This window comes from Theropithecus gelada, chromosome 10 (genome assembly GCF_003255815.1).
Source record: "Theropithecus gelada isolate Dixy chromosome 10, Tgel_1.0, whole genome shotgun sequence".
NCBI lineage: Eukaryota > Metazoa > Chordata > Mammalia > Primates > Cercopithecidae > Theropithecus > Theropithecus gelada.
In genome coordinates this window covers 64,237,785-64,300,015 of record NC_037678.1, presented here as the reverse complement: position 1 = coordinate 64,300,015, position 62,231 = coordinate 64,237,785, and the positions used below count along the sequence as shown (strand labels likewise).

The window sequence follows — 62,231 nt, the reverse complement described above, 5'->3', positions numbered from 1 at the left end:
CTCTCAGGAGTCAAGCAAAGTGCATAAATGATCTTGAATCCTGATAGCATTCTTCATCCCCCAAGATGGGAATTGCTCAAACCTTTTTGGCTGCTGTTTTTGAGACAGAGTCTTGCTCTGTCACCCAGGTTCGAGTGCAGTGGTGCGATCTCAACTCACTGCAACCTCTGTCTCCCAGGTTCAAGCGATTCTCCTGCCTCAGCCTCCTGAGTAGCTGGGACTACAGGCATGTGCCATCATGCCTGGCTAATTTTTGTATTTTTAGTAGAGATGGGGTTTCATCATGTTGGCTGGGCAGGTCTCGAACTCCTGGCCTCAACTGATCTACCTGCCTTGGTCTCCCAAAGTGCTGGGATTACAGGGGTGAGCCACCGAGCCCAACTGTTCAAATGTTTTAAATTGAGTTACCCTTCCCTGATCACACAGCCAGCAGGTGGCAGAATTGGAATTCCCACTTTATCTATTCCCACACATCAGAGCCCACACTCTTTTCGCTCCTCCCAGATGTCAAAATCTTGTCTGTTCTGGGGGAGTTGGCAAGTTTAAAGCAGAACTTCTTTGCTCCATGGCATAGGTTGTACACTGTAAAAAGGTACCAGGTTGAGGAAACAAAAGTCTTTCTCTAATTTGTCCACCAGGAGGATGCATCTTTTTCTCCACTAGCCAGGGGCTAGTGGAGGCCCTGAATAGAAAGAGAAGAGCAGCTAGCAAGGGTGGAAGGAAGAGAGAGAAGGGAAGCACAGTGTGGGATAGACTGGGAGGCCATGAGGACTGTTAAGGACTCTAGGTTTTGTTCCAAAAGATAAGGCAAGGCATTGGAGAGTTTTGAGCAGAAGAATGTCACAATCCAATTTGCATTTGTAAAAGAGCCCTCTGGCTGCTGGGGAGACTTGCTGGTAAGTATGGAGACACACCTGCCATCCCCACGCTCATTCTCTTTGGAGTTAGCCCCCTTCTACACCTGCCCTCTACTTTCTGTAACATACAGGCACCCCTGCTCCATGCTCTATGGGGGGGGGGGGGGAGCAATTATTAGGTTGGTGCAAAAGTAATTGCGGTTTTTGCCATTACTTTTAATGCAAAAACCGCAATTACTTTTTTTTTTTTTTGAGACAGAGTCTCACTCTGTCACCCAGGCTGGAGTGCAGTGGTGTGATCTTGGCTCACTGCAACCTCCACCTCCCAGATTCAAGCCATTCTCCTGCCTCAGCCTCCCAAGTATCTGGGATTACAGGCACACGCCACTCTGCTCAGCTAATTTTTTTGTATATATATATATTTTAAATATAGACAGGGTTTCTCCATGTTGGCCATGCTGGTCTCAAACTCCTGACCTCAAGTGATCCACCCACCTTGGCCTCCCAAAGTGCTGAGATTACAGGTGTGAGTCATGGAATCCAGTCTTGGCCATTACTTTTAATGGTAAAAAAACATAATTACTTTTCCATCAACCTAAATATTTCTTGGACCTGAAGACTGGTGCATTGTGCCTGGGAACTTCTCTCTAATGATTGAGAAAAGGCAGTTGCTTGGGGGTTAGGGTTTGAGCAGCATTCGCCAACACACTCCAAAGGTTCTGCCAAGTTGGTTATAGAACCACTATTTGAGCAGCTTCTCCCTTCAGGCTAAGCATTGTCTGCTGCAAATGACTGCAAATGTGTGTTCAGGGTTTCTTTGGGTGGTGTTGAAAATGTTCTAAAATTAAATTCTGGATTGTACACTTTAAATGGGTTAATTTTATGGTATATTAAATGTATGTCAAAGTGGCAAAAAACAATTGAAGGAAGAAAAAGGAATTGCTCACTCCAAACCGCCTAAAAGCTCACCATCAGAGCAGCTTCCCTTCTGGGATAAGCATTGCCTTCTTGGGGTTCATTTTGGAAATGCTGACTTATTAAATAAACATGAGGGAGGAGTACCCTATGCAAGGAGAGAAGGTGGGAAGGGGCACAGGAAGACTAAGCACTGTCTTCATCATTTTGCCATATCCCGCTAGCGGCCATAAGCAGCCCTGGCCCTGGGTCTGTCTCTTCAGGCTTATTATCCTATTTAATCCTCATGACAATTGCTAAAGGTAGACACATTGCCCTCCTTTTTCAGATGAGGAGTCTCTAGAAAAGTTGTGTGGCCTGCTAAGCTAACTGTTTGGAGCCGGGGCTCTGGAGTCACCTGGCAATGGTTTCAAACATAAATCCAGCCCGCCCCCCCAAGAGCTGTGTGACTTTGCAAATGTTCCTTAACCTCTCTGGCCCTCTATTTCCTCCTTTGAAAAGGAGAGTTAAAACCTTGCCCTCTTCTTTGGCATGAGGTTATTGGGAAGAATCAGAGGTATGATTGATAGGGTCATGGCAAAATGGTTAAGACTGTGAACCATGATCCCAAATATCTTGGGTTTAAATTCCACCTCTGCTATTTGCCAACTGTGTGGCTTTGGGCAGTATACTTAATTCTCAGGTTTTCTATTTCTCATCTATAAAGGGAACATCATAATATTACTTACCTCATAAAGTTGTTATGAGAATCAAATACATGTCAAATCTGCGGTACAGGGGTTGACAAGAGTAATCCAAGTTTACTCTAATTTGAATAAACACAGTTCTTCTTACTATACTGTAAAGGCTATATCTGACCAGGTGCAGTGGTTCATGCCTGTAATCCCAGCACTTTGGAAGTCTGAGGCAGGCAGATCACTTGAGCCCAGGAGTTCGAGACCAGCCTGGGGAACATGACGAAACCCTGTCTCCACTAAAAATACAAAAATTAGCCGGGCATGGTGACAGACACCTGTAGTCCCATCTTCTTGGGAGGCTGAGGCACAAGAATCACTTGAATCCCGAAGGCAGAGGTTGCAGTGAGCTGAGATCATGCCACTGCACTCCATCCAGCCTGGGTGATACAGTGAGACTCTGTCTCAAAAAAAAAAAAAAAAAATTCCATCTGGCTTGCTACGGTAGTATTCCCAACACCTGCCACATAGTAGGTGATCAATAAGTGTTTATTTTTAAAATGATCTGGGATTTCAACCCACATCTGCATAACTCAAAACCATTATGCCAGTGATTCTCAAAGTATGATTCAGGGCTGTCTGCCTGAATGGGCCTGACCCCAAGAATCAGAGCCCCTGGCAGGCCAGAAGTCTGGGTTTATCCTCCCCAGTTGAGCAATAGGCTCACAGTGTGACCTGGGCCAGTTCTCCCTCTCTAGGTCTGTTTCCCCATCTGTAAAAGCAAGGGCTCTCTGGGGTGAGGAGCTGTTTATCCACATGGCCAGTCCTGCTCCAGGGGGGCTCTTGGTATCTCAAGACATGCAACCTTCAAGCCACAAAGGATCGTCACTGACATTACTACTTTTATTTTGTAAGCCTGCATGTCTCAGGGCTCATGTGTGTGTGTCTGTGCGTGTGTGCACACAGGCACACATTCAGATCTGCAGGTGATGTGGCTTGGGGAGAGGCTGCCATAAATATTAAACTCCCAACTCCAAAGTACCCTGCAGAGATTCAGAACTGCAGGAATTCATAATATCGTTCTCTTTCAAGACTCAGTGTTCTCAGGAGTGTGGGCACCGTCATAGAAAACTATCGAAAAGGAGAGTGAAGAGTTAGAGAACTGCTGAGCTCGGAGGGAACTCAGAGCTCATTTAGTCCCTTGTTCCCAAAGCTTCAAGCATGATCCATGGTCAGCAGCATCACCCTCACCAGGGAGCTTGTTAAAATGCAGAGGCTTAGCCCCCAGAGGAACACGATGGATCAAGATTTGCATTTAAACAAGATCCCTGGGGGACTTGCCTGCACGTCTTTGTTTCTGAAAAGTTGTCCTAGTCCCCAGCCCTCATCTGCATTTGGGGGAAACGTGAGGATCAGAGAGGGGTGGAGTTTGTTCCAGGTCCCCCAGTCCATTAGCAGCAGGGCCTTGACAAAAACCTGTGCAGACTCTATTAAAGGATTCAAAGCTCTCTACAAGAGGCAGGCGTTTGCACAAAAGATGAGTAAGTGCAGAAGAAACGCACAGTGTTGCTAATTGTGTCCATCAGGGTTCAGGCAGGAAAAGAGAATCCAACTGCAATGGTTCTTGGGATTTGAATAAAGTGGCTATTTCTAGAGTTGGGGGACAAGCTTGAGGAAACCAACCAGGGACTGTTATCCCTAAGGCTCAAGCAGCAAAGAAAAGCATCTGGGTATCCCAGCCCAGGGAGATAATGGGAGCCACGGACAAGGGCTTATCAGGAAGGACACAGCCAACTGCCACACTTGTGATCAAGAGAAGACAGCAGGAAAAAGTGCCCTGACATCTGGCCTCCTGCCATGCCACCGTCTGGCTGAACCCAACTAGAGATGAGGAAACTGAGTCACAAAGTGCCCAAAGTCACCCTGTGGGGGAGTCAGGATTCAAATCCTGGCCATCTGGCCCCAGAGTCCATAAAGATAAACGTTAAGGTTTGTTTATTCCTTTGGCAATTATCTACTATTTGCTGCTCAGTATTCTAGACACTACGGATTCCAAATTCTGGGTTTTTCAAAATCTTTTCAGTAACACTTTTGTAGTCAGAATGGTATCCGCGGCGAGTCCGCAGCACTGCCAGCCCTTGTCTTCTCAGAGGAAAGAATTCAATTGAGAGATGGAGGCAAGTTTTAAAGCAGAGGCAAAGGTTTGTTGAAAGAAGCAAAGTTGGGCGCAGTGGCTCAAGCCTGTAATCCCAGCACTTTGGGAGGCCGAGACGGGCGGATCACGAGGTCAGGAGATCGAGACCATCCTGGCTAACACGGTGAAACCCCGTCTCTACTAAAAAATACAAAAAAAAAAAAAACTAGCCGGGCGAAGTAGCGGGCGCCTATAGTCCCAGCTACTCGGGAGGCTGAGGCAGGAGAATGGCGTGAACCCAGGAGGTGGAGCTTGCAGTGAGCCGAGATCCGGCCACTGCCTGGGCGACAGAGCGAGACTCCGTCTCAAAAAAAAAAAAAAAAAAAAAAAAAAAAAAAAAGCAAAGTGCAATTGAGAGTTCAAGTGCCCCGCTCAGCCTTTGGCTCGGGGTTTTTATACACTGGCTTGGTTCTGGGGTTCCTTCCTTGGGCGGGCTGTTACGTCACCCCTGCGTGCGCAGTGACCTGCCAACCCTTGGGAGGGGCCGCACGCGCAGTGTGTTTACTAAGGTTGTGCGCATGCTCACTTGGGGCGATTTTCCCTTACTGGTCTGTCGCACCAAGAGAAAGATCATATACAAGTCAGACTCCTCCATTTGCCCTTCTGCTCATGGTTAAGACCTTACCAGGGAATTGTGGTTTGCTGGCTCCAGATGACGTCAACTATCTGTTAGGGAACTCCTCTCCCTCTTGGCGCCATTCGTGGCCACTTATGTCAAAGGGACAGTTTTATGATTGCCTGTCCATCATTTGATGCACTGCCATTTCTGGGGACCCTCTCCTGCACAAGAACACAATAAACATCCTTGTTAAAAGAGTCCCTATTTCACTGCAATAAGACTGAGTGGTGGCCAGAGTGGTAGCAGCTGTTGCTTTTGTGGAATTGGATGGACAGCCTGGTAGGAGAAAGGCCTAGGGGTTCTGACCAGCACTGGGGTCATGCTGCTCCCTGAGGCCTCTGCTGGGTCCTGGGCCATCAGCAGGGACCTTAGCCAGGAGTGGGAACCTGCAGGGGTGGAGGCTGGGCCTGGGCCACTTGGCAGCTCTAAGGTTGCTGCTGTGGGAAATTCCCAACCCTGCAAATGACCCCCAGCCAGGGACATCCTTAAACTGCAGCCAGAGGAAGAGTGACATCTATGTCCCCATAAGATCCTTATGCTCCAGAATGTCCTCCCCCACTCTCCTCCGCTCCTGGGCAGGCTGAGGTCCAGGAAGCAAAAACCCCTAGGCACACTGGGGATGCACCTGTGAGCCCTTCCCTGCTCCAAAGCCTCCCAAAGGCTGGCTCCTCACCCTGAGGCCTCTGCTCAGCTTGTTGTCTCCCAAGAGAAGCCTGCCCTGACCCGCGTTTTGGAATGGCATCCTGCAGACCTGGACTTAAATTCCTGCTGGGTGACTGCGGCCTACATCACTTCACCCTGCTAAACCTCAGTTTCTTCATCTCAAGACAAGACTAAAATATGCACCTGGGGTTGCTGATGCAGGGATGAGAGGAGACGTGCAGCTTAACCAGCACAGCACCTGCACATAGTAGGTGCTCAATAAATATCAGTTTCTTTTCAATTCCTGCCAGGTACTGCAAGGATCTCAGGAAATGGAAGACTCAGCCCTGCCTGCAAGGAGCCACCAGACTGGTGGGGTGGGGGCTGGGGGGAGGGACAGAAGAGGACCCCAATAAACCTCAGCCCCAGTGACGGGAGCAACGCGGTACAGAGGAACAGAGAGGCCTGGACTGTGGGGTTCCCTGGGCTTAATGTGGGATGTCCTGATCTTAACCTCAGTGCCTGCCTGTGCTGTTTGTGACCTATTGGGACTCACCCTGTTAATCCCAGCACATTCGATTGGTTGAGGCCATCATGAAGACCTGCCCAATTTCAAGGGAAGGGGACAGAAACACTATCTTTTGATGGAAGGAGTATCAAATAATTCGTGGGCATATTTTTAAAGGACCACAATTACCAAAAAGCAGAGTGGTTAATGCTGTGGTGGGGAAAGTGCGAAGGGTTCTGGGACCTCAGGGGAGACCCTTTCTAGAATCCAGAAAAGCATGGGAGTGGTCAGGGAAGGCTCCCTGGGGGTGAGGGCAGAGCAGAACTCCCAAATGTAAGCAGGGCTGGGGCAAAACTCTAAAAATTAAGCACAGTCCGTACTATAAATTTTGTTTTCCAGAATGAAATTTTACTATCTTTACTTACGACAAATATATGCCAGGGACCATACCCCCAAGAAAATAAAAATTTTAGAGGCTGGGCATGGTGGCCCAAGTCTATAATCCCAGTATTTTGGAAGGCCAAGCAAGAGGCTCACTTGAGCTCAGGAGTTCGACACCAGCCTGGGCAACATAGCAAGACCTCGTCTCTACTAAAATACAAAAAATTAGCTGGACATGGTGGCTCACGCCTGTAGTGCCAGCTACTCAGGGGGCTGTGGTGGGAGGATCACTTGAGCCCAGGAAGTTGAGGTTGCAGCGAGCGATGATCGTGCCACTGCACTTCCGCCTGAGCAACAGAGTAGACTTTGTCTCAAAAAATGAAAAAAGAAAAAAATATTTACATATCAACAAGCAAAACCTTTTTTTTTAACACTTATAATTCTACCCCCTAACCAGAGACAAGGCCTCATGACTCCTTTCTAAATATTTTCCAGATTGTTGAATATGGAAGCCTATTTTGAACCCCCCAAAATAGAACCTTACTCTATGGTGCCATTGGAAACGGATGCCTCATGAGACCCCTTTCCTTGCCAAGAAATACCTTTATTTCTGCAGCCTCACTTTAAAGTGTGTGTCATAATTCATTTAACCAATGACATTCTATTGGATACATGAGGTTGGGTCTCACTTCTCCTGTTTCACACAGCATAGCAATGGTATCTTAGAGCAGTGATTTACTGGCACACTGACGCAATTATGTGCTTAGGGGCAAGTCCTTGAAATTGAATTCCTGGGTCACAGGGCATGTAGCTGTTTAAACATTTGCCAATTGCCTTCCAGAAAATTTTATCACCAGCAAGGTTTGAGAGAGGCTGTTTTCCCATGGGGGAAAACATTTATTTTTTAAATAAACAGAGCTGGTATATTTAAAAAAAAAGAGAGAGAGAGAGAGAGTTTGGATGGCGCCAGACGTGGCTTCACTCTCAACCCTGCTGTCTGCTGGGTGTAAGATCTTAGGGGGACTATGTGGCTTCTTTGAGCCTCAGTTTCCTCATCTGCAAAACCAAGATTTCCTAGCTGAGCTCTTAAGAGACTGACAGAGATGAGGCAAGACGAATGGTGATGAATGTGGATCTTTCTGTGGGGAGGGTGGACAGGGATGATCATAGAAGCCAGGCTTCCTCATCCACTGATCTGGGCAGTGAAAACTGGCTTCTAAGTATGACCTTATGACTTCAGTGATGTCGCAAGCAGGTTCCAGTCCCTGTGCCTCCCCTTCCCGCTCCCAGGAGCCCACCCACCCTCAGGAACTGCCCCCAGCCATCAGACCTTGGCCACTTAAGGGACCTGGGCCCAGTCCACAGCTGGGACAGTCCCAGCCCACTGCACTGGGAATCTAGGATGGGGGCCTTGGCCGGGGCCCTGCCGTCCATACTGCTGGCATTGCTGCTCACGTCCACCCCAGAGGCTCTGGGTGCCAACCCCGGCCTGGTCGCCAGGATCACCGACAAGGGACTGGAGTATGGTAAGAAGCCACGTCTGCTTGCTGGACTTGGCAAACCCAGGCCCCAGGCTGCTCTGCGTGCAGTGGGGACAGGGAGTGGGGACACAGACCAGACCCTCTCCCTGGGGCAGTGCCACCTTCTGGGTCAGGCAGCTCTGGCTCCGATTCTGGCCTCACCGCTCACCAGCTGAGTGCCCTGGGCACGTTATTTGTGGTATTTGTCCACCACCAGCCAACAACACAGCTTTGCGTGCAAGTGATTGATTTGGGAAATGATTCCAGGAAACACTGTAGGGAATCGGTACTAAGATGAGGAAGGGAGAGCAGCCAGGAGAGAGTGTGCGATTAAACCAGCCACCACCTCTGACGATGGGAACCACCCAGCTGGGAAAATTCTGCATAAAGTTTGGAAACACATGCCTCTGAACTAGAAGTCAGAATTGTGGTCACCTCTAGAAGCAGGCAGAGACCCTGAAGGGCATGAGGGAGGGAAGCCTGCCGGGGTACTAGAAGGTGCCATATCTTGATCCAGGTGGTGATCACAGGGCTGTATAAACATTAAAAGCCAGGCATGGTGGCTCACACCTGTAATCCCAGCACTTTGGGAGGCCGAGGCGGGCAGATCACAAGGTCAGGAGATCAAGACCATCCTGACTAATACAGTGAAACTCCATCTCTATTAAAAATAAAAATAAAAATAAATTAGCCAGGCGTGGTGGCGGGCACCTGTAGTCCCAGCTACTCGAGAGGCTGAGGCAGGAGAATGGCGTGAACCCAGGAGGTGGAGCTTGCAGTGAGCTGAGATTGCGCCACTGCACTCCAGGCTGGGTGACAGAGCAAGACTCCGTCTCAAAAAAAAAAATAAAATAAACAAAATAAACATTAAAAATTATTTAGCGATACCTTTAAAATTTGTGCCCGTTAGGTACTTTATGTATATTATTCCTCAGTTTTAAAGAATGGGCAGGCCAGGCGCAGTGGCTCACACCTATAATCCCAACACTTTGGGAGGCCGAGGTGGGTGAATAGCTTGAGGCCAGGAGTTCAAGGCAAGCCTGGCCAACATGGTGAAACCTCGCCTCTACTAAAAATACAAAAATTAGCCAGTCATGGTGACGGGCACCTGTAATCCCAGCTACTTGGGAGGCTGAGGCAGGAGAATCGCTTGAACCTGGGAGGCAGAGGTTGTGGTGAGCCGAGATCATGCTACTGCGTTGCAGCCTGGGCAACAGAGGGAGACCGTCTCAAAAAAATAAATAAATAAAAATAAAACAAAGAATGAGCAAAAGTAGGAATATTTCTTTTAAAATGTTGAAACAAAGCCTCCAGACTATCCAGGTGGCAAAGGAACTGGGATATTTATACACCACAGTGATTAATTGAGGGTTTCTGGGCCGGGGGTTTGTCAGCGCCCCAGCACTTCTGTTGCATGTACCTGCTTTCTGCAGTTCCAGGACAAAGAGCCTCAGGACATACAGGCTCAGGGAGGCAGACACTGGCAGCTGGGAGTCAACTGTCACTTACTGGAAAGACTCAAGGATATGGACAGGCACCGACCACCTGTCTTCTCACATTCCTAGAGCCTGAATTGCCTTACCTATTAAATGAGATAACAACATTCCCTTAAGTAGGGTTGTTGGGAGCCCAGAGTGGCTCGAGGCAGGGAAAGGGAAATCAGGGAAGGATTCTAGGATAAAGTAAAATGGAAAAGACAGTGGGAATTACCCAGGGACAAGGGGTAGTGTTCCAGGCGGAGGGACCCCAACATGGGCGTTTGCTAGAGGGAGAAGAGCAAATTGGAAAGAGGTGAAAGGGGAGGCCGCTGGTCATCTGCGTACCCATGCCTGCCTTGGGGGCAGAAACCTGGGTCCCTCAGATCTCGGAACAGTGGGACCTGGTAACTGCTACTTGCATTGAAACCGTAAATCAGGAGAGTTTGTCTTTTGTTCCTTTGCACTGTGCACACACAGCATGTTTATGTAACCTGTCCTCTGAGGTTGGGCATTTTAGTCCTTTCCTTTTTTATTTTTATTTATTTATTTATTTATATTTATTTTTATTTTTTTGAAACGGGATCTCACTCTGTCACCAGGCTGGAGTGCAATGGCACAATCTCAGCTCACTGCAACCTCCAACTCCCTGGTTCAAATGATTATCTTGTCTCAGCCTCCCGAGTAGCTGGAATTACAGGCACGAGCCACCACACCCAGCAAATTTTTGTATTTTTAATAGAGACAGGGTTTCACCATGTGGGCCAGGATGGTCTCGATGATCTGCCTGCCTCAGCCTCTCAAAGTCCTGGGATTACAGGCGTGAGCCACTGCACCCGGCCCCTTTCCATATTTTTAATAATATAAACCCTGTTTGCTGTTCCAGGCATTTACTGAGTGCCTGCTGTATGCCAGGCACAAGTTAGGAATGCTTGTTATCCTCCCAGCCCTCTTCTTGCTTTGCAGTTTCTATGCCAACCCAATGAGGAAAGTTTTGTTTTGTTTTGTTTTGTTTTTTGTTTTGTTTGAGACGAAGTCTCACTCTGTCACCCAGGCTGGAGTGCAGTGGTGCGATCTTGGCTCACTGCAATTTCTGCCTTCTGGGTTCAAGCGATTCTCCTGCCTCAGCCTCCCGAGTAGCTGGGACTACAGGCGTGTGCGACCACACCAGGCTAATTTTTGTATTTTTTAGTAGAGATGGAGTTTCACCATATCCGCCGGGCTGGTCTCGAACTCCTGACCTCAGGTGATCCCCCGCCTCAGCCTCCCAAAGTGCTGGGATTACAGGCGTGAGCCACCACACCCAGCACATGTATTGTTGTCATTGCTCTTTGACAGATGAACAAAGTGAAGGTTGTTTGGGGACTTTGTCAAAGTCACCCAGCTAGAAAGATGCCCCCTTTCTCTAGCCCCCAAATCCTTCCAATTTCTTCTACAAGGCCAGATGCCATGGAGGACAAGGAGGAGGACCACCTGTCCAAGCGCACCGCACTTTTGCCCTCAGGGAGTTGTTGGCAAAGGCATTCCATTTCCTTGTCAGTAAAATGGGTATGAACCTAACAATGCCACAGAAATGCAGGGACGCCTCTGAATGTCCCTCACGCTACCTGGCACGCAGAGGGGCTCATATCCTGTCAGTGTACTTAATGCTAATAACGATGTTGGCCTCTCTCTTCAGGGCAGGTGGGAGCCACCGTAGGGTTTAGAGAAGGGGAGGAGGCAGGCAGATCAAGCTGACTCCCAGCTATTTCCTGTCCACAGCGGCCCAGGAGGGGCTATTGGCTCTGCAGAGTGAGCTGCTCAGGATCACGCTGCCTGACTTCACCGGGGACGTCAGGATCCCCCACGCCGGCCGTGGGAGCTATGAGTTCCGCAGGTGGGGCTCTCCCTTCTGCTGGGGCTCTGAGGTGGCTGGAGCTGGCTGTGAGGGCGAATTGGAGAGTGAGGAAGAGAGAGCCTCAGGATTGGGCTGCGGAGGGACCTCTTTGGGGCAGACAGTGGGATAGTTCCCTGAAGAGTTCAGAAGGAAATTCTGGGAAGGAATTGAGTTCCTCCACTCATTCATGCAGCAAATATTAAGGAAGACCTTAATATCTGGCTGTGTGACCTGAGCCTCGGTTTCCTTACCTGTAAAATGGGGTTTATCTGCTTCCTCCTTCAGAGTGCTAATCCAAGATCCAATCTGGCCACCGGATATAGTTTGGAAGAGAAGATAGACCTTACACTTTAAATCTAGTAGCCCAATGGTTAGAGCTGAAGTTTGTACTTGGGGGAGTCAGGGAAGGCTTCCCAGAGAAGATGGCATTTGAGCCAAGACTTCAAAAGATCACTAGACTTGAGCAGTTGATACTTTAAAATGGCGTCAACTGCTTTTCGAGGGCTGGGCAGTGAAGAAAGTACAATCAGGCCCGTAGCACATTGTACCCCTCCCCGCTCACTGCTATTGAGTGTTTCCTTCATTCCTGCCGTCTTTTATTCAGTCCATCAGCAAACATCTATTGAGCACCTACTATGTGCCAGGCAAATAAAACAGAACTTGACCATTCTTTTCTCACTGTTGGCAACCTTGCTGACCCTTTTGGGTATTCTCTTAAGGCTGCCACCATATTCCCTGAATCTGTTTCCCGCCTAGCTGGATGTATTGGGAGAGGGGAGGGTTAGCAGGAGCTGCGAACCCAAAAAGATATGTCTACGGACCTCCTGAGGATGCCACCTGGGGTCATTAGATTCATGGTTTCTGATGCTGACTGCAAAACTGCAGGTAATTGCATCCCTTCCTCGAGGTTCTATTTCCCCTTCTGTGGAAAGGAAACAAGAACAGTCCTGACCCCCTCAGTGTGGCCCAGATGGCATGAAGAATGTAATGTGCTTAGCATGGACACATGGTCGGTGCCTGGGACACACCTGGTGCTCACCTGGAGCAGATCCTGCTGGTCTAGTCCCCACTGTGGAGAGGGGAGGCCTGCAAAGGTGGGAGCAAGGTCCCTGGTGAGGCTGGGTCCAGGCCCAGGGCTGACAACTCCTTCCGTGTCTCTCCCTTCAGCCTGAATATTCACAGCTGTGAGCTGCGTCACTCTGCACTGAGGCCTGTCCCCAGCCAGGGCCTGAGTCTCAGCATCTCCGACTCCTTCATCCGGGTCCAGGGCAGGTGGAAGGTGCGCAAGTCATTCTTGTAAGTTGGCCCTGCTCCCAGGCCCTGGAGCTCTTGGCCTTGGCCTTCGCCCCATCCTTCTTAGGTCCAAGGTGTTCCTAGCTCATCAGAAAGGCCACGTGGTGGACAGATGGAGTCCAAGCCCAGAGGTGGCCTGGGGATTGAGTCCTGGCTCTTGGATATGAGTGTCTTTCCCTCTCTGAGTCTCTACTTCCTCATCTCCCAAGGGGGACGGGCCTGCTTCCTTAATGGAGTCACCGGAGGGCTAAGTGCGATAATATCATGTCTCCTTGGTTTGCTTCCCACAGAAGCAGACCTTAGGGCAAGAATTCCAGTGCAATACTTTATCCTGGAAGTGATCTGAGGAAATCCACAGGGGAAGTGAGGAAGGGAAGGGACGGAAGTCAACCTGGTGGGCAAGTGAAGCTCTGTCTAGCTGGGGGACGGGGACAGCGGAGAACACGCCTCTGAGTTACTCCAGCCCCACCCTGTCACCCCTTCCTCCTGTTTGTCATTGGCCAAAGGCTGCTTCCAGGGGCTCTGGCTCTCAGGCACTTTGAACAGATCTCTGACCTCAGAGGCACTTGGATGGAAGGGTATTCGTGTGCTAGGGCTGCCATAACACACATAGACCGGGTGGCTTAAGCAGAAATGTGTTTTCTCACAGTTCTGGAGGTGGGGGCCAAGGTCAAGGTTTTGGCAGGCCTGGTTTCTTCTGAGGCCACTCTCCTTGGCTTGCAGATGGTTGCCCTTTGGCAATTGTTCTCATGTGGTCTTCCCTTTGTGCTTAAGAAATCCCATTTCTGAGGCCATGCACATTGGCTCACTCGTGTAATCCCAGCACTTTGGAAGGCTAAGGTGGGAAGATCACTTGAGGTCAGGAGTTCGAGACCAGCCTGGCCAACATGGCGAAACTCAGTCTCTACTAAAAATAAAAAATAAATTAAAATTTTAAAAACTAGCCAGGTGTGGTGGCAGGTACCTGTAATCCCAATTCAATTACTCAGGAGGCTGAGACAGAAGAATCCTTTGAACCCTGGAGGCAGAGGTTGCAGTGAGCTGAGATCACACCACTGCACTCCAGCCTGGGGGACAGAGCTAGACTTCATCTCTTAAAAAACAAAAAAAGAAAAAAAAAGAAAAGAAACCCCATTTCTCTCTGTATGTCCTAATCTCTTTTTTTTTGAGACGGAATCTCGCTCTGTCGCCCAGGCTGGAGTGCAGTGGCTGGATCTCAGCTCACTGCAAGCTCCGCCTCCCGGGTTTACGCCATTCTCCTGCCTCAGCCTTCCAAGTAGCTGGGACTACAGGCGCCCACCACCTCGCCCGGCTAGTTTTTTGTAACTTTTTTTAGTAGAGACGGGGTTTCACCGTGTTAGCCAGGATGGTCTCGATCTCCTGACCTCGTGATCCACCCGTCTCGGCCTCCCAAAGTGCTGGGATTACAGGCTTGAGCCACCGTGCCTGGCCCTAATCTCTTTTTATAAAGACACTAGGCAGATTGGATTAGGGCCCACCCTAATGGGCTCATTTAAATGTAATCACCTCTTCAAGGGGCCTATCTGCAAATACTGTGACATTCTCAGGTACTGGGGATCAGAGTTTCAACATTTGAATTTGGGAGGCAGGTGGTGACACAGAGCAGCCCATAACAGAAGGAGCAGCCCAAATATGGGTGACATGGCCATATTCATACTTCAGATCTGCACTGCCCAAAATAGTAGCCACCTGCCATGCCTTTACTGAGTACTTGAAAAGTGCCTGGTACAGGTTGAGATCTACTCTAAGTATGCAACACTGGATTTGAAGATTTAGTATTTAAAAAAACAAAACAACAACAACAACAACAACAACAACAACAACAAAAACACTGGCCGAGCGTGGTGGCTCATGCCTGTAATCCCAGGACTTTGGGAGGCTGAGGCAGGTGGATCATTGGAGGTCAGGAGTTCGAGTCCACACTGGTCAACATGGTGAAACCCCATCTCTACTAAAAATACAAAAATTAGCTGGACATAGCTGTGCACACCTGTAATCTCAGCTACTTGGGAGGATGAGGCAGGAGAATCACTTTAGCCTGGGAAGTGGAGGTTGTGGTGAGCCAAGATCGCACCACTGCACTCCAGTCTGGGCAAGAGAATGAGACCCTGTCTCAAAATAAATAAATAAATAAATAAATCTCATTAATAATGTTTATACTGATTACATGTTGAAATGATACCATGTATTACTAAAACCAATCTCAGCTCTTTCTTTTTATCTTTTTAATGTATCTTCTGGAAAATTTAAAATTACATGTGTGGCTCACATTCTATTGCTTTAGAAAGATGCCCGGTTTATATGTCACCTACACACGCACATTCTTTCTAGTTCCATGAAAGGAACCGGCCACACTCTCCTACCCTGTCTTTTGTCAGTGAAATATCTTAAATATCTCTTTATATGGGCATATGATGATCTACCTCATTTTTTTTTCACTTTTTTGAATGTGCTTTTAAAAATTGATATGAAATTCACAGAACATAAAATTGATTATTTGAAAGTATACCTTCAGTGGCATTTATTACATTCACAATATTGTGCAACATCCACCCTTATCTAACTCCAAAACATTTTCATCATCCCAAGAGAAAACTCCTTACCCATTAAACAATCATTCCCCATTTCCCTTCCCCCAGCTCCAGACAACCACCATTGGGGTTGGAGACCCCTGAAATAGACCACATTTTGACCCATTGTTTTCAAAGTCTGCATAACATGGGTGCCTACAACTTATTCAACCTGTCGCTGCTGGTGGACATGTCGGTTGCTTCCTTTTTTTTTTTTCTACTGCCCATGACGCTTCAGTGAGCTGTCCCACACCTCACATATATCTTGGCAGGAAGAGCCAGAGGATAAAGGCTTAGAAGTTAAATTACTGGGCCAAAGAGTATGTGTGTTAGAACGAGGAGCGATCTCACTGATTTGTGTTTCAGAAAGCTTGAGCCAATGTGCTCTCCCAGCCACGTGTCTGGGACTTCTGTTTACTCGTACATTCAATAGCATTGGGTATTAAAACTTCAAAAGTTGTTTTGAATCTGATAGGTGAGAACTGGTGTCATTGCTATTTTCATTTTTAATGACTTTTATATGCTTATTTTACACTGCATTTCCTGTTCATATCTTTTTTTTTCCTTTTGAGTTGTTTTTCCTTTCCTTGTTAATTTGTATTGGCTTGCTCTTTGTATATTAAGGAAATTAGCTCATATATTAAGGAAATTGGCTCTTTGGATGTCTCATACTGCAATTTTGTTTTTTACTTTACATACGGCTTTTTTTTTGGTCCACTGAAGTTTTAGTTTTCTATGCCGACAAGTTTATTAAGGATTTCCTTTATGGCTTATGAGTCTTGGATCTTGCCTAGAAAGGCCTTCGTCCAGCCCTGACTGTAAATACTGGATCCGGGTTTTCTTCTAGATCTTTTATGGCTGTATTTGTTATTCTTAAATCTCTGCTCAGTTCCATCTATTTGGAGGTAAGAACTGAGACTTCTATTTTCCCCACAAATGGTGGCAGACCCTGGTCTAGGAACCAATCGTGGCTTCTCTTATCTCCTCCAGGAAACTACAAGGCTCCTTTGATGTGAGTGTCAAGGGCATCAGCATTTCAGTCAACCTTCTGTTGGGCAGCGAGTCCTCAGGGAGGCCCACAGTTACTGCCTCCAGCTGCAGCAGCGACATCGATGACGTGGAGGTGGACATGTCGGGAGACTTGGGGTAGGTCTCCATCGGGGCACTGCCAGCTGGACTCCTGGTTGCAGCTCCTGGCCAATCCGGCGCTCAGCCTGGCCTCTGATAATTGTAATGATCCAGGTGGCTTGCACAGGCACTTGAAGATCATTCTCTGGGGAACGATGTTGAGATGAACAGACTCAAGCCAGGAATATTGGTGCATCATTGTCATTAAAAAAATAAACTTCCATTTATTTGGAAGTTTATTTATTTGGAAGTTTATTTCCAATCTGGCTATTGGAGGAACACAGAAACTTTGGTTAAAGGAGAGTTTGCAAAAAATATACAAGTCCTTGGATGAGTCATTTCATCTCTTCTAGTCTCCGTTTCCTTGATTAGAAAAGTGGTGGCTCACGCCTGTAATCCTAGCAATTTGAGAGGCCAAGGCAGAAAATCACTTGAGCTCAGGAATTCAAGACCAGCCTGGGCAACATGGTAACACCTGTCTCCACAAAAAATACAAACATTAGCCAGACGCGATGGCACATGCCTGTAGTCTCAGCTACTTCAGGGGCTGAGTTGGGAGGATGGCTTGAGGCCAGGCGACAGAGGTCACAGTGAGCTGAGATTGTGCCACTGCACTCCAGCCTGGGTGACAGAGTGAGATCCTGTCCCTCGCCCCCTCCCAAAAAAGAAGAGAAAAATGTGGATTCTCAAGCCGCTTCCCCAAATCTACTGAATGTGATCATGCGATGATTGGGGTGCCACAGGCGCTGGGAAGCCAGACACACCGAATCAGGCTGGATGTACTGGGACACAGCAGGGCGCCAGGAGGGGGTGGAGAGGGCTCCCTTTGTGGACTGGCCTGGCCAGGGACCCGGGCCCAGCTTTCCCAGGAACCCAGCCGTCCCCAAGTTCAGTGGCAGGCTGTGCTTCTCTCCGCAGGTGGCTGTTGAATCTCTTCCACAACCAGATCGAATCCAAGTTCCAGAAAGTACTGAAGAGCAGGGTAAGAAGGTCCAAGCTTCTGGCCTCCCCCGAGCTTGGCGAGGGCTGAATGGAAGACCTCACTGACCGCTGGCCCTGGACCAGGCCATGGGGGCTGGTTTGGATGTACTTGGGCCCAAGGCTGAGGGAGGACAAATCATTTGCCCAGGTCATGGAGCTGTTGTGGGGCACGCTGGGGGCAAAGCTCCAAGTCCATTCAGTCAGGGCAGAAAATGGTCAACTTCTTGGCCAAGAGTTAAACAGCAGGGGCTAAGCAGAGACTCCAGCCCCTCTCTCTGCTCAGCCTTGCTCAGTGTCCCACACTGCCCTGCATTCCACCAAGGTCCCAAAGGAAACCATTCCTCGGGTGCCTGCAGGAGACCAGGCAGGAAAGCTCAGCGAGGGCGTGGGCCAGGTGGGAACTGGGCAAGCTCGTGGGCACCAGCCCTGGATGGGGAGGCAGCAACACTGTCAGACTGGCCTGTTAAAAAAGAATATGTGAAATCTTCGGAGTTTGTCATCTTTAACTAAATCAAAAAGATGTTGTGTTAACTTTCAGTTCCTCTAAACACTCATTCATCCCAAAATCCCATTTCTGAGATACTAGCCAAAGGGTATCTGTAGCAATGACTGTGGGAAAGGAGAAAGTGATGAAGGAAGAAAGGGAAAAATACACACAAACACACACACACCCCACACCCCCCACACACTCCCCCTTCCACCCACCACACACCATACACACACTCTACACACACACACCCCACACACCACACCCCCACACACACCACACACACACCCTACACACTCCCCCTTCCACCACACACACACCATACACACACTGTACATACACACACCCCACACCCCCACACCCCCACACCCCACCCACACCCCCCACCCCCACCCACCACCCCCCCACCCTCTCCCCCCACACACACCTGCCACATACTCCCCTACACACACCCCACACACACCCACATACCACACCCTCCACATACCCACACATACCCACACACACATCCCCACACTCACACCCCACACACACACCACCCTTCACATACCACAACCCCACCCACGTCCCACACACCCCCACACACACCCTACACACACCCTCCCACACACACTTAACACACCACATCCCCCTACACACATCTCCACACACACCACACACCCCACACACACACCCTCCCANTCACACACCACACCTCCCCCAACACACACCCCCACACACCCTCACACATGTACCACACCCCACACAAACACACACACCCCACATACCACACACACACCCTACACACACACCCCTGCACACACACCACACACACAAACACACCACACACACACACCCCCACACGCACACACCACAGACACCACACACATCCTACACACACAAACACACCACCCACACACACCACACACACACCACACACACATGCACACACACCCCCACCCCCCAAGTCTGTAGGTCCAACCTCTGGTTTGGCTTTGAGTGCCCCCTCGTGGTTGAAGCAGGAACTGCAGGCAAACCCTGCACTTTGGATGTGGCCAGTTGTGCTGTTTCTTTTCTGGTTCTGGGTCCCTGGGATTAAGTGACCTTAAGAAATATGCCAACCTACTCAGGCACCCTGTTGCCATATTGCTGTCCCTAACAATAGTAATGTAGTACAATTATAATTATCATAGTAATCACGTACCAGGATAATTATTGTTTTGATAAATGAATATAATTAATGCTGTACAGAATATATTATTGTATAACTATTCTGATTTATAACAAAAATGGCTGCTATTTCTTGAGGCTGTGGCCAGGGATAACAAGCTCAGCACTTCATGTGCACAGTCCCATTGGATTCTTCTTTTTTGAGACAAGAGTCTCACTCTGCTGCCCAGGCTGGAGTGCAGTGGCACGACCTTGGCTCACTGCAACCTCCACCTCCCGGGTTCAAGCAATTCTTCTGCCTCAGCCTCCTGAGTAGCTGGGACCACGGGCACGTGCCACCACACCCAGTTAGTTTGTTGTATTTTCACTAGAGACAGGGCTTCACCATATTGGCCAGGCTGGTCTTGAACTCCTGACCTCGTGATCCACCCACCTCAGTGTCCCAAAGTGCTGGGATTTCAAGTGTGAGCCACCACACCCAACCAGTCCCATTGGATCTTAACCTCAACCTTGGAAGGAGGCGCCATTTTCCACATGGACAGAAGAGGCTGAGGGGTGGAGTAGCTTTCCCAGTGTCACCTTGCTGGTGAGAGGCTGAATCAGGAATGGAGCTTCCTAGGATGTGGAGCAGCTCATATCAAACACCTTCTGGGGCTGGGTATCTTGGGAAAGATGGAGATCTTACCTGACCCCTGATCCTTAGAGATCTGCAAATTCTCTTCCTTCCGGAAAAACTAAGAGCGTGGTGCAGGCCTTTCTAATTCCCCACTCGGGGTGGGATGTGGCACCTGGACCAGCAGGGCTAAGGAGAACAAGCGCTCACAAATGCTTGCTCTCTGGGTGATGTATACTCACTACCTCATTCCCCAGCTTCCCAAAATATTACCAGAAAGGGGTCCCGATCCGGAACCTCAAGAGAGGATTCTTGGATTTCGTGCAAGAAAGAATTTGGGGTGAGTTCATAAAGTGAAAGCAAGTTTATTAGAGAAGTAACAACAGAAAAGAATGGCTACTCCACAGGCGGAGCAGCCGCATGGCCACTCAGCTGCGCATACTTGTGGTTATTTCTTGAGTCCATGCTAAACAAGGAGTGGATTATTCATGAGTTTTCCTGGAAAGGGGCGAGGACTTCCCAGAACTGAGGGTTCCTTCCCCTTTTAGACCATCTAGGGTAACTTCTGGACGTTGCCATGGCATTTGTAAACTGTCATGGCGCTGGTGGTCATGTCTTTTAGCATGCCAATGCATTTTAATTAACATATAATGAGCGGTGAGGACGACCAGAGGGCATCTTGGTTTTGGTTGGTTTGGCCAGCTTCTTTACCGCCTCCTGTTTTATCAGCAGGGTCTTTATGACCTGTATCTTGTGATACCAGTCCTGCTGACCTCCTAGCTCATCCTGTGACTAAGAATGCCTGACCTGGGAACGCAGCCCAGCAGGTCTCAGTCTCATTTTGCCCCTGTTCAAGATGGAGTCACTCTAGTTTGAACACCACTGACAAAAACACCCTGGGAAGCACTTGGCTTTGCCATTGTATCTTGTGGGTAAGAACCAAAAAGCAGAGAGAGGTTCTGCAAAGGTCAAACAACCACTGGGGACTGGGCAGGATTTGAACCCAAGTTTACCTGGCTCTCCTGCTGCACCCCTAACCACTACCCCAGCTGCCTCCCCAGGAGGCCCTGCTGTGTGTCTGTGACTCAGGCATCCCATGCCTCCCCTGCCCAGTCCTTTGGGTCCCTAGAGACTGGGGCATCCAGGTTCCAGGCTTTTGGGATGGTCTAATGGGCTGTTGTCTGAAGGAAAGGCAAGAAAGGAGCGGTCTTCAGGGAGATGGGTGGAGTTTCTTGGTTCCCTTGCAATCAACCACGAACATTCCTCACCACACTTGACCTTGCTTTCTGGCAGTTCCTCGCTGCTAAACTCCTCTCCCAGAAAGTGGAGCAGTTGCAAAGAGAGGTTAAGATATAGCCTTTTGCCTTCCCAGCCCCCAGCATCGCCCTTCCATCAGCAACCCAGTGCCTGATGGATGGTGCCTGCTCACCCTTTAGCACAGAAGCCATCTGTGACCCCTGCACTAGGCCAGGGCCCTGCATGTCCCTCTCCTTCACTGTATATGTGGATTTGTTGAACAATAGGTGGTAGCTGGCTGACAACAAGAGCTGTTTAAAGTGAGGACTTTCTCATCGCACATAAAGAAAATATTGACGTATGAACCCAAATGTTTTAATGGTGGAGTTTCCGACAGCGTCTCCAATGCCCCCTCTTCAAGCTGTGTCAGTGAATGACCACAGATTTTCTTTGAAAATGGTCTCTTGATTGACATTGCCCTTGGTCTTTCCTGCATAAAACATTAACCTGCTACAAATTCCATCCCAGGTTTCTTTAACCACAGTGAGAATTTAAAGATACTTGCAAAGCCGTCCCAGTGTAGAATCCTTCTTGATCTTTATGATTTTTTTTTCCTCCTAAGATTTTCTGTTGTCTGGTCCAAATTTAACCATGTTTTTAGAGGGTTTTTTTTTTTTAAAGCACCTCCACTTTCCAGAGGATTTATCTTAGGTTTTCATAGAAAGAACACTTTTAGCTGGGGCCAGGCATAGTGGCTCATGCCTGTAATCCCAGCACTTTGGGAGGCCGAGGGGGGTGGATCATTTGAGGTCAGGAGTTCCAGACCAGCTTGGCCAACAAGGTGAGATCCTGTCTCTACCAAAAATACAAAAATTAGCAGGGTGTGGTGCACATGCCTGTAATCCCAGCTACTTAGGAAGCTGAGGTAGGAGAGTCACTTGAACCTGGAAGGCGGAAGTTGCGGTGAGCTGAGATTGTGCCATTGCACTCTAGCCTGGATAACAGAGCGAGACTGTGTCTCAAAAAAAAAAAAAAAAAAACCTTTTTCCTCAATGATATTGCATTAGTGTACATAATAAATAATTCGAGTGATTACAAAAGCAAGTACAGCAAACAGGTGGTAGGCTTTCATGTGGGCCCCAGTAGGGCTCAGTTGGACTTTTCAAAGTCTATCCCAAGGCCGCATAATAAATAATTCGGGTGATTACAGTGGCAAGAACAGCAAACAAGTTTGGAAATGCACATTTCCTTCTCTTGAGAAGCAGGCCGCACAACTGGTGGCAACTGTGTGGGAGTAACCTACAGACCCCAGCATTCAGTCTTCCAGGAGTACCAGCGGGAATGGGGGATACTGATCAATCCAGCCAATCTGTTCAGGATGACCATGAAGAACTATCTTTGGCTGGGCACGGTGGCTCACGCCTGTAATCCCAGCACTTTGGGAGGCCAAGGCGGGTGGATCACCTGAGGTCAGGAGTTCAAGACCACTCTGGCCAACATGGTGAAACCCCGTCTTCACTAAATATATAACAATTAGCTGGGCATGGTGGTGAGCGCCTGTAATCCCAGCTACTCGGGAGGCTGAGGCAGGAGAATCACTTGAACCTGGAAGGCAGGGGTTGCAGTGAACCGAAATCGCGCCACTGCACTCCAGCCTGGGTGATAAAAGTGAACCTCCGTCTCAAAAAAAAAAAAAAAAAAAAGAACTATCTATATTAACTGTATGCTTATTTGTGTGACTATTTCTAGTTAGTGTCTAGTTCTGCTATTAAACTCTAAATCTGGAGAGGCCAGGACCTCCCAAAGGAAAACTTGGTGACGGTGGAGTTTCAGGCACTGTCTCCAGCCGGCGCCCTCCTCAGGCTGGGTCAGTGACTCCCTAGCTCAGGTGTCCAGCCTTGGGACAGACTGAAAAGTCCAATTGGACCGTAGTGGAGTCCACATGGGAGCCTACATATTTTTATTGTTTCTATTTCCTTGGTACCTGGCTCATGACAAGCACTTATAAATATTTGTAAACCAATGATCACTGAGCATACATGTGGAATAATGTGACTGCAGTGATGGGCATGGGGCCAGACCAAAGCTGGGGAACACACTCAGGCATTCTCTTTCCATGTTTTTCAGATTTGCGAAATGATCCAGAAATCGGTGTCCTCCGATCTACAGCCTTATCTCCAAACTCTGCCAGGTAGGACACTCCATCCACCCCGGGACATGTTATTTCTGTTTATTTCTATAAGAGCATATATATACCTTATAAAATAGTAAATGGGGCAAAAATATAGAAAGTAAAAATTAAGGGCCAGGCGCAGCGGCTCACGCTTGTAATCCCAGCACTCTGGGAGGCTGAGGCGGGTAGATCACCTGAGGTCGGGAGTTCGAGACCAGCCTGGCCTACATGGTGAAACCCTGTCTCTACTAAAAATACAAAATTAGCTGGACGTGGTGGCGCATGCCTGTAATCCCAGTGACTCGGGAAGCTGAGGCGGGAGAATTGCTTGAACCCGGGAGGTGGAGGTTGCAGTGAGCCGAGATTGCGCCATTGCACTCTAGCCTAGGCAACAAAGACCAAAACTCTGTCTCAAAAAAAAAGAAAAGAGAAAAAGAAAGTAGAAATTAAAAGTTCATTTTTCTCCCCAACTTTTCTTCCAAGAAGGAACCTCTGTTTTGGGTGTATCTTTTCAGATATTTTCTTTGCATGTACAAATATAAATACATATAAGCATATGAACAGACATTCTTATATGTATTATTTTGCTCATGAATCTATGTGTATATGCATAATTTAAAATATGTATGTTCATATACACATAGTATAGGCATTGTTCTAGATTTCTTTTTTTTGAGAGGGGGTCTCACTCTGTGTCCCAGGCTGGAGTGCGGTGGTGTGATCTCGGCTCAGTGTAGCCTCAACCTCTTGAGCTCAAGTGATCCTCCTGCCTCAGCCACCTGAGTAGCTGGGACCACAGATGCATGCCACCACACCTGGCTACTTTTTGTATATTTTGTAGAGACAGGGTTTCTTTATGTTGCCCAGGCTGGTCTCGAACTCCTGGGCTCAAGTGATCTGCCCACCTCAGCCTCCCAAAGTACTGGGATGATAGGCGCGAGCCACTGTGCCAGCTTGATTGCATTTTTAAAAACTTTTTATTGAAGTATATTTATAGAGAAAAGTGCTCTAATCATAAGTGTGCTGCTAAAGAGTCTTTATATGCATGTAACCAGCTCCCAACCAAGAAACAGAACATGACTGTTTTTTCAAAGCCCCTGGTGTCCCCCTCGGTCACTGCCCAGCCCTCCAGGGTCACCATCATCCCAACTTCCAGCAGCAAAGATTAGTTTTGCACTTTGCACATGAATGGAATCAGACAATATTTTGAGTATCTTTTCAAAAGCCAGAAGGTTTTCTTTGTTCAACTTTAAAATATGAGGTCAGGGTTGGGCGCAGTAGCTCACGCCTTTAATCCCAGCACTTAGGGAGACCAAGGCGAGTGGATTACCCGAGGTCAGGAGTTCGAGACCAGCCTGGTCAACATGGTGAAATCCTCTCTCTACTAAAGATACAAAAATTAGCCAGGTGCCGTGGTGGATGCCTATAATCCCAGCTACTTGGGAGGCTGAGGCAGGAGAATTGCTTGAACCTGGGAGGCGGAGGTTGCAGCGAGCCGAGATCATGCCACTGCACTCCAGCCTGGGCAACAGAATGAGACTCTGTCTCAACAAAGAAAAAAAATAATAAATAATAAATAAACAAAGTAAAATATGAGGTCAGGTCAGGCGTGGTGGTGCACACCTATAATTCCAGCACTTTGGGAGGCCAAGGAGGGAGGATCACTTGAGTTCAGGAGTTCAAGGCCAGCCCGGGCAACATGGCAAAACCCCATCTCTACAATAAATACAAAAATTAGCCAGGCATGGTGGTGTGTACCTGTAGTCCCAGCTACTTGGGAGGCCAAGGTGGGATGATCACTTGAGCCCAGGAGGTCAAGGCAGCGGTGGGCTGAAATTGTGCCACTGCACTCCAGCCTGGGCCACAGAGTGGAATCCTGTCTCAAAAAAAAATGAAATAAAATAAAACATGAGGTCAATGCATATCGTTGCATGCACCTGTAGTGCAGCTGGTTTATTCTCCTTGCTGCGTAGCATACCACCATGTCGATGCTTCCCCATTTATCTGTCCATTCTACTGTTGAAGGCCATCTTGGGGGGGTGTTCAGTTTTAGGCCATTATCCGTAGTGCTGCTATGAATGTCCTAGTACCTATGGTCGCATGTCTTTGGGTATATACCTGGGAGTGAATTTGCAAGCTCGTGTGATATGCCAAGATTCAGCATTATCAGATCCTGCCAAACAGTTTTCCAAAGTGGTTGTAACAGCCCTTATTATAGATGTGTCCTCATTTATCTAATAAGTCCCCCACTGATGGACGTTTGGGTGTTTTCCTGTCCCTTGCTGTTGCCAACAGGGCTGCAGGGAGCCATCAACAAGTGGAGTCCCTGGGTCCAGGGTGCACACATTAAGGTTGGAGGGGGAGACCCTGATAAATTATCTGAGATGCTCTCTGATGCCTTGGTTCCCAAGCCCCTATGCGGTTACTTGCTGACATCAATTTTACCAGAAGTCCAGGCGGGCAACCCAATACTGGGACCTGGAACATTCGTTCATTCAGGGTTTTGGAGGGCAGTGTCTGGGCCCTCCTGGCATACCATGCCTGACCTTCCTGGTTACTGGCTCAGCATTAAGCTCCAGGTGTGGCTGGAGAGGTGAAGCCTGGACTCATGGTGTGTGTCTGTGTGTGTGTGTGTGTGTGCGCGCACTTGTCTGGGAACTACTTAGGCCCTAGGCTGAGCATACACCCCCACCACTGTTAACTCATCCAAGGGAACCCATGTAGTCTCTTTCTTGAAGAAGCAATTCTTTGCCTCAGGGCTGGGCTGGTAGGGAGATTCTGAAAAAAGTCACAGAGAATGCGAGTCAGCCAGAGCCCTTGCCCCTCCTCCAGCAGCTGAAAGTGGCACCTGGCCCCTAATTCTGCCCTGTCGTCATTCACAGTTACAACAGAGATTGACAGTTTCGCTGGCATTGATTATAGCTTAGTGGAAGCCCCTCGGGCAACAGCCCAGATGCTGGAGGTGATGTTTAAGGTGAGGGTCCTGGGGCCGGGCTGGGTGGGTGAGGGTTTCCCTCAGGGTCAGCCATTCCCTGGGCCACCTGTCCCCCCAACTTCAGGTCTGTCCTCATCTTCCCAGTGGTTCCCGCTGTGTTGAGGGCCGGTGATATGGAGTGGTGGGATGTGCTCCCAGAGCTAGGATTCTCCACGGCTGTCTTACACCTCTCAGGTCTTAACCCTTCCCTCCTCCTTCTTCCCCTACTTTGCCTTGCCCATCATGCAGAAGAGGCCAATCAGAGCGGGCCTAGGGGGTGTAGATGGGCCTAGGGCATATAGAGGGGCTGGCCAGGACGTCCTGTGGGTTAATACAGCAAAGCTTCTGGGGAGCTTTTCATTAAAAGACATAACACTGCCTTTAATGGTGGAGTTTCAGGCAGTGCTCCAGCCAGCATCCCTTCATCAGACTGTGTAGGGAAATACCTGGCCCCAGCCCCGGGACAGGCTTTGAAAAGTCCAACTGGACCCTATTTCCCTCTCCAGGGTGAAATCTTTCATCGTAACCACCGTTCCCCAGTTACCCTCCTTGCTCCAGTCATAAACCTTCCCGAGGAACATAACAAAATGGTCTACTTCGCCGTCTCGGATTATGTCTTCAACACGGCCAGCCTGGTTTATCACGAGGAAGGGTATCTGAACTTCTCCATCACAGATGACATGGTGAGGATGGTGGCAAACAGCTCTCTCAAATGAACACGTAACCTCCTGCTCCTTCCTTCTTTCCTTTTCACCCCTGTGGACATCAGTCAAATAGTAAGTTATTGGTAAGAGAAAAATCAAGACCAAGAAAAATATGTGAGCACAATCTCCCTTTTTACTTTGGTAACCAAGAGACTCAAAGTCAAAGTTCTTTCTCCCATGGCCGGGTGCGGTGGCGCATGCCTGTAATTCCAGCACTTTGGGAGCCTGAGGTGGGCAGATCACTTGAGGTCAGGAGCTCAAGACCAGCCTGGCCAACATGGCAAAACCCTGTCTCTACTAAAAATACAAAAATTAGCCAGGTGTGGTGGTGGGCGCCTGTAATCCCAGCTACTCGGGAGGCTGAGGTGGGAGAATCGCTTGAACCCAGGAGGCAGAGGTTGCAGTGAGCCAAGATCGTGCCACTGCACTCCAGGCTGAGCAAAAGAGTGAGACCCTGTCTCCAAAAAAAAAAAAAAAAAAAAAAAAAAAACCCCTTTCTCCCTTATAACAACCGTGGAAGACTTTGCAGCTTGCTTATCTGTGTTTTGGTCTTCTACACCTGTTTACTAGTCTAGACTTGTTGGTCTAATTCGTATTTTCTCACATCCTGATGATTTCTGGAGGTTTATTCAAAAATATTTTAGTGAATGAGGCTGGGCGAGGTGGCTCATGCCTGTAATCCTAGCACTTTGGGAGGCCAAGGTGGGCGGATCACCTGAGGTCAGGAGTTCAAGACCAGCCTGACCAACATGGCAAAACCTCATCTCTACTAAAAATACAAAAATTAGCCAGGCATGGTGGCACATGCCTGTAGTCCCAGCTACATGGAGGCTGAGGCAGAAGAATTGCTTGAGCCCAGGAGGCAGAGGTTGCAGTGAGCTGTGATCTCAGCACTGCACTGCAGCCTGGACAACAGAGTGAGACTGCATGTCAAAAAAGAAAAAAATACATATATATATATGTGTGTGTGTGTGCGTGTATATATATATAAAAGTGAATCATATGGTTGCATATAGTTTCAGATAAAAGGAAATAAATATCAAGTGAAAATAAAGCACAATTATAAAGACACTGAGCCCATAAATTAATTTCTTTAACGTCTCAAACCTGTCTGGGAGCTTCCTTGTAGCTAAAGTGATAAGGGTACATGATTTCATGATTCATGGTGAAAAGGAGAGACAGCCTTCCTCACACTCCCAAAACAACTGTTTCCAATGCGGCTTTGCATAAGGGAGACTGAATTTTATAGTGGATCACACCTTTAATGGTTCTCTAGTTTCTCTAATATTTCTGGGTTTCAAAAAGTTGTTTCTTGAAGCACTTCATAAAAGTTGAGGCCTCATGAATGATGTCAGGATGGTGGGAGAAAGAGTGTGGTTCGGCTCAGATAGTCCAGCTTACCCTGGTGTAAGTCAGGGGCCGTCTGGTAGATGGAGGGTCGGTTTGTCCTTCGAATGGCCTCCTACACCAGTACAGGCCTTTGCTTTTGGCATTGTGTTTGGTTTACCCATTCTACCTGCAGCACAGGCCTCTCTTTCAGTGGGATGATAATAGCTACGTTTTATGGAGCACTCACCATGTGCTGGGCCTTGTGCTAGATGCTCGTTTAGCCCTCACAATAATTTGAAGGTGGGGACTATTGTTATCCCCATTTTATGCATAAGGAAGTTGAGGTTCAGGGAGATAAAAGGGCTGGCCTGAGATCACAAAGTCAGGACACAAACCGAGGTCTGTGTGACTGCAACCCTCACCCTCGCAGACCCACACATCAGCTACACCCATGGGAGAGCAGTCAGGTTGCTGGGGACCCATGTGCTCTGCTTGGGTGAATGCAGGGACAAGCATCTCATCCCTGCCAGGGTAACCCAGGTCGTGGAGAAGCGACAGTCTTGCACATCCCCCCGCCTCCCCAGTCTTCTTTAGACCTTCAGCTCCAGCGGGAGCACCCTAAAACTTCTTCGTATCTCTTTGCTGCAGATACCGCCTGACTCTAATATCCGACTGACCACCAAGTCCTTCCGACCCTTCGTCCCACGGGTAAGGAGTCCCTTAGTGCCCCATGAGTGCAGACCGAGCCTACTAGACGCCAGAGATTTCTCTTTAAAACCTCCTCATTACTCTCAGCTTGACCACGAGTCAGAAGGCCAGGATGAGACTCCCATGAAAGACTGGGGTGCTGCTCCCTTCAAAGCCTAAATAACGGAGGCTGAGCCCCATAACTTGTGGGACCACAGCTTGTCCAGTCTTTTATTGGTGTTATCTAAGAATCCCAAGGAATGCTGGCATCGTCCCTAAAATGTACCCTAATGAATAGCAGCTAACAATTACAGAGGGCTTCCTAGGTGCCAGGCATGCTCTTGATGCTTTAAAAAATTAGTTTTTGGCCAGGCATGGTGGCTCATGCCTGTAATCCCAGCATTGTGGGAGGCCAAGGTGGGCAGATTGCTTGAGCCCAGGAGTTCAAGACCAGCCTGGGCAACATGACGAAACCCCATCTTTACAAAAAATACAAAAATTAGCCAAGCATGGTGGCATACAGCTGTAGTCCCAGGCGCCAGGGAGGCTGAGGTGGGAAGATCACCTGAGGCTGGGAGGTTGAGGCTGCAGGGAGCTGTGACTGCACCACTGCACTCCAGCCTGGGCAACAGAGTGAGACCCTGTCTCAAAAAAATTATTAAAAGATTAGTTTTTGAATGGATAATAGATTCTCAAGGTTCAACATTCAAAAGATCTAAAAGGTTATAGAGTAGAAAGTCTCACATCCACTCCTATCCCTTAACCACCCAGTTCCCATCTGAAGTTTGCCAATATTACCAGATTATGCATATCTTTCTGATGATATTCTATGTATATACAGGTTCAGTATCTCTTATAATGCTTGGAAAAGCAACTCTGCCCACCTTCTTAGTGAAGCATTTTACCCCCTCAGCCTTCCAAACGTCTCCGTTCTAGAAGAGGATGTAGGTTTTACATATCCATAACCAAAAGGCTCATGGGAGTACTGTTTTTCCACGAATATCCTCCTAAAAAGGAAGAGTCTTGCCCCAAATTAAACTCTGTACCTATCTCTAGTTACACAGAAAATTAAGAGCACTTTTGAAATGGTGGAGTCTAGGGCTGGTCGTGGTGGCTCATGCCTGTAATCCTAGCACTCTGGGAGGCCAAAGCAGGAAGATTGCTTGAGGCCAGGAGTTCAAGACCAACCTGGACAACATAGCAAGACCCTGACTCTATTTTAGAAAGAAAAGCCAAAAAAAAAGAGAGAGAGAAAAGAAAAAATAAGTATTCTGTGGAATATCATATTAAAAGAATAATAAGAGAAAAGTAAATAGTTTTTTAAAAAAGAAACGGTGGGATCTAGCTATGTCATATTTCGAAAACACTGGCAATCTGACCTCAGCATGCCCAATTAGCAGAGTGTGATGAGGGGATGGAGAAACCTTGGGAGAGGTAGGGAGGGAGAAAAAATGGGCCCAACTTTTCTGGAGGACAATTTGGCAATACCTGCCGAAAGCTTTAAAAGCATTGCTGGCCAGGTGCGGTGGCTCACACCTGTAATCCCAAGACTTTGGCGGGCAGATCACCTCAGGTCAGAAGTTTGAGGCCAGCCTGGCCAACATGGTGAAATCCCATCTCTACTAAAAATACAAAATTAGCCGGGTGTGGTGGTGCACACCCATAATCCCAGCTACTTGGAAGGCTGAGGAAGGAGAAATGCTTGAACCCCAGAGGCAGAGGTTGCAGTGAGCCAAGATGGCACCATTGCATTCCAGCCTGGGTGACAAGAGCGAAATTCTGTCTCAAAAAAAAAAAAAAAAAAAAAAAAGCATTGCTGTTCTTCCACTCAGCAATTCCACCTCTAGGAATGTTTTCCTGAAAATAATAGCCAAGGTGGTCATTATAATGGCAAAACCTTGAAGACAACTTGATGCTTGATAGAGTTTCATCCATCACAAGACCTGTACACAATGAAGTACAATGCAGCCATGAAATAGATGGCGCCGACTCTGTGTCTGACATGGAGAGATGGCCAGTTTTGCCGTTAGGAGAAAAGGGCACAGAGAATTTTGTGGGCAATAAAATCAATCAAAAGCAATTCCCAGCTTTATCTGACTCCCTCAGGCCTCTCCTGGCAGACTTGTATATTTTCTTCTCTTGACGTAATCTCCTAATTCTGCTCCCAGTTAGCCAGGCTCTACCCCAACATGAACTTGGAACTCCAGGGATCAGTGCCCTCTGCTCCACTCCTGAACTTCAGCCCTGGGAATCTGTCTGTGAACCCCTATATGGAGATAGACGCCTTTGTGCTCCTGCCCAGCTCCAGCAAGGAGCCTGTCTTCCGACTCACTGTGGTAAGGTTCAGAGCCTTTGCAAATGCTGTTCCCTTTTCCCCACATGCTTTTCTCCCCACTCACCACCTGGATAATTCCTCCAGGTCTCAACTTAAATATTACTTCCCGGAGAGGGCTTTCTTGCTGGCCCTTACCCCCAATCTACCTATGCCCTTTGCCACTTTTTCTTGTAACACCCTATCATCTTTCTTCTCAGCATTTACTACCAAGGTACTTTGTAGCTGTCTGCACGTGTATTTGTTTAATGCATGTATCTCTCACTATGTTAGTCTGGGCTATTGTGAGGAGAAATGTAGACAGATCTTTGTCTATTTGCTTTGTTCTTTGTCTGTATTTGACCCTGGAAGACTACATTTCCCGTGCTTCTTTGCACTCTGATTTCCACCAGGTCAGCCAATGGGAGGTACTGTCAGGAGAATGAAGTCGGGGAGGAAGGATGAAGCCAGAGTACTATTTCCTCTTTCTTTGCCACGGCAGAGGCTCAGACTGTGACTCTGTCTCCTCTGTGGTGACTTCCATAATTCCGCCTCCACTCATTGTTCCCCTAGTCCTGGGGAACTGTGGATACAGCCTCCTGTCTCTGCTAATCTCTGAATGGCCTCACCAATGCTTTACTAGCTTCTCAACAATTCCATCACTTGTATAACAAATTCCCTATATTAAATTCCCTCTGCATTAAACATTGAGAGTGAGTTTTCCTTTTTTGATGGACTCTGTCTAATAGGGAAGGGATGCCGTGTCCTTTGGGGGCCCTGCTCGCTGGATGGAGAACTCTGCTCTCTTGTTTCTTGACTTTTGAAATCAATAAGTCAAATCTCTGCCAGGGTAATTCTTCCTAGAGGCTGTATCTGCAATTTTAATATTGTTGTTATTGTTATCAAAAGTATCATTATTAATATATTTTAAATTAAAATATAATTTATTGTCTGGGTGTGGTGACTTACACCTGTAATTTCAGCACTTTGGGAGGTCAAGGCAGGAGAATCACATGAGGTCAGGAGTTTGAGATCAGCCTGGGCAACATAGCAACACTCCATTGCTACAAAAAAGAAAAAAAAAAAAAAAAAGCCAGGCCTGGTAGCATGCATCTGTAGTCCTATCTACTCAGGAGGTTGATGCGGGAGGATCACTTGAGCCCAGGTGATCAAGGCTGCAGTGAGCCATGATTGCACCACTGCACTCCAGCCAGGCGATAGAGAGACACTCCATCTCTAAAAAAATAATAATAATAATAATAATAATAATAATAATAATTTATTATTGTTGTTGTTACTAGGGCTGAATCTTGACCTGATAACTAGAAATGATCCTTTTTAGAGCTTTCCAAGAGTAGGTACTCTATACCTTATCTTAGTAGTCTGTTCAAAGTTTAACTGCTATCATGGACAACAATTTCAAGTAAAAATGTGCAAGTCCAAGTTCAAATATTGATTGAGCACCTACAGTGAGCCTTCTGGGAGGGGCAAATTTCCTGCTTTAGCTCATTGAGCTGTTTGTTGAGAGGAGACAGTCCCTCGTCATCATCCTTCCTATACATACAACCTTCATCACTTACACCTGCTTCCTTTTACTGGCATTTCCAGGCCACTAATGTGTCCGCCATCTTGACCTTCAATACCAGCAAGATCACTGGGTTCCTGCAGCCAGGAAAGTAAGTTGGCCTCCTGCCCACATTCGGGTGCCCAGCTGGACTCCATCTGTATACTGTAGCTGCTTCTCTGTAGCTGGTGGGAGGGGGGAAACCATTTGGAAAGGACACTTACATTTCACCCCAATTGGCCCAATTCTTCTGCCCCACTGGTCCTGCCCCCACAAATCTCAAATTGTTAAAGAATTCACTAAGACTGTTACTTCTTAATGTATGAATTTTAGGCCCCACCTATATTAACTTCCTGAAATGATAAAGAGTGAGCTTTTTGACACTATTTCATCTGCCCTCTGACAGTCTTCCCGATATCATTGTATCACTGCTTTTAGTTCCTCAGTCATCTTTTCCACTCCTGCTCCCGCCCTACCTTTGGCCCTGTGCCTTCTCAAGCCCATCCTTTCTTGCTTCTGGGGACCCCCACGTTGCTTAGACTTGCATAAAGCTCACACCTTTGAATCTTCTCTGATTCATTACAGGGTAAAAGTGGAACTGAAAGAATCCAAAGTTGGACTATTCAATGTAAGTTGTTGTTTTTGTTGATGACATGATTAGAATGTTAATTAATTTGGGATGTTTCCTAAGCAATTGCTGTGACACCTATAATAGGAAATACAAAAGGAGAAGAGTTGATTTTTTGCCCTGGAGAAGTGTAAAAGTCTTGAAAACACTAGACATAGGGCCAAGGAACAGTTATATCCTAATATAAAACAATATGTAATTAAGTCATCTACTGAACAGAATTCTTTTAACTGCCAGAGACAGAAAGCCAATTGAAATTGTCTTAAGCAAAGAGGAGAAATATATAGGATTATATAACTGAAAAGCAAAAATAAATGAAAAAACAAAGATCAGAGGTTTCAGGCATAGCTGGATTCAGGTGTTCAAATTAGTGCATCAAGAATCTCTCTCCCATCTCTCTGTTCTGTTTTCATTTGTGTCAGCTTCACTCTCAGGCAGGCTCTCCCAATTGGTAGCAAGCCCCAGAGTTTCCTACCGTTTCAGTTTCTTTAAAAATTTACAAACAAACAAACAAAAAAAACTCCCTGCTCACTCTCATTGGACTAATCTTGGGCACCCAGTCTTAAGCCAAGCACTGTGGCCAGAAGTTGGGCAAGGCCAATCACCCTCCTCCAATCACTCCAGGAGGCAGGATTTGCAGTCACCTACATCCAAATCATATGGACTAAGACTGGCGAGGAGGGTTGTTCCCTGGGGGGAAACAGACTCTGTTATCAAAACAAGAGGGATTGAGTGCTGAGCAGGTAAAACCAAGAAGTGATTTCCATAAAGTAGAAAAAGTAGTGAAGTAGACGGCCCCATATAAAAGGAGGAAAGAGAATGTGAAAATCAGTGTGGGCCGAAGTGATGGAGAAGAGCTTTCTGGAAAGAGGGAAGGAGGAGCTGGGTAGACTTTAACGTGCAGTCGTTGGCTTCTCTTTTACCATTCCATGATGCTGGCCTCCACTGACCACCTCCACCTGTGCCCTGCCTCCCAGACTTTCCCAAAGCACTTATGAAGTGGAAGCAAACACAGAAGCTGTGGGGAGAGATGCAGGGACCCTGAGGCTGACTCCTTTCAGAGAATAAAGGGTGAAGTGAATAACGGTACACTCGTATTGTATCTGTGCATGTTTACTGCAAAGTAAAACATTTGAGTAAAAAGTTTCACAAAAATCCATCCTATTGGGTTTTCAGAGCATGAAATGTAAAAACAAGAACTATAGACTCAGATAAATTTAGATTCAAATACTGATGCTGCTGCCCAGTTGGTAGTAAGTCCCTTTCATTCTGTAGGCCTCGGTTTCCTGATATGTGAAATAGGGACATTAATATGAACGTTGAGGGACTGTTGTAAAGATTGAATCAGACACACACACAAAGCTCTGAGCTCTCTGCTTGGCATATAGTGAGGGTTAAAAGTTGTGTTTCATGATTTTGGTAGAGCAGCTTATTTTGTTTTTATTAAATTTTTAAAATTATACAGGTAGTTCAGGAAAAACATTCTCACTGTAAATAAAATTGAATACTAAAGATAAGGCTAAGGACAAGTCAAACGTTAATGTTCTTCCTTTAGAGGAAAGACATTTGGGTGTGTAACTTTCCAAAATTTTTCTATTCACTTGCATAATAAATGCTCATCTCAAAAGAGTTTTATCTTATAAAATAGTAACATGATGTAATAATAGTTTGCTTTTTCCAAGCGTTTTGCTATGTTGGCACACACAGAACCACCGTGTGGCCATGTGGCGATGTAAGTGTGCTTCTCCTGTTCTCCTCCAGGCGGAGCTGTTGGAAGCACTCCTCAACTACTACATCCTCAACACCCTCTACCCCAAATTCAACGGTAAGAACCACTGTGGATTTTTCCAAGTCAAAAGCGGACACTGCCATCTGGAGGAAAGAGAGCTGGACTTGGAAAACAGGGCTCTCCTGGGGGCTGTATGACTGTGGGCAAGTCACTTCTCTCTGAGCTTAGTGACCTTCCTGTGACATGGGATGGTTGAAGTTGGCCTCATCTCCCTCCAGGGCTCTAATGAGGGTTGGGGGCTGGCACAGCTCTTTGGAGCACGGGAAACCTCCTTATAAGCGGCATAGAGGGACACATGGAAGTGCCCCACGTTCTGAAGAGGCAAGTCAAAGACTGAGGACCAAGTTAATATAGAAGGCACAAGGCAGCCGCCTCTGGACTCACATCTCCCAGTCAATTGCCCAACTGCCTAGTCAAAAAAGAAAGCAAAAGACTTAAACCCTGTTTCCATGAAGCTTTGCTTCTTTTGGCTGCAACAGAGAGCAGGACGAGGCAAAGGGCAGGGAGTGGATGCCCTGTTCCTTATCTTATCGTGAATGTGTTCTTCCTCCAGACAGCACCATGCCTGACAGCTTAGGCTTCCAAGCCAGCTTCCCTGGGTTTAAATTCCCTTTCTGCCACTTCCTAACTGTGTGACCTAGAACAAGTTATTTGACCACTCTGTGCCTCAGTTTCCTTATCTGTAAAATGGAAAGAATAATCACACCTACCTCATAGTCTTGGAAATCATTAAATGGGAATATAGCGAATATAGAGTTTGCAGAGAGCATTTTCGGTAAAAATCTGTCTCTAATTATTATATATTCACCAATCTCTCTCAATGTTGTGCTTCAACCTCCAGATAAGTTGGCCGAAGGCTTCCCCCTTCCTCTGCTGAAGCGTGTTCAGCTCTACGACCTCGGACTCCAGATCCATAAGGTTGGTGGGTTCAGGGGGCTCTGAGGATGTGTGAGGGAGGAGGTGGTTTATATGCTAGCTTCAGAGGCCATGACTCATGGGTGACACCCAGCCCAGCCCTGCAGCTGGGAATGTCTGGCCAGGGGGAGGACGGGTGCTCCTGAGCCTTACCATATGCCACAAAACCATCCACGTGTCCTTCAGAAGTGGCACCTCTGCTGGTGCAGGCGGCATTTCACATAGCCTTATGCCACCACCACCTCCCATCCCTACCATGAGGGGCCTGAGGGAAGCTCAAGACCAGCTCGTTTTGAAAACACTGCAGGCTGGCGCGGTGGCTCACGCCTGGAATCCCAGCACTTTGGGAGGCCGGGGCGGGCAGATCACTAGGTCAGGCGTTTGAGACCAGCCTGGCCAACATGGTGAAACCCTGTCTCTACTAAAAATACAAAAATTAGCTGGGCATGGTAGCGGGTGCCTATAATCCCAGCTACTCAGGAGGCTGAGGCAGAATTGCTTGAATCCAGGAGGTGGAGGTTGCAGTGAGTCGAGATCACGCCACTGCACTCCAGCCTGTACAACAGAGCAAGACTCCGTCAAAAAAAAAGAAAGAGAAAGAAAAGAAAAGAAAGAAAATACTGTAAGTCTTAGACATAGGATTAAGTCAGGTTCTAAAAGTCATTTGTAAGGTTTAAGCTTCTAAATTTTTAGGTTGAAGAGCTTTATTATAAATATATGTTTGGCATGCCTCCCCATTTAAACAAGTACTACAACCATATATACTGTTTTTTTTGTTTTTTTTTTTTTTTTTTTTTTTTTGAGACAGAGTCTGGCTCTGTCACCCAGGCTGGAGTGTAGTGGCGCAATCTTGGCTCACTGCAACCTCTGCCTCCCAGGTTCAGGAGAGTCTTGTGCCTGAGCCTCTAGAGTAGCTGGAACTACAGTCTCCCACCACGACCCCCAGCTAATTTTTTTTTTTTTTAATTTTTGGTAGAGACAAGGTTTCACAATGCTGGCCAGGCTGGTCTCAAACTCCTGGCCTCAAGTGATAGGTTCACCTCGGCCTCCCAAACTGCTGGGATTACAGGCATGAGCCACCATGTCCAGCCAACACTATATACATTTTAAAAAATTATTCATAAGCCTATTGCTCCACTACAACCACAGTTTGAATTTTGGTGTACTTCTAGTGCTTTTTGTTTTAAGGTTTTTTTTTAAGTTTGTTTGTTTTGCACAGTTGCATTACTAGTGCTCCTGCCTGTTTTCTTTCTTTCCCTTTTTTTTTAAACTTAAAAAAATTTTTTTTTTAGGCCAGGAGCAGTGGTTCATGCCTGTAATCCCAGCACTTTGGGAGGCCAAGGCGGGCGGATCATGAGGTCAAAAGTTCGAGACCAGCCTGGCCAACATGCTGAAACCCCATCTCTACTAAAAATACAAAAATTAGCTGGGCATAGTGATGTGTGCCTGTAATCCCAGCTACTCAGGAGGCTGAGGCAGGAGAACCGCTTGAACCCAGGAGGCGGAGGCTGCAGTGAGCTGAGATCATGCCACTGCACTCCAGCCTGGGTGACAGAGCAAGACTCTGTCTCAAAAAAAATTTTTTTAATTAACTTAAGGTTCTTTTTTAAGCTTAACTTAAAAACCATTTTAATATCAAGTGAAATAGTGAAAAACTATTGTCACTACTCAAACTGTGATTCTGATCAAGCATTTTGTGGTCTATCAGTGCTTGCAATTTTCAGGTTATCTTTTGAGGTGAGATGAACTGGGTTGGCAGACTCATTAGCAGGAGGGGGATGCTGCACTGTGCCTGGTACATTGTTAACATCAGAAAATAATAGTCATTAAAGGGAATGAAGGGCGGGGGGGATGATTAGGAACCTAGAAACACTGACCAACTGTTCTATCTAAAAAACAAATGTCCAAAGCCCTTTTGGGCTCTGAGATACTCAACACTTAACTGCTCTTGAGCGTTTGTAAGTAGTCAGACAGATCATTGTTCAAATCAAAGATTGAGTGACAGTTCATCTCATTGGCCTCAGTTTTCTTCTCTGTAAAATGGGATGTAACCTAAACATCATTGAGCTTTTGTGATGATTAGAGGGCAAGTATAATAGCTTCTAGCTCAATGTTTGACACGTGGAAAGTAATTAGATTTATTATATATTATAATATTCATTAGAATTTTGAGGTCAACTCTGTCCATGTGTCTCACCATCTAAAATAAAGGATGGATCCCTGTGGGAAAGAATTGAACTTGGTCTTTGGTTCAGAATTCCTGCCCATCCGGATGATGGAAACATAAGAAAAGCAGGAGAGTACACCCTAGCAGTTCACAATTTTTCGTTATTTGCCAAGGAGAGAAAATTTAGGTGACACAAAGGACACTTAGAGGCCTGTCAGGCAGCAGCAGCTCAGGGAATGACAGATCGATCTCCACCTTGGAGAAGGTGGCTGGGAAAAGCTATGCTTTATGGAGAGCTTAGGGACTGAGGCACACTCGTGATTTATGCACTGACCTGGATTCTGGCAGAGCTTGTGTTTCACAAGACGTGGGCGCTCTTTCAATCGCAGATGCATCTTTTTGGAGTAGAGGATACTCTTTACCATCCTGTCCTGTCCTGTTTTTCCTAGGACTTCCTGTTCTTGGGTGCCAACGTCCAATACATGAGAGTTTGAGGACAAGAAAGATGAAGCTTGGAGGCCACATCTGGATCTGCATGTTGCATTTCCAGCTGTGCAGCACGTCTCAGATATTCTTGAAGAATGAAGACATTTCTGCTCTCAGCTCCGGGGATGAGGACTGCCTGGCCTCTGCCTCCACCCTCCTCCTCTTCACCAGGTGCATGCATGCTATCTCTGAGTCTGGACTTTGCTTTCCCCTCCAGGAGGGACCACCTTCCCCGACTGGCCTGGGATATCTTTACAAGCAGGCACTGTAATTTTTTTTTTTTTTTTTTTTTTTTTTTGCCATCTGATCCCCATGCCTAGCAGAGTGCTGGCACTTAGTAGGTCCTCAATAAATATTTATTAGATGATGAGATGATGGAATCACTTGGCAGGCCTCATCACTGCCTGCCCTCTTCTGACCTCAGGGGTCTTTGGATAGTCAACCCCATCTATGGTCTCCAAGGCCCCTTTCTCATCGCCGCTGCTGTGGGAGCCTCAATGAGAGAACCAGGGATTCTGTACATCACTTAGCCCTGGACTTAGCGTCGGTGCTCGTCTCTAAGGCCCTTGTCCTGTCTCAGGCAGGGGCTCACTTCAACATCGCTCCCTCCCTCATTTCTTGCCTGCTACAGCCAGGGGAGCCAATGATCTCCTGGAGCAAAAGCTCAGCCTCCCGCTGCTTTTCCCGCATTGAAGCAGGTGTAAATTAGGAGGAAATGGATCTGTCTAAGTTTTTGGTCCAACCCCAATAAAAAGCTCATCCAACTGTTGTTTATAAGCCCCAAGCCTGGAGGGAGAGGCCATGATTTCTAATTACTGAACAATGAGCCTTTGATCAGACTAATAAAAGAGTCGTTTCCAAGTTATGTAGTTGGGCTCCCAGGGACTGGGAGTCAGAAGACTGTTTGATAATTTTTTTATTGTGTTAATGAGCAGATGGATGGAGCTTCAGGCTAGCAGATAATTCACAGGGAATAGTCCCATTTACCCTGTGTGTGACAGAGATGTGTTCCAAGATGGGACGACGTGTTGTCGCCCAGCTGGTGGCAGGGTAAGCTGTGGCTTCGTGTCCTCTCTCCTCTCTACTTTTGTTCATTTGTTTTCCACCACTGTCCATCCCTATGGCCGACTGGTGAAGGACACAGGCTTCATCCAGTACTAGCCGTGTGGCCTTGGGAAGGTCACTTTCCCCCTGGGGTCCTTATCTATGAAATGATGATGATGATTATAGTAGTCACTTTCTGGGACTGCTATAATGACTGTATTGGGTAATCCATGTGGAAGGATTTATTTAGCCATAATGGGGATTCCATATTTCTTGGCTGGGTGTGCTTACTAAGCACCTTCTATTTGCCAGGCTTTGGGGTCCTCATGGGGAGAAATACCTGCAGCGCAGGCTCCATTCCTGTTCCTGCTTTTAAGAGTGATACTTAGGTATGCTGAAAAGAGCCAGTATTGATTCCAGCCTACCAGTTTTGGGTCCCTGGGCAAGATATCTCCAAGCCTCAGTGTCCTCTCCTGTCAAATGAGGCTGGAAAGAGCTCCCAGCAGGATTACTTTGGAACTTGATGGATTCATGTTAAGCTTCTGTGGGTGCCCAGGGAATAACCAGGTGGTGGTCAATGGATGACACAATTAGATCACCTGTCATACTTTGGTGTCCCCAAAGACAGACCCTGAAACAAAGAGGTGAGTACAAGTATTAGGGTGGTGCAAAAGTAATTGCGGTTTTTGCTGTTACTTTTTTTTCTTTTTTTTGAGACGGAGTCTCACTCTGTCGCCCAGGCTGGAATGCAGTGGTGTGATCTCGGCTCACTGCAAGCTCCGCCTCCCCGGTTCACGCCATTCTCCTGCCTCAGCCTCCTGAGTAACTGGGACTACAGGTACCGCCAACACACCCAGTTAATTTTTTGCATTTTTAGTAAAGACAGGGTTTCACCATGTTAGCCAGGATGGTCTTGATCTCCTGACCTCGTGATCTGCCTGCCTCAGCCTCCCAAAGTGCTGGGATTACAGGCGTGAGCCACCGCGCCCGGCCTTTGCCATTACTTTCAATCGCAAAAACCGTGATTACTTTTGCACCAACCTAATAGTTTATTTGGAAGAAGATCCCAGGCAGTACCAACAGGGACTGGAAAATGAGATGGAGAAGGCAGCCTATAAATGGTGAGTGATGAAACCAATTACTACCATAGGTGACTGGAGCTAATCCCACTGGAGAAACTCTGAGACTTAATGTACAGCACATCTCATGGTATCCCAAGAGCAAGGGGAGCTGAAGTATATATACGCCACTTCCCATCAGTCATAGGTTGAGGGGAACTCCTAGGGGTTATTAGTTCTCTGGTTCTTCTATTCTGGGGAGTGGGCTATAGGAGTCATAGAAATCTCTCAGGCAAAGAAATGCAAGCACTGGTGATTAGAAGTCAGATTGGTGTGCACTGATGTGGTAAGGTCTGGGAATCTGGGTGGGGCACTGATGTGGTCTATTCATGACCTTACAATAGGGTAGCAGCTCAGCTGGTCAAAACCCCAGCTGTACAATTAAAATGTTTGCCACGTTGCCTGGAAAAATTGTGATTTGTTCTCTGCATATTTTTTTACAACTCAGGTTTAGTTTGCAGGCAAGCTTGCATTCCAGAACATTCTAGGACATGCCCAGGGATAGCTCCAAGAAAAGGCTCAGGGAAGCTCAGGCAAGTCCTTGATGGGTATGAGGCAACAAGATTTGCCATAAGACGAAGGAAAAAATACTTATTTGTGACAAAGGCAAAAGGTTTGTTATTCATAAAGCAGGAAAAGGGTATTCTTATTCCGTGAAACTAAACATTTTCATTTTGTAACAAGTGCTATAGGGGCCAAGAGAAAGCCTCCCCCTTTGCCCTCTGATAATTTGCTGAAAATGAAAGGACAATAGATACATTAATAGAAGAAAAAGGCATACAAAATTTATTTAACATAGACAGCATGGGGGAATCACGTAAGAATCATTACCCAGGCTGGGTGCAGTGGCACATGCCTATAATCCCAGCAATTTGGGAGTCTAAAGTGGGTGGATCACTTGAACTCAGGAGTTTGAGACCAGCCTGAGCAACATGGTGAAACTCCATCTCTATAAAAAGTACAAATATATATATATATAGCAAGGCATAAGGGCATGCCCCTGTAGTCTCAGCTACCCGCGAGGCTGAGATCGCTTGAGCCTCACGGGAGGATCGCTTGAGCCCAGGAGGCAGAGGTTGCAGTGAGCCAAGATTGCGCCACTGCACTCCAGCCCAGGTACCAGAGCCCAGGTACCTGTCTCAAAAAAAGAAAAGAATAATTACCCAGGAAGCCAATGGGCACAGATGCTTCTCTACCCTTCTTCATAGGGAAGGGCATAGATTAAGGTGGGAGTGAGTGATTTTCAGGGGAAATGATTGAGCCCAAAGAAGAATGGCCTGGAAGAAGAAGTTCCTCTGTGCACTGAGGGAGGTGGCAGGAAGGTGAGGGGCAGAACTTCACAATGAACAAAGGTTGCCTTGTTATGCAGATGAAGGGCCCGGGTAATCTCTGAGCTGCACTAAAAGGATAGATGAAGAAGCCTGTCTGGGCAAGATGATGATTCCCAGTCTTTTCTCCAGTTAATCTTTCTTGGCTCTTTGATGAGATTCCTAGGAAGGGGGTCTTAAAAAAATTGCATTTCTTTTGGAAAGAAGTTTTCTTATTCAGAGAAGGAAATTCCAGACAGAGTCCCTGCTGGTGCTTCAGGAAAGAGGATCAGAGAGCTAAGGAGGTGAGGGAAGATCAGAGGAAGACATTGAGGCTGCTTTTTCAGTTCAGCATATCAATGTGCCATGTATTGGCATATAGTTTTCTGAGCCCCAACAGTGTTATTTCTTGATGGGGTAGTACAGGACAACACAGCTGGCCCTAGAGTCCCATTGCAGGTTCTGACACCCTGAAATCTGACCATAAACATATGAGTATCCCGGACAGCTCCAACCTGTAGAGAAGGACTGGCCTTGGGACAGGAGGTTCTGATCTCAATGACCAGAAGAACCGGACTGTCAAAGAACTTTCAAGAGACCACAGTCTCATTGCTGTGTAGAACTCATTCTCACACAAAACCAAGATGCCACCTTGGAGCGCCTCCTCTTGACTACAACCTGTTCCTCCCTTCTGCCCTTCACTGCTTTCCCCTCTCCTCTCCTCAACCTGATCAGAACATCTAGCCCCACCGGTGTCTTCCAGGCCACTACTCTGATTTAATTTGTCTCCATACCTAAGCACAATTCATCATCTCTAACAGAATCCTTTCATCTCCTGACATTCCTACTTTCTACATCCCCAGCCTGGGGCCTAGGCTTAGGTAAGAGAATTAAATCACTGGAGGAAAAGGCAGGCAGGCTATAGCCAGTTGAGGTCTCCTTCCATCACCAAAACCACAGCTCTGTCTGAATGGCCTAAGCAGCAGGAACAGCCTAGAAAATGGAATACATGATATTTCTAATGAGAATCTCAGGTAAGGTCTCAGAACCCATTCAGTCTCAAGACATGCTTTTTTTTTTTTTTGAGACAAGGTCTGGCTCTGTCTCCCAGGCTGGAGAGCAGTGGCACAATCTTGGTGAACTACAACCTTCACCACCCGGACTCAAGCCATCCTCCCACCTCAGCCTCCAAAGTAGTGGGACTACAGGCATGCACCACCATGCCCAGCTATTTGTGTGTGTGTGTGTGTATTTGTTGTAGAGACAGGGTTCTGCCATGTTGCCCAGGCAAGCCCCGAACTTGTGAGCTCAAGTGATCCACCGACCTCAGCCTCCCAAAGTGCTGAGATTACAGGCATGAGCCACCATTCCCAGCTGCATTTCTTCTTTCTTTTTATTTATTTATTTTTGAGATGGAGTTTCTCTCTTGTCACCCAAGCTGGAGTGCAATGGCATGATCTCAGCTCACTGCAACCTCAGCATCCCTGGTTGAAGTGATTCTCCAGCCTCAGCCTCCTGAGTAGCTGGAATTACAGGCGCCCACCACCACGCCCAGATAATTTTTGTATTTTTAGTAGAGACTGGGTTTTGCCATGTTGGCCAGGCTAGTCTCGAACTCCTGACCTCAGGTGATCTACCTGCCTTGGTCTCCCAAAGTGTTGGGATTACAGGCATGAGCCACTGTGCCCAGCCTGCATTTCTTCTTTCTAAGGAGCCCGAGATGCAGCTTAGAAGAAAAGACACTAGCATGCCAGGATAGTCCATATTGTGCTGTAAGTGAAGGCAGCATGGAGAAGTCCTGGCAATGTAGGTAACAAGGTCAGGGGCAGCCACAGGTCTGAATAGGTGGAAAGATGAGAGCTGTGGGGTATAGTATCAAAGGGTTAGGCAAACTAGAATCAATAAGTGTGCATGTGTGGAAAGGGCAGGAGAAGAAAACAAAACAAACAAAACCAAAACCAAGTACAGCATTGGGCCCCAGGGATTAGAAAGTCTGGCAGGAGCTAGCACAGCGAATGTACTTTGCTTCTTTCACAGGAAAAGTCTAAAATGTATTTCCCTATTAGTACACAGAGATCTTCTGCATTTGATTTTTAAAACTTAACACAGCTTCATAATATTTCACATTTGTGTGTGTACAAAAGAACTTCTTCATTCTTATTTAAAGATGAATAGGATCTCCTGGTGAAAGGTACAATTTATTTAACCAATTCCTACTTATGGGTCCTCAGGTTGTTTTAAAACTTTTGCTTTTGTAAATAATGTTTCAGTGAATACCTGTATTCATATGCCAATTCATACATGTGGAGGTACATTGCAGAATAAATGCCCAGAAATCAAATCCCATAACTCTGACTCTTCAGTTAATTTAGCAAATTGTCATTTGCTCACTTTCTCCTCTTTCCAGACTTTCCCCTTCTCTTGAGGTAGTGCCTGGGTATACAGGGATGTTGAAGGGGTCCATATGGTATCATGGCAGTGGAGTGAAGCAGGACATAGTAAAGAATTTAACCTTGCTCAAAGAGAGACATGGCTTTTGTCCTTGGCCCCTGGAAGGTAATCTCTAAGCCGTTGGAATGCTTGCCTGGTAACAGTGTCTTTGTTTACCTGGGGGCATTGGTCCATAACAGATAGTTTAACAAGGGGAGCCATGGCAGGGCTTTTGGTCACATCATATCAGCTTAACCTCTGAAGATGCTGAAGACTGAGCCCAGCCATATGGGCAGCCACAGAATTTTCCGTGGTCTGGAGCCCAGGAGAGAAAACTGGAAATTTCTCAAAAGCCAAATAGTGACAGGAAATTATTCAGTCGCTGATATGGTTTGGCTGTATCCCCACACAAATCTCATTCTGAATTGTAGTTCCCATAATCCCCAAGTATTGTGGGAGAGACCCAGTGGAAAGTAATTGAATCATGGGGGTGGTTACCCCCATGCTGTTCTTGCAATAGTGAGTGAGTTCTCATGAGATTTGATGGTTTTTTTGTTTGTCTGTTTGTTTTTTTTAGATGGAGTCTTGCTCTGTCGCCCAGGCTGGAGTCCAGTGGCACAATCTTGGCTCACTGCAACCTCTGCCTCCCAGGCTCAAGTGATTCTCCTGCCTTGGCCTCCCGACTAGCTGGGATTACAGGCATCTGCCACCATGCCCAGCTGTTTGTATGTTTAGTAAAGACAGGGTTTCACCATGTTAATCAGGCTGGTCTTGAACTCGTGACCTCAAGTGATCCACCCGGCTCAGCCTCCCAAAGTGCTGGTATTACAGGTGTGAGCCACCGCACCCGGCTGAGATCTGATGGTTGTATAAGGGGCTTTTCCCCTTTTGCTCAGCACTTCTTACTGCTGCCCTGTGAAGAAGATAACTTTCTCCTCCTCGTCCTTCCGTGATGATTGTAAGTTTCCTGAGGTCTTCCCAGCGATGCGGAACTGTGAGTCAATTAAACCTACTTACCCAGTCTTGGGTGTGTCTGCATAGCAGTGTGAAAACAGACGAATACAGTCACCTTGTTGAGGTCAAGTGGCCAATTTTTGCAACATTTGCTAGATCAGGGTCTCAATGAAAAACCCCCTTTTAGGGAGAAGGCACAAATTTCCCATATAGAAAAATTCTAAGTAATGTATGTAAACACTGCCCTGCAAGAAGTGGGGAGGATGACTCTCTGTCCCTTAAGTATGGCCTACACTTAGTGACTTGCTTCCAAAGAATAGAGTATGGAAGGGCGGTGGGGAGTAAATTTATCAAGAAACTTGACAAATACTACATTAGCCAGGTGATCAAGGTTAAGATACTCAGTGATAAGTCATGTTGATAGTAGGCGTCTTAGTTCAGGCTGCTCTAATGAATTACCATAGACTGGGGGACTTCAACCGTAAACCCTAGTTCTCACAGTTCTAGAGGCTGGAAGTCTGGGATTGGGATGCCAGCATGACCGGCGAGGGCCCTCCTCTGTGTGGCAGGTTGCTGACTTCCCACTGTCTCTTCACATGGTGGGGAGCAAAGAGAGGGAAGCAAGCTCTGTCATGTCTTGTCTTCTGATGGCACTGTTTAATCCAGGTTAGCATAAAGCTGCCTTACATATTTTGAAGTTCAGCCTAAAGATTCCTCTGTACATCGTGAACTATAACCTAAATGGAGTTATAAACAGACCATACCCTACTCTTGTGCCAATCACCGAGTTTTGGCCAATCAAAAGTAGCCAACTGTTTAAACCATTCAAATAAGGCAAACGTAGAGCTGTAACCAATCTGGCTGTTTCTGTACCTCACTTCCGTTTTCTATACATCACTTTCCTTTTTCTGTCCATAAATCTTCTACCACCATGTGCTGCGCTAGGTGGGCTCTCTTGAGCCTGCTCTGGTTCAGGAGGCTGCCAATTGGCGAATTGTTCTCGTTCCAGTAAACTCTTTTAAATTTAATTTAGCTTAAGTTTTTCTTTTGGCTGGATGCGGTGGCTCACACCTGTAATCCCAGCACTTTGGAAGGCCAAGGCGGGCAGATCCCTTGAGGTCAGGAGTTGGAGACCAGCCTGGCCAGCGTGGCAAATCCTGGTCTCTACTGAAAATACAAAAGTTAGTCAGGCATGGTGGCGTGCATTTGTAATCCCAGCTACTCAGGAGGCTGAGGCAGGAGAATCACTTGAACCCAGGAGGCGGAGGTTGCAGTGAGAATGAGAAGAGATCGTGCCATTGCACTCAAGCCTGGGCGACAGAGCGAGACTCCATCTCAAAAAATAATAATAATAAATTAAAAATAAATAAATAAAATAAAGTTTTTATTTTAACAGTGCTAATTCTATTCATGAGGGCTCCACCTTCATGATCTAATTACCTCCCACAGGCCCTACCTCCAGATGTTATCCTATTGAGGATTTAGATATCAACATATGAATTTGAGCAGGAGACATATATTCAGTCCATAACAGTAGGTGTGTTTGACATGCTGAGATGAGAATGGCACTCAGTGGTCTTCCTCCCCAAAACCCATAGTGGAAAACATCAGAAAAATCCAAATTCAATGGCATTCTACAAAAACTCTTGGCAAGTTCTCCTCAAAACTGTCGAGGTCATCAAAAAAAGGACAGTGTGAGAAACTGGCACAGCCCAGGGGAGCCTCAGGAGACTTGAGGACTAAATTCAGTGTGGCATCCTGGGTGGGACCCTGGAAAATGAAAAGAACATTAGGGAGAAAAATAATAAAATGTGGATAAAGTTGTGGAGTTAATAAGAATATGTCAATCATTAGCTGGAATAAATTTAATACTAATATAAGATGCTAACAATAGAGGAACCGAGGACAGGATATATGGGAATTCTCTTTATGATCTTTACAAATCTAAAATTAGTTTTAAAAATTTTTGTAAAGAAATTGAAAATTATTTTTTGTTTATTTACTGAGACAAGGTCTTGCTCTGTCGCCCAGGCTGGAGTACAATAGTGTGATCACAGCTCACTGCAGCTTCCACCTCCCAGGCTCAAGCAATCCTCCCACCTCAGCCTCCCAAGTAGCTAGGACCACAGGTGCTTGCCACATGTCTAGCTAGTTTTTGCGTTCTTTGTAGAGACTGGGTTTCACCATGTTGCTCATGCTGGTCTCAAACTCCTAGGTTTAAGCAATCCACACGCCTTAGCTTCCCAAAGTGCTGGGAGCCACTGCACCTGGTCTGCTTTAGTTTTTTAAATCTAAAACTATTAAATCTTTTTCTGCAAATCTAAAACTATTCCAAAATGAAAAGTTCATTTAAATCTTATTTAGGCTGGGCATGGTGGCTCACACCTGTAATCCCAGCACTTTGAGAGGCCAAGGTGGGTGGATCACCTGAGGTCAGGAGTTAGAGACCAGCCTGGCCAACATGGTGAAACCTTGTCTCTACTTAAAAATTCAAAAATGTGGCCGGGCGCAGTGGCTCAAGCCTGTAATCCCAGCACTTTGGGAGGCCGAGACAGGCGGATCACGAGGTCAGGAGATCGAGACCATCCTGGCTAACACGGTGAAACCCCATCTCTACTAAAAAATACCAAAAAAAAAAAAAAAAAACTAGCCGGGCGAGGTGGTGGGCGCCTGTAGTCCCAGCTACTCGGGAGGCTGAGGCAGGAGAATGGTGTAAAGCCAGGAGGCGGAGCTTGCAGTGAGCTGAGATCCGGCCACTGCACTCCAGCCTGGGTGACAGAGTGAGACTCCGTCTCAAAAAAAAAAAAAAAAAAATTCAAAAACGTGCCAGGTATTGTGGTAGGCACCTGTAATCCCAGCTATGTGGGAGGCTGAGGCAGGAGAATTGCTTGAACCTGGGAGGAGGAGGTTGAAGTGAGCCAGGGTCACACCACTGCACTCCAGCCTGGGTGACAGAGAGAGATTCCATCTCAAAAAAAAAAAAAAAAAAAAAAGTTTCTTTTAAACTTAGAAAACGTTTTTCATCCATTGGTAGAATGTAGATGATCAGAAGTCACCAATTATCTACAGAGGAAATCGTGGGCCAGAAAGAAAGGTCATCAGCTCAGTCCTCCCCAATAGATGGTGATAGCAGTTAATTTGTTGGTGGCTACTTTGAACTTGGAAGCCAACAGAATCTACATAATAGGGTTTCAAACGCCTTTCAGAACCGATCTTGTATCACAGATGCAGGAAGAGAGCTTAGGTTTTCCTCTTTAGTGTGTCTTCTTTAGGAATGAAATCCTCATTGACACATTAGTGGGTGACTGGTATTTAATGAGAGGCATCAGAATGCTGTGATTGAAGAATTTAAATTCCCCATCAGGGCCAGGAGCAGTGGCTCACACCTATAACTCCCAGCACTTTGGGAGGCCAAGGCAGAAGGATTACTTGAGCCCAGGAGTTCAAGACCAGTCTGAGCAATACAGCAAAACCCTGACTCTTTAAAAAAAAAAAAAAAAAAAAGCCCCATCAGGAAAACGCATGCCCAGCTCAGACTCCTCACACAATAAAAATAACACCAGGACTGATCCCCACACTCCTCCAACTTTGCTCCCAAAGGCTGCTTCCTGTCTTCTAATCGACTTCGCTCTGCTCCTGAACCCAGGGCTCTGTGAACTTCCCTCGGGCTCAAACCTGGGCCCTCTTCTCTTTTTCTGCCCTCTGGCTATTTTTAAAAAGATATTCTCACATTCCTAGGGGATGTCCGCCTCCAAAACTTTGAAGACTATCCCCAATTGTCCTGTTTCCGGTCCAGGCTTCTCTTCTGAGATGCCGGCCTGTCCCCTAACGGTAGGCTTGATGTCCCCTTCAGACTAACTGGATTCAGGGAGCTGCACCCAGCTGGTGTGCCAGGGGAAAGGTAGAGGCATCCTGGGGACTTCTCCTGGAGTCTGGCGCATAAATTCCCCCACAGCGCATCCAGCTGGGCCTGCATCTCCCAGCCCGCAGAGGAACGCTGGTAGTGAAACACAGCAGAACAGACGGCTGCTTTATGGGCCAGAAGAAAACGATTTCCCACCTGAGGCCACTAAAGAATCTAGGGCTTAATTCTCTACTTTCCCTTAGAGAAGGCTTTCCTCCCATCTCAAGTGATCTCATGGGGCCATTAGTACAGACAGAGCAGAGAAATCCCAGGGCCGAGTGGGCTGGTTTTAAAAGAATGTTCTCACTATCTCACCTTGGAATGGAAGGTTCGGCCCAGAGCTACCACCTGCATCCTCCAGATCCCATCAAGCCCAGATTTCAGTCCCACCCTTCCACCCCACAGCTAGTTTTCTAGGACCTGCAGTTCAATCAAAAGTAGCTGTCAACCTGGAGGTGGAGGTTGCAGCGCACCGAGATCGCACCACTGCATTCCAGCCTGAGCGACAGAGCAAGACTCCATCTCAAAAAAAAAAAGTAATTCTCTAAGAACTGCCCCTGCACACTGCCATGTTAAGAGTCAATATCAAATGGCTGAAATGAAAAACACAGATAAAATCAAAGTATGTTGGCAAGAACATGGAATAAATGGAAAGTGTGTGCCCTGTTGGTGGGAGTGTTTCTTCATCAGTTTGGGCTGCTATAACAAATTACCATAGACTGGGTGGCTTAAACAACCAACATTTATTTCTGATAGTTCTAGAGGCTGGGAAGTTCAAAATCAAGGTGCTGGCAGATCTGGTGTGTGGTAAAGGCCATCTTCCTGATTTTCTGGTGACCATCTTCTCCTGGTACCTTTACATGTCAGAGAGCAGAGAGAAAGGAAGCAAGTTCTCTTGTGTCTCTTCTTATAAGGGCACTAATCCCATCATGAGGGCCCCATCCTCATGACTTCATTACCTTCCAAAGGACACATCTCCAAATACCATCACATAGGGGGTGAGGGTTTCCACATGTGAATTTTGGCTATAGTCTCAGATACTCAGAAGGCTAAGGCAGGAGGATCTTTTGAGCCCAAGTGTTCAAGTCCAACCTTGGCAACATAGTGAGACCTTGTCTCTTAAAAAAAAAAAAAAAAAAAAAAAAGCACTGCATAATGTTCCATTGGATGACTATTTCTCAGTTTTTTCAACTATCCCCCATTGATAGACATCCAGTTCTTCACCACTACAAACATATGAGTTGAAACATAAACACTTAGTCCACAGCATATTTATAATTTGCATAGTAGAGTGCAAAGTGGTACAACCATTGGAGGACTGTTTGGCAAGATGTATCTGCTAAAGTTGAACGTGCATGATGAGCCCCATGACCCAGGAACTCTACTTTTCAGTATATACTCAACAGAAATGCCTACATCTATTTAACAAAAGATGCATACAGGTATGTTCATAAAGCAGTTTTCATAATAGCCCCAAGTGGAAATAACCCAAACATTCAGCAACAGTAGATGGATAAATGGTGGCACATTCACACAATGGAATACTAAACAGCAATGAGCATGAATGAACTACAACCACACGCCACCACATGGGTGAATCTTGCAAACAGGATGCCAAGTGAAAGATGCCTGGCATAATTTCATTGACACAAAATTCAAAAGAAGGCAAATCTAATTTATGGAAGCAAAAGTTCAACAAGTGGTCAGACTTCAAGGTGGGGAGGGGGATAGTAACTAGAAAAGGATGTGAGGAAGCTCCTGGGGTTTTGGTAATGTTCTGCTTCTTGATCCATGTGCTGGCTACATTGGTGAGCTCACCTTGAGAACATCTGTCTCTCCATATACTTGTCTGTGTATATGTTATACTTCAAAATAAAAGTATCTGTCTGAAGAGTATGTCTGTATTTTTAAGACTCCTTATAGTGTCTTTGACTACTTAGGCTCACAATAAACAAAGCACCATTTTTCAGATTTTTTTCATCCAAATATATCAAGATTTACATTGTGTACAACTGCTTATTATGGCATTGTTTGTAATGGCAAAATAATAACAAAGTAAAAATAAAAGAAACCTCTATGGTCCTTAATAGGATACTGGTAGTTATATCATGGTATACAACCATGCAAAGGAATACTATGCAGCCATTAAAAAGAATGAATGAATGAGGCCCATCTCTGTGTGCGGACATAGAAGAATGTGAAGACTTATTAGGTGGAAATAGTAGGCTTCAGAACAGTAGGTACAGTATTATGTTCTTTAAAAAGATATAGGCATATGCATGCATGCTTATATGTGTACAGGAAACTACTAAGAGGTTACCTAAGATACTGAAACAGAAGTTACCTCTGGAGAATGGAAAAGAAGCATTGGTAAGGCTGGGAAATTTTTATTTTCTTTCTTGTACCATCGTACATTATTTGGATATTTTTAAGCAAGCAAATACTACTCCTTAAAAGTAAATTCTCTGGCCAAATTCAGTGGCTCACACTCAGCATTTTGGGAGGCCAAGATGGGAGGATTGCTTGAGGCCAGGAGTTTGAGACCATCCTGGGTGGCATAGGGGGACTCTGTCTACAAAAAATAAAAATAAAAATAAAATTAAATAGAATTTAAAAATGAATTTTTAAATGTATTCATTTCCTATTGCTGCTGTAACAAATTAGCCACAAACTGAATAAATTTAAACAACATGAACTTATTATCTTTTAGTTTTGGAGGTCAAGAGGGCTGCATTCCTTCAGGAAGCTCTGGGGGAGAATCTGTTCCCTTCTTTGTTCAGCTGCTAGAGGCTGCTTACATTCGTTGGCCTGCGGCCACTTCCCTCAACTTCAAAACCAGCAGCAGAGCATCTTCTCTCCTCTCTGACCTCTACTTCTGGCCTTATATATTCTTTAACTCTGATTCTTCTGCTTTTCTCTCATAAGGACCCTTGTGATTGCACTGAGCCCACCCAAATAATGCACAGTAATCTCCCCATCTCAAAATCCTTAACTTAATCACACCTGCAAAGTCCGCTCACCATGTGAGATAACGTACTCATAGGTTCGGGGAATTAGGACATGGACATCTTTGGTGAGCCCATTGTTCAACCTACCACAAATGTATATCAAAGCAATTTAGGCACACATTTAAAAAAATCAAATGTGCAAAAGGGCTTAACATAAGAAGCAGTGGTCTCAGAGGTACCACTTTTAATTCCTTAAATGTTTCTGGTTTTAGTTCCTTTGATGGATAGCTCAAGATCTCAAATAATGTTCCTACATTATTTTTTTAATTTACCAATTTTCTAAAACTTTGCTGAGTACATGAGGACTTAGCTTGTCACCCCATTTTCCTTTCCTCTCTCAAAATGCTATGTAACATAATATTTTTTGTTTCTCTATTGGTATGTTTGTAATTTTAGATAATACATTCACACATATTTTGTGCTCTATCAACTGTACCTATGTGACTTCCCTTTACTCACTGTGTGACCTTGGTGGGTCTCTCTGAGCCCAAGTTTCCACATCTAAAAAAGTCATAAATGTGCAGTAGTCTTACTAGCTGGCTGTCCACCAAACCATTTCTCTTTCCACCTGGACACATGGTTGAACTACATTTCCCAGCACCTCTTGCAATTAATTGTGGCCCGTGTGACTGAGTTCTGACAAATCCATAAACACCACCTGTATGATCCCCCGCTCTCTCTCTCTCTCTCTCTCTCCCTCTCCCTCTCCCTCTCCCCATCAGCCAGCTGGATGTTGATATGTTGACACCCAAGGTGACTTGCGATAAATGTGTTGAAGATGGCAGAGCCTCCAGCAGCAGTCTAGGTCCCTGAATGATTGTATGGAGTAGAGCTTCTCCCATCCCCAACTCTGGCATTTGGGCTTTACAAAAGCTGCAATAAACCCGTCACAGTCACTGAGATTTGGGGATTTAAACATTAAAGAGGAGCTAGTGTTAGTTTTAATTGGTACAGAAAGTATAGCAACCCATGAGACTGTTGAATTACTTAAATGTATGTAAGTATATTAAGGTTTGTAAGTTGCTTAATCTACAGTAAATGCTCAACAAATGGAAACTATTATTATTAGTAACACACTCCTTGGACATCAGGGTTCTCCCCTGCTTCCCCTCCCAGAGCCTTTCTAGTTTGCCCTGTTCAGTTAACTCTTCCTTTCCCTAAGCAAGAAAATATGTGCCTATCAAACACCATAAATAACCAAATAATCTCTCCTTGTTCAGAACTCAGCTCCACAGTTCAATTGGCAACTGATCATGTGGTATTTTCGACTGCTATTTAAATATTTTGCTATCTAATTTCTCCTGGTTTTATGTCTAACATCCCTAAGTAGTTTATAATTGCCTTGAAGGCAGGAAACAGATATTACACGTTTTTGTATCACCCACGGCTCAATGCAGTACTGAGTCGGGCACTTAATATGTATCTGGTGATTTGATTTGAAGTCTCTTGTCACTTAACCTAGTGCTCCAATCTTTTCCCAAGTTATGGGCTGCCCTAGGCTTTTATCATATAGCTCCTTCAATTTATAGCCGGCTGTTAATTATCTCCAGATCCTTGCCGCTGCGCTCCTGTGCATGCTCAGCTGTCCCCACCTTTCACTTTAATTTCTCCTGTTCAGATCCCAGAGTCGCCCGCAAAGGATATCTTGCCCTGTTCTCACTGATGATGGTTCTAAGCTGTCCACTGGGGCTTCGAAAGGTACTTGGGAGGTAAATGAGCCACGAAATGTTAATCCAGGAGGGTGGAAACCCAGGGCAGCAGGAAGTAAGAGAGGACCTTGAGGGCCTCCATTTTGCAGGGTGCTCAAGGGTCAAAGGGAAGGGAGGCCCTGGCAGGTTGAGGTGACCTTTACTGTAGTTAACACTTTGGTGAGTTTCCTTAACAACTTCCCATTTCCGAAGAGCCTGGACATGGTTGAGGTCTTGCAGAGAGCAAGTAGAAAGTGGGGTGGTTTCAAATGAAATAGTCCCTGTCAATCTAACAGTCCAATATTTGTAGTTACATCTCGCTTTGGATTCAGTTGTGGTACCCCCAAGAAAGATATGCTGGCCAGGCAGGGTGGCTCATACCTGTAATCCCAGCACTTTGGGAGGCCAAGGCAAGTGGATCACTTGAGGTCAGGAGTTTGAGACCAGCCTAGTCAACATGGTGAAACCCTGTCTCTTCTAAAAATATAAAAATTAGCCAGGCGTGGTGGTGGGCACCTGTAGTGCCAGCTACTCAGGAGGCTGAGGCAGGAGAATCGCTTAAACCTGGGAGGCGGAGGTTACAGTGAGCCGAGATGGCACCACTGCACTCCAGCCTGGGTGACAGAGCAAGACTCCATCTCAATAAATAAATAAATAAATAAATAAATAAATAAATAAATAACAAAAAAGATATGCTGAAGCTTTAACTTCCAGGACCTCAAAATGTGATCTTATTTGGAATAGGCTCTTGATAGAGGTAATCAAATTAAAATGAAATCATTAGGGTGGGCTCTAATCCAATATGACTTGTGTCCTTATAAAAAGGGAAAATTTGGACACAGACGCAGCTACACACAGAGGGGAGGTGATGTGAAGACAGCCATGTGATACTGGAGGCTGAGATTGGACTGATGCAGCTGCCATTCCAGGGATGTGTGAGGCTGCTGGAAGCTAGGAAGATGCAATGAAGGATTCCACCCAGAGCCTCAAAGGGAGAATGGCCTGTGGGCACCTTGATTTCTGATTTCTAGCCTTCAGGACTGGGAGACAATCCATTTTTGTTGTTTTAAGTAACCCAGTTTGTGGGGATGGGGGGTGGTTAAGAAAGGGTCTCACTCTGTCATCTAGCAGACTGGAGCGCAGTGGTGCAATCATGGCTCACTGCAGCCTCAACCTCCTGGATTGAAGTAATCCTCCAATCTCAGCCTCCTGAGTAGCTGGGACTACAGGCATGTGCCACCACACCCAGCTAAGCTTTTGGTGTTTTGTAGAGATAGCATCTTCTTATGTTGCCCAGGCTAGTCTCGAACTCCTGAGCTCAAGCTACCCTCCTACCTCAGCCTCCCAAAGTGCTGGGATTACAGGCATCAGCTACCGTGCCTGGTCTAGTTTGTGGTATTTTTTATGGCAGCCCAAGAAAACAAATACACTTACTTTCCCTTATCCATGCTTCCTTTCCCATATCCATAAAGGGGCACCTAATGTCAACCTCTCAAGAGTGGGAGGATTTTAGCTGAAATAAAGATTTAAGTTAGCCATGCAAAAGTCAGCTTCTCACTGAGTTTCCAAAATAACTGCAGCTGTTTCAAGTATTCTTTTGAGAGGAAAACCTTTAGAAGTGTTCTCTGGGAGATGGGCTCCCAGGTTGCCAAACCCTTTTCTGGAGGGAATGTTCCAGACTCAGCTCCCTTGGGACTTTCCCTGCTGCCTGTACGAGTCTCAGATGTGCTGAAACCGAAAATCAGATGGTAGTGGCTGCTGATGTTTGGTGCCCAATGGTCTGGATAAATTCTTTTTGTTTCCATTAGAACATTCGGTTTCCCCAATCTATGTGCTCTTGGGAGGTGGGGAGAGAAAATACACTCATTCCATAAATATTTATTGAGCCAGCACTGTATGCCAAGTGCTGTCATTGTGCTTGGGATTTACCAGTAAACAAAACAGACCCCAAAAATTCCCACCTTTATAAACCTTACATCCTAGTGTGGGAAGAGACAGGCAATAAATGAGAACAAAAGTTAATTAGATAGTAGGTTAAGAGATGATAATGGTTATGGGAGAAAATAGAACACAGTTATAATCCAATCTTTATCCACTTTGTTGCTCAAATACTCCCAGCTTTAGTCGTTAGAAATGACTTCAGGATGGCCCCTACATCCTTTGACTATGTCCCTGTATTAGCCTGTTTTCATACTGCTATAAAGAACTGCCCAAGACTGGGTAATTTATAAAGCAAAGAGGTTTAATTGACTCACAGTTTGGTATGGCTTGGGAAGCCTCAGGAAACTTACAATTATGGCAGAAGGCAAAGAGGAAGCAAGGCACCTCTTCACAAGGCGGCAGGAAGGAGAAGTGTGAGCAAAAGGGGAAGAGCCCCTTATAAAACCATCAGATCTTGTGAGAACTCACTCACTATCATGATAACAGCATGGGGGAAACTGTGCCCATGATTCAAGTACCTCCACCTGGTCTTTTCCTTAACACATGGGGATTACGGGGACTACAATTCAAGATGAGATTTGAATGGGAACACAAAGCCTAACCATATCAGGCCCCATCATTTTCTGAGCACTTGTGCACTCTAGCACCATAGTACGTGTGCCAGGTTCATCTTTTACTTCCCCTGCTCAAGACTTGCAATCTCCAAGGAGCTCTAGTTCCTTTTATTGGAAAATGGTATTTGGAAACCAAGATCTGGGTGCTAGATGTCTAGATGTGCTCACTGCTACTGGGATGCCATTGCCTCTAGGCCTTCTGAGAGGACAGAACTAGAACCTTTACATAGGACGATTACTAACAAGCATATACATACAGTCATATTTATTGCTATATTTATGCGTCTGTATAAATGTTCAAAACCATGGGTTCATACTGATATTTCTGATTCTCATCCAGCACCACACAGGGTTCATTCTAGCTCTTTCCTTGTTTCTAACTTTTTTTCCAACAGTGAGAACCCTGGCTCTAATTATCCACAATCTGCTTTCCTTTTTGTTCAATCCAAACAGACACATATTGACTAAACAGAGCACAATATTTGTATGCAAGTCTTTTTATCTTTAGCCTTACAATATACAGTCAAAATGCTGTCTTCCAAAGTTGCTTAGTTGTTTTATTACCCACACACTTCAGTGGAATTATCTCATTCATTTGTAACACAGGTTCATTTGCTATAGCTTATATGCCATTTGGGGTCTCTCCCACATATCCTGGTTGGTTTTGATGATTTATTTGTTTACTGGGCATGTGAAACATTACCATGGTTCTGACAGTCAAGGCTATACAAAAAGGTGTGCCTGCCAGCATTTGGTATTATATATTTTTTTTAATTTTAGCTATCCTAACAGGAGAATTATGGTATCTCATTGTGGCTTTAATCTACATTATCCTAAGAGCTAATGATGTTGAACATCTTTGGTGAATTATCTAATCAGGTCTTTTACAGATTTTCTCGTTGGATTATTTATTATCTTAATGTTGAGTCTAGAGAGGTTATGTGTTTGTGTGTGTGTGTGTATATGTATGTACATATATATATATATATTCATTCTAGATACAAGTCTTTTGTCAGATACATGAATTGGCAAATGTTTTCTCCCAGTTTGTGGCCTGCCATTTCATTCTCTTAACACAAGTTTTTAATTTTGATGAAGTCCAACTTATTATTTTCCTTTCATGGCTTGTGCTTTTGGTGTAATATCTAAGAAATCTTTACCAAGACCTAGGTTTTCTTTTGTGTTTTCTTCTAAAAGTTTTATAGTTTCGCATTTTATATTTAGATCTATGATTCCTTTGGAGTTAATTTTTGCATACAGCATTCGGTTTGGGTGAAGGTTTACTTTTTGGCCTATGGATGTCCAATTGTGCCACCAATATTTCTGGGAAGCACTATTCTTTCTCCATGGAATCGCTTTTGAACCTTTTTCTTTTTTTTTTTTTTTTTTTTTTTTTGAGACGGAGTCTCGCTCTGTCGCCCAGGCTGGAGTGCAGTGGCCGGATCTCAGCTCACTGCAAGCTCCGCCTCCCGGGTTCACGCCATTCTCCGGCCTCAGCCTCCCGAGTAGCTGGGACTACACGCACCCGCCACTTCGCCCGGCTAGTTTTTTGTATTTTTTAGTAGAGACGGGGTTTCACCGTGTTAACCAGGATGGTCTCGATCTCCCGACCTCGTGATCCGCCCGTCTCGGCCTCCCAAAGTGCTGGGATTACAGGCTTGAGCCACCGCGCCCGGCCGAACCTTTTTCAAGAATCAGTTGCCCATGCTTGTATGGATCTATTTCTGGACTCTCTACTCTTTTCCCTGGATTTGTGAGTCTGTTCCTCCAATACCACTGTCTTCATTGCTGTTGTTATTATCCAGTAAGTCTTAAAATCAAGTAGTGTGATTTCTCCAACTTTATTCTTCATTTCCAAAATTCTTTTAACATTTCTAGCTCTTTTCTCTTTAAGAGTACACTTTGGAATCAGCTCGTCTATATTTACAAAAACTCCTGCTGGAACTTTGATAGGAATTATATTAAACATATAAATAACTTTGGAGAGGACTATCATCTTTGCTGCGTTGAGTCATCCAATCTGTGAATGCAGATTGTCTCTCCTTTGATCCGGGTCTTTGATTTCATAGCACTTCATAGTTTTCAGCACACAGATGCTGTACATGTTTTGTTAAATTTACACCTAAGTGCTGCGTCTTTTGGAGCTATTATAAATGGCACTGCATTATTAATTTCAGTTTGCAATTGTTCATTGCTAATTTACAGAAATATGACTGATTTTTGCATGTCAACCTCTCACTGTCTTACTATAATTTGTTATTCTCTTACTATACTACTGGATTCCGTTTATTAATCTTTTATAGAAAAGTTTTGTTTCAATATTCATAGATGAAATTAGCCTGTGAATTTCTTTCTGCTATCTTGTCAGGTTTGGATATTTGTAGCTTCATAAAAATAACTAGGCAGTTTATCTTATTTCTCTCTATGCTCTGGAATTTTGATGAGCTTTGGAATTACCTTATTGAAAGAAACTATGAAGTCCTCTTGGATGACTTCCTCAACTAATTCCATAGTTATTGATCTGTTCACGTTTTCTATTTCTTCTTGAATCAGTTTTGGTAATTTGTATTTTTTAAGCTTACTATGGTTTTAAATCAAGTTACTTTTCAAGGGGACTAACATGAATTGTGTTAAATATGTTTTTATAATTTTTTTCTCCCCTTTATCTTTATGCTGTATAATATCATGCAACAGTTAAAAAGAAAAAGTGAATCTATATGTGCTGACACAGAAAGATCCACAAGACATAATTTTTGAAAGTACGTTTCAGAAAAACAGAGAATCAATTTTTCAACAGAAAATCTTATTTTGAAATTATAACTCTGATTTCCATATACAAAATTGATGTAAAGGGGTCTGAAAAGATACCCACGAATACTTGATAGCAGTATCATCTTTAGACTGAAGCCAGAAGGATCCCTGCCTTGGGCTTTGATTTTGGAGGAACCTGCTCCAGTTCCCTCCAGATGCACCGTATCCCACAGGGGATATGCCAGAGGGATATGCCTGTCTGCAGCCACCACCCTCCTCCCAGACCAGGCTTCATGTGCCTGGAACCCTAGAATTCCTTCCCAGGGCCTGTGAGGGGCTCACCTCAGGTATGTCCTCTTGGGAATGGAGCGCACCACTGTCGTGACCACTGCTAGGCCCAACTGGTAACTAATGGGTGGCTGTTTGAGGAGGGTGTGGAGGAATTTGAATGTGCAGGTTGGAGTCTCCATACACCGGTGCCTAAGGAGGCCATCGTGGTACAGACAGAGCTGGGTGTGGGAAGGAAAGGGAGGCCTTCCTGCCATATCCTGGCAAGGAACTGGGGGAGAGTCCAGACAGTTTAAATCCAAATCTGGCTTTCCAGCTCATTATGAAGGTATATTTGTCCAGACAGGAGGATAGAACATTTTTATTCAACTCTTCCTTAGCTGGGTTTACAGAAACTATCTAGACATATGTAGGAATTACATTAAACCTACCCAGCCTCAGCTTGATTGCCCCACCAATGTCACAAGCATGTCTTATTAATCATGTTACTTCTGGGGAGAGGTTGGGACTTGAGGGGAAACAGGAGAAAAGGGGTGTCGTGGGTTGAATTATAAATTCATATCTCAAATCCCTAAATCCCAGTACCTCCGAATGTGATTGTATTTGGAGTTATGGCCTTTAAAGGGGTGATTAAGTTAAAATGAGGCCACTAGGGTGGGTCCTAATACAATCTCAGTTCCCTGCAACCTCTGCCTCCGGGGTTCAAGTGATTCTTGTGCCTCAGCCTCCTGAGCAGCTGGTATTACAAGCACGCACCACCACACCTAGCTATTTTTTGTATTTTTAGTAGAGACGAGATTTCCCCATGTTGACTAGGCTGGTCTCGAACTCCTGACCTCAAACGATCCACCTGCCTCAGCCTACCAACGTGCTGGGATTACTGGCATGAGCCACCGTGCCTGGACATGATGTCCTTATAAGAACAGGAAATCTGGGCACACACAGAGATGTCAGGGGACTTGTGTAGAGAGGTACAACCCTGTGAAGAGGCAGCAAAACAGGGGCCATCCACAAGCCAAGGAGAGGCCCCGGAAAAAAACCCAATCTCTATCACAGACTTCAAGTCTCTAGAACTCTGAGAATATAAATTTCTTTTGTTTAAGCCACTTCTCTTGTTAAGTATTTTGTTAGGGCAGTCCTAGCAAACTAATACAGAGGACTTTGGCTTTTTGCTCTATTATTTCTTACTTGACTTTTGTTTCTTATGCACATATATCCATGCATTATTAATGTAATTAAGAAATAACATTTGTGGGAGTAGGTATGAAAACAAAGAAATACATGTTAAGATGTTCTCTTCTCATGCTTATTTTTCTATTCTCATTTCTAATCCTGCCTTCTCCGCCTGTGTGTGTGTGCGTGTGTGTGTGTGTGTGTGTTTCCCCCTTGATTAGGCTAGATAGTGGCCTAATCTGTTCCACTATGTGGTTTTTTCCACTATGGGTCAGCCCTTCAATTGATCAATTCTACTTTTATTTTGTTTTCTGATTCATTAATTTCTGCATGCCTTCATTCTGTTCTTCTTTTCTTAGATTTATTTTATTGCTCATTTTCTATCTTTCTCGGTTGAATGCTTGATTCATTTATCTTTTTCTTTTACTTTTCAGAAATACATGTTTAACTGTTGAATTTTTCCCAGCACTTTTTCCTCCCCCTTCAACCCCTGGTTCCTTGGACAGATTTGGCAACAGCTTTGTAAGTGATATTATAAATATTTGGCTGGGCATAGTGGCTCATGCCTGTAATCCCAGCACTTTGGGAGGCCAATGCAGGTAGATTGCTTGAGCTCAGGAGTTCGATACCAGCCTGGACAACATAGCAAAACCCTGTCTCTACAAAAAATACAAAAATTATTTCCCGAGTATAGTGGCATGCACCTGTAGTCCCAGCTACTTGGGAGGCTGAGGTGGGAGGATGTCTTAAGCCCAGGAGGCAGAGGTTACAATGAGCCATAATTGTGCCACTGCACTCAGCGTGGGTGATAGAGTGAGACCCTGTTTCAATCAGTCAATAGAAATAATTGTCTTCAATAATTAAAAACAGGATTTTTATTTAATTTTTTATTTTTCATTTTCCCCTTAGGCGTATTTAATATTTTCCCCCCAGGCCGATCATTCTTAGTGTACGAACGTGTGTGTACATGTTACTAAGACAATTACCATGTTAAAGAAATATTCAATTTGTAAAAGAAAAAAATATGTAAGTGTTTAATACTGAATTTTCCTTTCAATATGATTTTAGCTCTATCTCATCACTTGACAAATAGTGTTTTCCTTTTTTTCCTCAGTCTGGCTTGAACTGGCAATTTTGACTTACTC

The 62,231-nt window shown here is 45.8% G+C and overlaps 1 protein-coding gene across 1 annotated transcript; it reads left to right on the top strand.

Moving 5' to 3' along the window:
* Positions 1-8,037: 8,037 nt before the first annotated feature.
* LBP (lipopolysaccharide binding protein) lies at positions 8,038-39,234 on the top strand. The gene is made up of 15 exons (XM_025399601.1): positions 8,038-8,316; positions 11,547-11,661; positions 12,829-12,957; positions 16,536-16,691; positions 17,592-17,655; positions 23,267-23,330; positions 26,195-26,286; positions 26,793-26,969; positions 28,968-29,027; positions 31,175-31,342; positions 32,926-32,993; positions 33,467-33,509; positions 35,271-35,334; positions 36,140-36,216; positions 38,830-39,234. The coding sequence occupies exons 1-15, from the start codon at positions 8,193-8,195 to the stop codon at positions 38,872-38,874; spliced, it is 1,446 nt and encodes a 481-aa protein (XP_025255386.1). The 5' UTR covers positions 8,038-8,192; the 3' UTR covers positions 38,875-39,234.
* Positions 39,235-62,231: the final 22,997 nt, after the last annotated feature.

Coding starts and splice junctions, on each gene's coding strand:
- LBP (XM_025399601.1), top strand. CDS start 8,193: ATGGGGGCCTTGGCCGGGGCCCTGCCGTCCATACTGCTGGCATTGCTG. Junction 12,958..16,535: donor AAGGTGCGCAAGTCATTCTT/GTAAGTTGGCCC, acceptor TATCTCCTCCAG/GAAACTACAAGGCTCCTTTG. Junction 33,510..35,270: donor CCAAAGTTGGACTATTCAAT/GTAAGTTGTTGT, acceptor GTTCTCCTCCAG/GCGGAGCTGTTGGAAGCACT.